Source organism: Triticum aestivum, chromosome 3B (genome assembly GCF_018294505.1).
Source record: "Triticum aestivum cultivar Chinese Spring chromosome 3B, IWGSC CS RefSeq v2.1, whole genome shotgun sequence".
NCBI lineage: Eukaryota > Viridiplantae > Streptophyta > Magnoliopsida > Poales > Poaceae > Triticum > Triticum aestivum.
In genome coordinates this window covers 346,552,027-346,614,470 of record NC_057801.1, presented here as the reverse complement: position 1 = coordinate 346,614,470, position 62,444 = coordinate 346,552,027, and the positions used below count along the sequence as shown (strand labels likewise).

General features: G+C 44.4%; 2 protein-coding genes across 4 annotated transcripts in view; one reads left to right on the top strand and one right to left on the bottom strand.

Annotated features, from left to right (window-relative positions):
• Positions 1-342, top strand: part of LOC123069868 (uncharacterized) — a gene marked incomplete in the record, with an annotated part of 1,500 nt that extends 1,158 nt beyond the window's left edge. Inside the window, 1 exon segment of the mRNA XM_044492825.1 lies at positions 1-342. Coding sequence (XP_044348760.1) covers positions 1-80 — 80 coding nt within the window.
• Positions 343-6,654: 6,312 nt separating this feature from the next.
• LOC123069867 (bifunctional 3-dehydroquinate dehydratase/shikimate dehydrogenase, chloroplastic) lies at positions 6,655-35,277 on the bottom strand. Of its 3 annotated transcripts, none has more exons than XM_044492821.1 (12): positions 34,954-35,277; positions 29,403-29,508; positions 28,882-29,100; positions 27,344-27,690; positions 24,304-24,393; positions 17,687-17,750; positions 17,485-17,590; positions 17,264-17,404; positions 13,492-13,640; positions 13,177-13,342; positions 12,988-13,071; positions 6,655-6,940 (listed from the first exon to the last, which is right to left on the bottom strand). In XM_044492821.1, exons 1-11 carry the CDS (start codon positions 35,139-35,141, stop codon positions 13,028-13,030), a joined length of 1,620 nt encoding a protein of 539 aa, XP_044348756.1. In that variant the 5' UTR covers positions 35,142-35,277; the 3' UTR covers positions 6,655-6,940; positions 12,988-13,027. The 3 variants fall into 3 exon arrangements, with proteins under 3 accessions (XP_044348756.1, XP_044348757.1, XP_044348758.1); XM_044492822.1 differs by having other exon boundaries at positions 13,025-13,071; positions 34,954-35,276; XM_044492823.1 differs by lacking the exon at positions 24,304-24,393 and having other exon boundaries at positions 13,025-13,071; positions 34,954-35,273.
• Between the last annotated feature and the right edge of the window lie 27,167 nt (positions 35,278-62,444).

The following is a 62,444-nucleotide window of genomic DNA, read 5'->3' as shown; positions in this document are numbered from 1 at the left end:
GTTGCCATAAATTTTTCATTGCCAAGACAGTGTTGCAGGTAAGCTGCCGTGGCAAAACTTCTGGATTGCTGCTGCAGTGATTGAGCGACACTGCCATGGCCGAGTTTTTGCCGACATAGTGGATGCTCAAACAGTAGACATGTGTGGGATGGACATGAAACAAAATTGCCACATCAAGGGGGTGTTTTTTGATTGACCTTCAGATTATTGCTTAAAATTATTACATGGAAAATACATTCTGTATATTGGAGATTGTGGGTGGTGCTGCTTAATTACTTGTTACTTAATATTGTGTGGCGGCAGTGCATCTTGAACAAGATAAGGTGGTCATTGTTTCTGATCTGGCACTTTGCGTGAAAATGTCCTCCTGCACCAAGCTCAAATGCAACCTCATGAACACAGAAATGAAAAAAATAGTAAAAAAGTCAAATGTTTTGGCAACAAGCATTGATGAATTTATACATACGTGTAACCTTTTGTGAGGAAAAGATTCCTATTTGCTTTGAAAAAAAACAAAATCATTACTTCAAAATGCTTTTAAAAATAGTCTTTTTGAAGCATTGTTTTTTTTCTCTCAGAGCATTTAGGTATGTTTTTTCTTCGGTGATTTTTGTATGTGTGTAGACAATTCTTTAATGTTTGTTGCAAATAAAATTGGATTTTTTAATAAATAATACTTTTACTGGTCATGACAGAGGAGAAACTCCATGCGCAATTGAGGAAGAAATAATAATGGAAGGGGACGAGGCGAATGAATCTTGCAGAGGAAGGTTGGTTGGTGGACTGATGGCTGCAAATAAATAGATGGGTTTGGACAACGTTTCCGTCTGTGCGTGTCATCTGAGCACCGTCTGAGACGTCAAGCATGAGACGGCGGCCGTCACATTAAGTCTGGTTGGTGGGTGGGCCATGGTCTGCAAAAGAATTGCATATACTACTTCGAATACATAGGCATATACGTGGAGTGGTGGAAATCTTGGCGCTAGTGGACGTGGGAGATAAGAAGCACATATGAGCCCGAGCTCATAATAGCACTTTCCTCTAAACACTTTTATATTAATTTACAGAGGGAGCACTCAAGTTAGCCTCGTACGCCTACGCGCCGAAGTGCACTCGGCTACAACGCCATCGAGGCCAACACAAATGGAGTCGACCGGATCAGGGGCGGAGCTAGGCCCCGGGCACCCAGGGCCCAGGCCCGGGGCGTGCAAATATTTACAGGCTATAATTATATAGGTTTCTTTGCAGGCCCGGGGTACAGCCCAATAAATAAAGAAGGCCCATAGTCTTGCTACGCTGTCTTTGCCGAAACAAATGCACGTACGAGGCAACCCAGAACCACCCACGATCCAACTCTGCGCACGATCCACGAGGCTGAAGAGACGCAGCGCCAGCACTGTCTACGCAACCCTCGCGCGGCCGCCGCCGAGTCGCACGCAGGCAGGACGGGGGGTACGATTGATCTCCCGACTGACCAGCGTTCGCGCCGCTATCCGCCGTGGCTTCGTCTCCGGCCCGCCCCCCACTTTCCCCCGGCTCTGGCATCTGGGCTCCGGCCGCCGCATCCTGTCCCGTGCGTCGACCACCAGCGTGGGCGTGGCGCGTCATCCCCTGCCCGCTGTTTCACTGCAAGCTGCTTCACCTTGTATTTTCTTTGATGCTTTCTATGTTTTCTCACTGAAGCTTTGCACAATTCTACTTACAACATGTTTTACTTGTATGATGTATCAGTGTGTAAACTACTTCGAACTGAAATTTAATTCAAATAATGTGTACGTATGCAGTCATATATCTAGGGTATTTTGATGTAATTGCCAATTTTATTTAATATTATAGAAAAGAAAGGTAAAAGATCTACTCAATTGTTACGATGCATTGCTTGTCTTGATCCAAAAAACTTATGTAGGTCTCGCATATGACTTTTACCTTGTCGAAGTGGTAAGTTTTTATATGTGTATCAATGATAATTGTTTCTATGATGTTTATGCTTTCTCTTTTAAAATTAGCTTTTGATGCCTTGAAGTTGTTGGCTCTTCTTCCACCATTGATGAGGTTATGCGAGGCGTTGAGGAAGCAAACCATTGATTCGGTACTTTTTTTATCACATACTATACTTTGTAGTTTTTGCCACGTTTTTTTATCTATTTTGTTGTATCGTTAAGCATTGAGTTTAAATTTTAAATATTTCGTGCAATTGAGCTATATTTTGTTTGGGGTATCTTTTGAGGTAGCTAAATGCCTTATGGACATTAAGTTTTTACCTTACGGCAAAACAAAACAAAAGTTTGGGCCCGGGGCTTGCTCCAATCCTGGCTCCGCCATTGGACCGGATGCACATATACTTAAAACTAGATGATACCCCGCACGTTGTTGCGGGACTTGATAGGAGTTGGGAGCAATAGCGGATGGACTTTTAGTTGTCACAATGTAGAATAACAGGATAGAGAATTATTTGCATGCTTTTTTTCTTATTAGATATTGGTAAGCTACAAATCAACCATGTTACATATATATACAACCACGAACTGGATAAACACATGCATGGGGTTATTTACAGTATACCTACATATCACCGAGGCAGTTCTTGGCGGTATGTTGACTCACTAATTGTACTTCCATGAATGTTAGGGTTAGCTTCACCGAATCGTGGACATCATTTGTATAATATTTTGACAAATCAAGAATAAAGTAACCCAATTATTAGTTAAAAAATGCGAAAATACTTATAAATGTAAAGATGCAGTAATGAAGCAGCTATTTTTCAGTCGTAGTACTTTTCTTTTGTGAAAATCAGTTACAGTGCTTTTTATTTCCACATTTGTCTATTGCCCTCAATAGAAAAAACTAAACAAATTAATAATATAAGATTGCAATTTTATATATAGAATTGTGATAAAAATGCCATGTACGTGTGCATTGTGCCTTCTCCCGTGCACTGGCGACGCCGTACAGGCGTGTCCCGCTTAGCGGCACCATAGGGGAGGCTCCCTATACCGGCGACGGTGTACTCAACGGTGTGTCATGCGTAGCAGCACTTCGAAGGCGGCCACCATGTTGCAGAGGAGGCCACACGATGTCTCCAGGTAGACATCATGAAAGGGAAGTTGACGTATTGTTTCAGTACTTAGTGAAAACTGTATTCTGAAATCTAACTCCAGACTAAGGCCCTGTTCGGCAGCTCTCCAGCTCCGTATAATACGAGGAGCAGACGGAGCGCCAGTTTTCCAACTCCAGGAAAATGCACTGCGGGCCGCTCCGCTCCGGCCGCTCCAGGAGCAGAGCCGCGGAGCGGAGGGCTGCCGAACACGGCCTAAGGTGAACAAATCAGTAGAAGAAAGAACATGAAACCTGGTCTTTACATAGATGTGGAACAACAGTCGGCTTCAGAATATAGCGTGACCAGAAGTACGCCCCAATTATGGCGTCAGACCAACGCCCATTGAGACCTGCCATCAAGGAGATGAACATATAAATTCCATGGAAGCTCAAGCCACGTCTTGGCAAGATTCTTTTTTTTTAAGTCCAGCCGGAGAGATGCTGGTTATCATTGATAGAAGAAGAACACGCTGTACAGAGGCAAGTTACAGGGATGAACGAAGGCAAAAAGAAAAAGAAAAAGAAACTACAGCGGAAAACTATGATTACACGTGAAGCCGCAGGTGGGAAGCACCTGCCAACGCCCACATTGTTTTGGAGGGGACACTTGATTGAAATGACAGTGACCTGCTGGAGCTAAGATGTGCTGCTGTACAAAGCGTCGGTAGGCCTCCACTGTTTGGACATGTAAGCTATGGCATTCGCCTGCTCAAGTTAAAAAGATGAACCCAAGGGAAACCAATCGATGGAAACGGATGGGTTAATGCCTCAGTCAGTTTCCATGCATTTGTGGCTTTATTTGCGATCGGAAGCGTCCGTTGGTGCCGGAACATAAGACGATCAGCAGCAAGTTAATGCGATGTTATTTACGTACCGGTTGGCTAGCTGGTTCACTGATTTTCTTTTGAAGCTATGGTTCACCGAACTTAAAGCAGAGAAGGTGATGTTGCAAGTTTTTGTACGCTGGTCAAAATATTAATAATTAATGACCTGGGAGCATGCATGCATGCATGCAGTAGACCACAATGGTGACATGTCAATGCGTTGATGTGGACAATCTGCATGTTGAGAGAATGCCTTATAGTAGGGAGAAACTTCTTAAGAATGTAAGATTTTGGTCACGTACCCACGAAGGGTAAATAGGTCTTTTCAGGTGTCATTTAACACCGTCAAGGCTTAAAGGGACGAAAGTGTTATAAAGGCATAAAATTTGGACTCCGTATTAAATAAAGAAAAAAAAAAGTCAGTGTCAAATAAGGCAACAAATTTTAAGACAGTGTTAAATAAGGATTTCTCTCATATCTTTGTTTTTCTTTGTTGTTCATGTATCTTTGTGGATCTTGTGTGAATGTCCTCTTTGTTGTTCATGTATCTTTGTGGATCTTGTGTGAATGTCCTCTTTGTTGTTCATGTATATTTGTGGATCTTGTGTGGATGTGTGATTTGACTTGTTCTTGAATGTTTCTCTTGATTTCTCCACGTTCTTCCCTATGTTCATTGTGTCGTGAAAGATCACTACCTAGGGCTTTGGCCCTACATCAATTCTGCATATGCCTCTTGGCGATGTCCATCACTCCATGACGCTACAGGAATGTGAATATACATTGCAGTGAGCAGGATGATCAGAGGATCCACTTCATGGTTATGGCTTCCTGCAATACATGAGCTCCCCTCCTACAGCTGAAGCCAAAGCTAACTTGCAGTAGAAAAGCACACATCCAACAATGCTAATTGGTCCATGGACAACCAAACTCTTGCCCATGGAACAATTTCAAGGAACATTTGCTCCAAGCAAATGGGAAATCAGAGCTACAACCTCTTCCAGGTTTCCAGAAATGAAGATCTTCCTTATCAAAAGGAATCTCAATGGAGTGCCCACAACCGTGCTAAAGATTCTCCCTGGAAGCTCTCAAATATAGCGACGGCATACATCAAATGAAAATGAGTCATTGGTGGTGAATATTCTACTATTTGGAAATATTGACTGTTAATCCATTTTGAATAAAAAATGAAAAAAAAATCCATAGTACTAGCAAATTAAACTCTGAAAATAGGTTGTTCATGCCTCTGTCAATGCATATACAACCAAGCTGGAAGGAGGATGGTGACGTAAAAAGAAGGCATGAGCTCAAAATCACTTGAATTGACCAAGCAAGTGGACATGTACAGTTCTCACACTAGTAACATGCAACTGTTGGAATAGCAACTTATATTATTAGGAGGCCAATGCCAACATATATACACATACATGAGGATGTTAAAAGGCAGTATCGAGGCTCAGAAGCAAACTGAGGCAAAACACTGGAAGTGAGAACAGTCGCAACACGAGCATCATCATCACACCACTGAGTGTAAGCAGCCAGATCGTCACGATAAACAGAAAGAGCATTTGAATTATCCAAGACCTCCTGGTCATAAGCGGCATCTGCATCATCAACAGCAACCCTGGCTGCAGCCCTATCAGCATCAGAAGCATTTGTGTCAAGAGCCGGTGGCGTCGGCGGTGGGGTAGGAGCCACAAGAGGCACTGGACGCGGAGGACAGGGGACCTCACCGGAAAGAACACCCCAGAGACGAATGCCACGCATGTGAATGCGCATAAAGGCAGTGAACTCAGCATAGTTAGCTCCATCAAATATCACCGGGCAGCGCGAAATGGCAACATAGCTAGATGACGCCAAAGACATGGGTGCTCTTCTCTCTCTTTTTTTTCTACTTTTTTTTGGAAAAACACAGAGCTCAAGCCATGTAGCCGGAAGCAGAAGCAGGCCAACGCCCGCACACAGCCCAAAGCAAAGCGATGCGCGGCACAGGGAGTACGCGCACGCACGCACAAAGCAGGTGGATCGATGCAGTCCACCCAGTCAAACACACGTCTACCGTGAGATGGATCCAATGCCTGACAGCCGATCTAGCACGGGAACCAACGGGCAACGGCCGGCGACAGATCTTGGACGCAATCCGGCGGCCGGCGGACGACAGCGGGAACAGGAACCGGCGAACGCGGGTGTGTACGGCAGCGGAGCGGCCTGGAGGAGACAAAGCAGGGCGAACGCAGATGCACACGGCCTGAGGCGGACGCACACGGCCTGAGGCAGGGCGGCAGCGGCCTGGCCGGGAGGAAGCAGGGCCGCGGCGGCCTGGCCGGGAGGAGGCGGGGCCGGCGTCCCGATCGACTTGGATCAGAAAAGCACCGGACGAGAGGGAGCAATGGCAGTGTATGTGCTTGGCATCGATCGATCTGACATCGATAGCTGCAGAGAGATCGAGACAAGAAGACTGGAAAAAAAATATGATCGTCGGGCGAGTTGCAGCGCAGGAGAAAACCTGGGCTCTAATATCATGTTGAAATAGCAACTTATATTATTAGAAGGCCAATGCCAACATATATATATACATACATAAGGATGTCAAAAGGCTATAAGAGAATGCCAAGAGACTAGAATGTAAAAGGCCAAAAAACATCACTTAATATAACTCTAACCGCAACCACCGCATGCAAAACAAAAAGCATGCAACCACCGCATGTAAAACAGAAAGCATGCAACCACCGAATCGTAGTTATGACATTTCCTTTTTTTCAATATGATTTGATTTGAACCTGAATTTTCTCTTTATTCGTGTGACCCTTTTTACTACTTATACGTTGATAACAAGACGAATGCAACACTTTTTGTTTACATCTCTATATCAGGTGACAAGTAGGTGATATTTGACATTACAATAAGCCCCCCCCCCCCCCCCCCCCCCCAGTGGAAAAATGGGCAGGCGTCAAAATTTGATATCCACTCATCTTGAAGAATCTTTGGGCTAATTTGTCCAAGCCAATTATTTCACCATCAGCCTGAAAGCAAAAACAAACAGTAGTTACATCTTGAGCAATCCATAGAAAATATACACTATAATACTAGCTTGTCAACATCTGTTATCCACTCAACTTGAAGAATCTTTTGGCTAATTTGTCCAAGCCAGTTATTTTTGTTAGAGTAATCATATCCTATATAACTAAGAGAGTCATCCTGTTAACTTATTTATCTAATATGCCACCTCACCATACAACTATGAATGGGATATGGCCCATCACAACATTCAACCATGCACGGAAATGTTTACCATTCAATTATTCTACTTATATTTAATAAATTTTGTTACAACTATGCATAATAAAATATAATAAGTTTTGTACTTTAATTTTGGTTTCCATGTTATCAACCCAAATTTTCATCAACCAATTCCTACAGCAACGTACAGGGCATCCTCTATTATATACTAGCAATGCCCGCACGGCGACACACCGCGTCCCGTCGATTCATTGTGTTTATATATGTTGTTTGTATGTATTGTTTACAGCGAAACTCAATTACAACAAGAGACCTAGATAGGTGAGTGATGTTTTGGTTTGTTCAAAAGTCAGACCTCTTCATCATATATATGATTATTTCTCCTTTCTTTTTTCATAATAATTGCTGAAAGGTAATTGATATTATGAAATTAAATATCCGTCGAACAACAATGAGTTCTCCAGGATACAAAAGAACTAATATATGTGCACAAATCTTTATTCAATGTTGCAATAATGCGTAAGTAGTAAAAGAAGATGACACAATATACCTGAAAAGAAACATGCAAATCTTTGTTTGGTTTTGTTATTGCATACAATTTCTTATTTGTATCTACTGTTGAACGTGTACTTCTTTCTTGCTATATTGGTCCGTATTTCTTTTATATTGGTTGAAGGAAGCAAAAGCTTAAAATGTTGCCTTGGATATGTTGTTGGGCTAGATGCTCGCTAAAAGTGTTGGAGTGTTTTAGTAGAATAGGACCCCTTGACAATTCTTCCTTGTATTCAAAACAAATGTTACAGTCTGTCTAGGGAAAAAATAATCCCGCATCCCCTCTCCCCCGCGAGCTCAGCGGACTTCTCACTCCATCATGATGCTAGGTGTAGTACACTTTCCCGTATGACCATGTCTCAGACAAATTGTAGAAATTTTGTGAAAAAGATGGTGAACTCGCATATGCTCTTTATGTAGTGGTGGTTCAATGCTATGATTCTGCTTTAAAATGTGCGCGCTTACATGGATTTTGGAAGAAATTATCCAGATTATATATCTTGCTTCCATGCTTCAAAAGTCATATTTGTCCACAGGTTTAGACGAAACATTATTATCCATACAAAAAAATGTTGAAACCCTAGTTGATCAAATAAATTCAGTACCCTAACTATTGACACTGCTAGTTTGCCATGATATGAAATCATTCCACACTGTCACCTACCTTATACCAAGTTGCATCAACCTGCTAATAAAACATGGTTAATACCAAGTGCATCTGCCTATTTATAAAACATGCAACCTTTGGCACTGTTAGTTACAGAAAAGATAGAAAAGGCTGGAAAGCATTTAGGTTTGAGAGTTTCTTGGAAAACTTTTGAAGAGAAACTGTTGAGAGGCATGTCCACCAACATTGTAATGCCGCCAGAAATGGAGTAATTTACACAATCATGGAGAGAGGCGTATAATTACTTTCTAGCCCAATCTTAGAGGGAACATCCAAAAACTAATCTTGATTGCTAAAGATGTTTAGATAAACTACATTGATATAAGAAATGCAGTTGTTAACTGAGAAAAAATTGTAGCTTAATGTTGAAATTCATTTGCATACACCACTTCTGTATACCAAAAACAATTAATATGAACCATCATCCTAGGTCCCTCTCTCTCCCACACACAATAATTGACAAAGAGAAAACAAAATAGGATTCCAGAGGGATGTTGCCCCAATCTGTGGACTCGTCAGGACCGAATTGCCCGGACAGAAACACGCACCACCTATCATAATAAAACATTACCACAGCACATCCCACCCAGCAAAACACAGAACAAAAAACAGAAGGAAAGTTTCCAGGAAGCCTACTCCTCTGAACTCTGAAGTCATCGCCTTCGCTTGTCTTCTACTCCTAAATTCCTCCTACACTGCATAAACCCCGCACGCAACCTACCATCAATGTCCAATGACTCTTTTCTTTCTACACTTTCTTCTAATTAATAGCAGCTCGTAACAGAGAGACATCAGATCAGGCCGGGACGGAAGAAGGAAGTCAGGCGGCGACCAGGGCTTGGAGGTGGCGATGGCGGTGGCAGGACGGCAATGGGGATGGGGATCTCTTCAGCGGGCACTTGATTGGGCTGACCGGGGATTGGAAGCCGACGGTGACAACGTCGTGGATGCACCAGTAGAACGCCGGCTCACCGCATGCCTGCCGTAGTCGCAGCCTCACAGTCAGGACAGGGCGTCAAGCACGGCTCAAAGACCACCGTGCTTCTCTCCCTCGTCCTCCTCGATGTCTCCGTGGCAATCAGCTCCGTCGCTTCGCCACCGTCACTGTGGTTCCACTATTTTGATCCAGACAACATCATCGCAGACATCGCAATCCACACAACATCACCGTGGACATCACCGTCGTTGCTTGACGACACCGTCTGCGACGTGCCATAGCCGTCGAGGCGCCACATCATGCTCAACCTTACGGCAAGAGACGACGTGCGGGCAGAGTGACCCATCCATGCTGGCATCCTTCACCGTGTTGCTGTGTGGCTCCGGTTTTTGCCGGACGCTGCACAGCGTATCCTCCGGCTACGCCATCTCCGACCCTACCGGGACCAGGTGTCGTACGTCTCCGACCCTACCGGGACCAGGTGTCGTACGTCGACGAATCGTACACCTAGGGGTGTGCTTGCTTTGGAGATGCTCATCTTCCGGGACAACACACCAGTGCAGGGCGTCCGCATCGGCTGCGTCCACCGCAAGCGCGGCCTGTTCATCGGAGTGTCTAGGTTGCTCGGCTTGGGCTACGGCCCCATGTCCCTCGTCTTGGCGGTATGTTGAGCTACTGTCTCGCGAGCCGATACGCCGACTCGGGTGCCAGGTGCCGTATGCTCAGCAGCGCCGATGCCATGACGGCAGTCGCAATTTGCCCTACTCCCGGTACTCCACAACGTGCAGGCGCCGAGTTTCTAGCCCGTGGTCACCGTTTTCCCTACTCCGTTGTGTGCAGGCGCCGAGTTTCTACAAGGTTGCCCTGACGGGGCTGGTCTCGGCGGTGACAAGCTCCGAAGAGTTTCTACTATGCCAGCCTTACGGGGCTGGGCATCGGCGGCGAGAGGTTCTGGATGGCAAGGAGCACGGGGATCCCCATATTTATAGGCCAAGGAACAGGAAGACACGATCCTCCGAGACGTCGAGAAGGCACGACCAAGGACCAGGCTAGAAGGTGCGATTAGGGCATGTACAATGGTGCTATCTTAAGAGTGCCACGTAGGATAAATGATGATGTGGAGGAGAGAGAACTCATAAGAAAAGGCTTGTCTTCTCTTATTTAAGAGAAGACAAGAGATGATCTCTTAGCACAATATGTCTCACCACATTTTTAGGAATGACTAGTTATTGAAGATAAGGCTAAGAGATGACCCATTGTAGACTCTTTTTTTTGTCATATCTAAATTACATGCAAGACTTAAAATAAAACTACCTTATCAACCATTGTACATGCCCTTATTCTCCAAGACGTCGAGAAGGTACGGCCGAATACGAAAGAAGCAACACGTATCAAGCGGCAAGGATAACACGTCTACAATGCCTTACCACCTGACTGACACCCATGCATTGCAAACACAGGGGGGGAAAATGGCAACTACCTACACCAGCCAGCCACCGAGATACATGCACGGGATTAGTCACCACATGCAACGAAACTAAAAATAAAAATCACAACCGCCTACATGCACGCACGTAGTCAAATCTACAACCGCATGCATGCACCTGGCGACACCCTAGGAATCAGCCCCGACAGATCGCATTGTTGACCAGAGACCAAATCAAAACAGAAAAACGCAACGCGCACCCAACGAAAAGCAAATCACGTTCAAAAAATTTAGGCTGGGAAACTAAACTCAAAGATAAGAGCTTTGCCAATGTATCTCTCCTTGTGGGAACTCTCCTAGTGGAGATTAAAGCCTCCTCTTGAAGGGACTTCATGGGAGTACAAGACCTCCCGAGGGAGAAAACTCCCTGGAGTACAAGGCCACCCTTGTGGTGAAGGCTCCATGAGCACAAACCCTCCTTGTATTAGGATTTGGGGAAGAACTCTATCTTGCTCCCTCTGTCTCTTGTGGATGGCTGGGATCAAGGACTTATCCATGTGTATCTTGCGTTGCCACTTGTGTGTTGATTTGCGCTTGGGAAATGTTTCCCTTGTGTTTATCACCTCTTTCTCTCGTGTTCTTCACGTTTTTCCTCAAATCCAACTCCAAGTCGTGAAGACCAGGCCACCCCTACAGGCCATGTGCCTTCACCGAGCCTCTAGGAGACAGCTGGAGCTTCCGAGCCAACCACCCCGTACACTCCAGACCTTGGAGCAGCAATCGCGCCGACCGACCGTGTCACCTCGACCCGTGCCCGACAGTCACCCTGAGACTCCGGGTAACTGCCTGTGTGCAGCTTTTGGGCTCTTCCCTCCTTCCCCCTTCGTGGGATCCCCACCTCCTCTACAGGGTTAGCAAAGATTACTAGACAAGAGGGTAACTGCCTGTGTGCAGCTTTTGGGCTCTTCCCTCCTTCCCTCTTCGTGGGATCCCCACCTCCTCTACAGGGTTAGCAAATATTACTAGATGAGAGCTTTTGCTCATCTACCTCCCCTAGTGGCATTCCTCCATTGTGGAGAAGACTCCAAGGAGCACAAGGCCTCCCTTGTGGAGAAGACTCAGAGAAGACTGCACTGGAGTACAAGGCCTCCCTTGTAGAGAAGACTCCATTGGAGTACAGGGCCATCCTTGTGGTGAAGGCTCCCATGGGCACAACAACTCCTTCCATGGAGAAGATTCTGCATGTGAAATTCAAGACCTCCATCTCTTAGGATTTGGGGATGAACTATTCTTTGTTTACTTTTCCCTTTGATTGTTGTTTGGATTCAAGTGCATCTCTTGTATTGACCTTCGTTATGAGATGTTGGCTCAAGGCTTTTTTCCGTTGTCATTACTAGTGATTCCTCGTGTTTTTCCCCATGTTCTTCCTCATATCCACCTCCAATTCATGAAGATCGGGCCGCCCCTACGGTTTGCCCTTATATCAGATGGTCTCCAAGAAGCGACTTTGGAAAAGTAATTTTGATCAGTACAATGTGTGTTGGTGTTTCGCAAAATATATAGCACGGAATAAGTATTTTCTAAAATCAGCCCATGTTATTTTCATGTGTCAAAAGAAAACTCTTACAAAAAATTGCATAAGAGAAGCTGAACAAAATTGGCAATACATCTACAGCAGCAATATCGCAAATTATATGCCTAATTTACACCCCCATCATTATTACCATAGCCGTTGTAAATAGCACACCTCTTCTGTGAAAATAAAAGAACAGCAATCTTTGCATGCTAACCCTACGAAATCCACACTTAAATTGCTCTGGCAACCAAACACTTGGGAATAGTTGAATAACCAGCCCAAACTTGTCACATTATGCACTACGAATAGTTGAATACTATTCCCAGCAAGAAAAACAGAAGAAACTGCTTGCATTCATTCCCAAAGTCCTTTGGGGTTTGAGCAACCTTTGTTGTACAAATTCGTGAAAAACATACGTACATATAACATATAACAGGAAAGCAACAAAGCTAAATGAAGCATGACAACAATTCGAGATATTCTGTTCTTTTTTACTTTTCGAGTGGAATTTGAGGCTTTGACCTATTGTAGGTATGCATGTTGGACTTCTGGTTTTGATATGGCATGAAAGTTCATCGTTATAAGAATTAATGAGATAATCAAATCTGGTTAACATAAATCATGTTCTTAGCTTCACGCATTGTTGTGTTATGCATGTGTTACCACAATGACCTGTACGATGAAGATGCCAAAAGATGGATAAAGGAACCTGCTAGGTATACTGTGCTGCTATCTCGCGCATCAGGCTTTCAGGAGCTGCAGAAAAAGAGTGTCAAAAATAGTAACTTATGATAAGTAAGCTGCGGGTGCAGTCACATCATTTGGTGAAGTAAGGGTTATCCTGAAGTTGATAGAAGATACCTTCTATACCACCAGTGAAATGCTCAAATTGGCCCATGGCTTGTCTAACAAACATCTCTACACCGCTAACAACTTTCACTCCATGTTCTTTTGCTTCTCGTAGAAGCCGGGTAACTTTTGGGGCATATACCGCATCAAACACTACATCATAGAAACTTAAAGCTTTCTGCAGATCCAAAAGGAGAATTCCTCAAATACACCGAGGGGGCATGTTAAGGATGGAATGACAGATTAAAAGGAAAAGGATCCCCAAATTTAATTTCGCTAGAATGAAACAAGTTTGCTTGCTTGCTCGTGTGTGTGTGAGAGAGAGACCTTCGGAACAGGAGTGCCATCAACATTTGGGTACATCCCCAATGATGTTGCATTAGCGAGGATCGTCCCTTCTTCAGGCCTGAAATTTTCCAGGTCGGCTAACCTCAGGGCCTGGCCACCGACTGCATTGGCAAGAGTAACTGCCTTTTCTGGGGGAATGGAGAAAATTTTCAAATTACAAGATGTATTACCATACGGACATCATTCATCTAAATGACCATTTGGCTTACATCAAGTATGGACCAACAAGAGATGAAACAAAAAGCAATCATGTAAGAAAATCATACTAACTTTAAGATGGTATGGTATCTAGCGCAAAGTAGGTTCACTGCTCAATACAGTGTAAAGTGATGCTTACTTAGCGATTGAGGAGTGGAAATGAGCCCGGGCTACAGTGAGCCCTTTTAGGGAAAAAAAGGGGTCTTAATCCTCAAACAGTTCTGAAAACAAAATTATACATCTCTACTATAAAGGGGAATTTGTTGGTTTTGTTAGACGAATAAGCCGCGGGCTGCGGCCAGGGTGCGTCGCGTGTGTGTGCGCACATGTATGTATGCATACGTGAGCTAGCTAGACGGGAGTGCATGCATGTATTAGCTGCGTGTAGTGTGTGCGTGTTCTGTTGGCGGGATCGGGGGAGCGTTTGAGTCGGTCCTGGCGGGCGCGCACGACCTGGGCATGTACGTGCATGTCGCGGGGCGCATGGATGGCACGGGCCGGATCGGGCGCTCGGCGTGATCTGGGACGTGGGTACGTGGCCGGCGAGTCCCAGGGTATAAATACCCCATGCGTTGTAACAGATGCATCTTGAGTTTGTTGCTCGAGGGAAATATAAGCGGCCGCTCGTGCGGCCGGCGGCGTACGTGCGCCGGGCAAACTCTTGTTGTGTTCTCCTCGTTCTTCTTCCTTCTTTCTTCTACGTCTGTGCGAGAGAGAGAGAGAGCTGAAGGTGAGGAGAGCTAGGGCTAGACACCAACAGGTTTCACTTCCATCGCTTCCACTCCTCAAATCGATACATGCCACCTCCTATCGACTTTTTTTTAAACCATGCAATAACCCCATTAATATTTTTCCAACGCAGTGGTAAAGCTGCTGCCTTGTGACCATGAGGTCATGGGTTCAAGTCCTGGAAACAGCCTCTTACAGAAATGTAGGGAAAGGCTGCGTACTATAGACCCAAAGTGGTCGGACCCTTCCCTGGACCCTGCGCAAGCGGGAGCTACATGCACCAGGTTGCCCCCCCCCCCCCCCCCCCCCCCCTCCTAGGCTAGAGGTGAAACCCATAAGATCTAGCAACCAACTCATGGTTCTGGCACATGGATAGCAAGCTTCCACGCACTCCTGTCCATGGCTAGTTCTCTGGTGATACTCCAATCCTTAGTCCCAAACAAGTTGGGGTAGGCTAGAGGTTAAACCCATAAGATCTAGCAACCAACTCATGGTTCTGGCACATGGATAGCAAGCTTCCACACACTCCTGTCCATGGCTAGTTCTCTGGTGATACTCCAGTCCTTCAGATCTCTCTTTACGGACTCCTCCCATGTCAAGTTCGGTCTACCCCGACCTCTCTTGACATTATCAGCCCGCTTTAGCCGTCTGCTATGCACTGGAGCTTCTGGAGGCATGCGCTGAATATGCCCAAACCATCTCAGATGATGTTGGACAAGCTTCTCTTCAATCGGTGCTACCCAACTCTATCTTGCATATCATCATTTTGGACTCCATCTGGCCACACATCCATCTCAACATGCGCATCTCAGCCACACCTCACTATTGAACATGTCAGCTTTTAGTCGGTCAACACTCGGCGCCATACAACATTGCGGGTCGAACCGCCGTCCTATAGAACTTGCCTATCGCCAATACTAAGAAATCCCTTGCAAGGAAACAACAAAATCAACTTTAGTTGTACGTACACAATCTCAATCGCATCATGTCTTTCCTTAACTCTTTGCCTATGGATTCCCTCCCCACAGCATATCACAATCTCAACCCAATCAAAATTTTACTATGTTGAACTACCAGAATAAAATTGCCCCCGTTGCAACGCACTGGTATTTAGCTAGTTTACATATGGATGTGCAATATTTACGCACAAATTTCCATCTATATATTGTACACAACATAGACAAATATGTGGATCAAATAGAGAAACTTTTGGGGTTTTGGAGCTATAAATTCATCCTTTTGTGTAGCCAATAAATTAATATATATTTTAGTAAGACTTTACAGATATGTAGAACACATCCATGGAGAAAAATTGGAATTTTTTGAAACTTCTAAATATATTTTTCGTATTTCTCAATATATTTTTCGTATTTCCCAAAATATCGGGCTCCATGGAGCAAGGGAGCTAAATTGCTACTAGCATCTAGATGAGGATTGCTTGACTGTTCCAAGACCTAGTTCCAAATTAGCGAGGATGACATTAGAGAACTGAGTCCTGGGAAAGTCAAGTAATCCCAATAATAAGTTGGATGCAAATTAGCTAGAACAAATAAAGACATATTGGAGATGTAGGAGATGAGGCTGGCAAAGGTGGGACGTGAAGCGTTGATACCACACGAAAGGTGTTTGTTTCAAACCGTACCGAGAGCAGTGTAGCCTGCTGACATGGTTAGATCGCGATGGAACGACGAAGCTAGAAGGCTGCTGGCGGTAAACCTCTTCGTCGATGGTGACATTGAGGAAGGTATTCTTGACGTCTAGTTGCCGAATGGGTCAACCGCGCTGATGGCAAGACTAAAGGTCTCGTCATAGTCGACCCGCCGGCTAAGCCTTTGACGATCCAAAGCGCTTTGTACCGAGCGAAAGGGGCGACCACCTGCCCTTCTAAAGCAGCGCGCTTTGGTCATGGTGTGGCGCCAATGAGGGTCCCGAGAGTACTGCGGTAGGACTTGGCACAGGTAAAACGACGGCGATCTCAGTGGATTGATTAGACAGTTCACCAAGACGACAATACCGTCCTTTGCGGGTCAATCCTAGGACAAAGCACAAGAGCACCAACGCAAACCAAGCATGAAGGCACGGGAGTGGCGTCGCCGGAGGCAAGCTTGACAGTGACAAGCCTGACCACCAAGGAACTCGAGGAAGAACTACCAAGAGTTTGAAGAATTAGAGGCGTCAAACACAACTGGAATAGGTAGCGGGGGGCTAGGCCTGGACGTGCATGAGGGGGATGGTAGCAACGCCCGAGTGAGGACATGGTGGAGAGGCCGAGAGCGCGTATGGTGGTTGCGGACTCGGCAGCGGCAGTCATGGCGGGAAACCATGCTAGGTTGGATTTAACTAATTTGATATCATGTGATAGAGAGTTGGGGAACACTGCACATGGCAATGATGCACACGCGATTGGTACAGCCACCATACAATCAAAATAACATATTGTTAGGAGGATAATCTAGGGTTAGGTGCAACTAAAAGCTAACTATCTACATTGCTAACAATTAAATTTTAACATGAAGCTCAATAAGAGGTGAAAATATCAGGAGAAGGGCGACATCACGATAAACAACGATCCATTGCACTAAGGTTGGCGCGCTCTAATCATAACACAGCATGGCACTGGATTTGGTCGTTGGGAATTAAAACATGGGTGCAACCAATTGCTCTGTGCAATAGAGTTGGATGCTTGTCAGGAAGCCTAGTCAGCATGACCAAGGGGTTGGCGACAACAATAACATGTCCCGACCCTTCATTTTCCAAACATGTGGGCCCAAAATATCAAGTCCATATGAATATGAATTTCAAATCGGATAAATACAAATCTTACCATAGGTACGATTTGCTACTACAACTCTTGCACCCTTCTTCTTTGCTCCATAGGCAATTGCCTTAGCAGCACCACCAGCACCTACAACAACAATAAGCCTGCCAGACAATGGTGACATAGCAGCATCCTTTGACCCCAGACCTGTGGAACATAAATCATGTGATATTTGTGCATGACTCCCAAATAACTGTTAAAAGGGAATCGATTAAGACTGCTAAAACCTCCTATGCCATCTTCAATAGCAGAAATTGCTCCAATGTAGTCTGTATTGTAGCCCACTAATTTGCCGTCTGATTTCCTAACTATAGTGTTTATGGCACCTATTGACTGCAGATTAACACAACAAAATAGCAGGTCAAACAAAGAGAAAGTGGAAGCTAATTAATGAAGTAGACACAAAAGAAGTACAGTGCATCCAGGTACCTTAGCAACAGCATCATGTTCATGGCAACAATGTACTGCATCCACTTTGAAAGGAAGAGAGCAACTGCGTTACACAAAGTCAAACAGTGTAAAACAAAATTACTCTTGTGAAATGTGCCAATGAAAAGGGCTGAAATGACTTTCTAGAAATTGATTTTATAGGAGTGCAAGAGTTCTGGTTTTCTGAGGTACTACTCGTGTTATGTGGGGTATTCCGTACACAAGGTGCATTGCCCAACCTGGGGCAGGTTAGGTTGCAGCAGAGCAAGGGCATGTTGCCCTTCGAGTTGACTTCTAGTAACTTAATTTTCTAAGCACCCTAGGAATAGAGCGCACACGGTGTCCGGCATTCTTTTGCGAGGCGGACTCCACAGGTCAGCGTGAGGTTGCGAGTTGCAGTTGTTCTCCCTTTGGGGTGCTCCCGGCCGTCAGTGGGCGAGCTCTCTTCCGCCCTCCTGACCACAACTTTATGTCTCTCTCCTGAATCACAACCTCCAGCAGTTCCAATTCTATGTGCCGCCGTTCGCCAATCCAGCCCCGCATCGCTCTAATCTACCATTTCCCACCATCCATATCACCATTTCCCAACAGCATCATGTTCATGGCAACAATGTACTGCATCCACTTTGAAAGGAAGAGAGCAACTGCGTTACACAAAGTCAAACAGTGTAAAACAAAATTGCTCTTGTGAAATGTGCCAATGAAAAGGGCTGAAATGACTTTCTAGAAGTTGATTTTATAGGAGTGCAAGAGTTCTAGTTTTCTGAGGTACTGCTCGTGTTATGTGGGGTATTCCCTACACAAGGTGCAAAGCCCAACCTGGGGCAGGTTAGGTTGCAGCAGAGCAAGGGCATGTTGCCCTTCGAGTTGTCTTCTAGTAACTTAATTTTCTAAGCTCCCTAGGAATAGAGCACACACGGTGTCCGGCATTCTTTTGCGAGGCGGACAACACAGGTCAGCATGAGGTTGCGAGTTGCAGTTGCTCTCCCTTTGGGGTACTCCCAGCCGTTAGTGGACGAGCTCTCTTCCGCCCTCCTGACCACAACTTTGTGTCTCTCTCCTGAATCACAACCTCCAGCAGTTCCAATTCTATGTGACGCCGTTCGCCTATCCAGCCCCAACTCGCTCTCATCTACCATTTCCCACCATCCATATCACCAACCTCCCTCCCCGCACGCGCCCTCATGGCTCATGGCACCCTAGCTGCAGCTTGTCCGCTGGTGTGGCTTCTCTGACCTCCAGCGAGCTCCGCCTCACAGCCTTACTCATGCTCTTACCTCCTCTTCGACAACCCATACGCACCTCCATTTCCGGTAGCGATACTGGCGGGACGACGGTGATCGCTATTGTTGAAGTGTATATGTGGATTGCCTAGCCCTTTCCATCAATTCGGACGTTTGGTTGCGTTGGCTAGCGCATGAAGCTTAACATCGTACCAGAGGCCAAGGTCTTGAGTTTAAGTCCTGGCTTTCGCAATTCATCCAAAAATTGTTGTTGCACACCTCTATGTCCACGTATAGGCCTCTTGAACCATACCACTAAGTCTATTCACGTGTAGACTTCCAGCATCACACGTGAGAGGGGGTGTTGAAGTGTATATGTGAATTGCCTAGCCTTCCATCAGCTCGGACTTTTGGTTGCGTTGGCTAGTGCATGAAGCTTAACAGCCATGACCTCGGTGGGGCGTGGATACTATCGCACTGTCGACTACTACCTCTGCTCCTGCCACCATGCGATAGCGGGCATAGTTACCCTTAATTGCAGTCTCTCTTAATTCTTTGGACGTTGACTTATAAATTGTTTCCCTAAACAATGGTTCGTAAAATTACCTCGACCTATGCATGATGTCTTCTTTGTTGATCATATTAATCTTATGTCTTTGTTCTCATGAGATCTGTTTCCCTGTTATTATGCTTCAGAGATTGATTGTGAGTGTATTTAAACATCTCTTCTGGTTTTCACCCTTTCACATGATTTTCTTTTTCTGCTATGGCAAAGAAGTTTTTTCGAGAAAACGCGAAGGACCTTTGCGTTTCATTTCGTTGAAAAGAAAGAGAGAACAAGCCTCCTAGGAGGTGAGTTTTACAATGCTATAGGCCGGTCAGTGTACATCCCAGGATGTGGACAGAACAACCCTAAGCCCCTGGGCTCCGGCGCTTGCCCAACAGCAGGCCTCGTCTTTGATCTTATCTACTACCAAATCGATCGAGGGCGTCGCATTGTCAAAGACACACGCGTTCCTATGTTTCCAGATCATCCATGGAACAAGCAAGGCAATGGACCTAAGGGCCTTGCGATGCGTCGTCGGCGTGTGCTCGTTCGCTTGCAGCCACCATGCCAAGACAGTAGGCTCTTGGTCCGGCGCCCGGATCGGCATGCGCAGCCAGGACAGGATGGCATGCCATGTTTGGCGAGCGAAGGGGCAGGTCAAGAGCAGGTGCTGGATTGTTTCTGTAGCTTGGTCGCATAGGAGGCACCTGGGGTGATGTTGCAGTCCACGTCGAGCGAGCCTTTCCGCCGTCCAGCAGCGATCTTGATTCGCCAACCAGTGGAAGAATTTTACTCATGGCGGCGCCCAGCTTTTCCAAATCAGCTTGCAGGAAGTGCGTCGCGTTGAACCTTGGAAAGTGGCCCCATAACATGACTGCACCGAGTAGATACCGTTGGCCGTCCACCTCCATAGCAGCCGGTCTGGGTCTTTCGAGAGGACGGTACAGTTCACGGCCTGCCAAATCATCAGGTACTGGCCTATCTCGTGGAGGCCGAGGACTCCCTGGATATCACGCGCCCAGGAGTTCCTGGCCAGCCCTTCCGCCACCGTCCTCAAGTTTCGTCGTCGTTTGGGGATGCACTGGTAGAGCAGCGGGGCACTGGTAGAGCAGCGGGGCGAGCTCGTGGATGGGCTGCCCGCTAATCCAGCGGTCCTCCCAAAACAGGGCCGACAGGCCGTTCCCCACGGTCATGGTCGTGGAGGCAAACAACATCGCACGCTCCTCAGTCGAGAATTGTAGGTCAAGCCCCTGCCAGGCGCGGTCCGTGTCCACGCGGGCGAACCATAGCCATCGCAGCCGAAGCGCCAACCCAGCGCGCTCCAGATCACGCACACCTAGTCCTTCGTACTCATTAGGGCGGCAAATATGTCGCCAGTTGACATGGCAGCCCACCTTTGGCAATGGCGCGTCCAGCCCATAAGAAGCCCCTCTAGATCTTCTCTAGCTGCTTTAGTGTCTTCTTTGGGGGGGGGGGGGGGGGGCGAATGCAAGCATGTGGTGCACCGGGATAGCACTAAGCACCGACTTGACCAGAGCAAGGCGCTCGGCCTTGTTCATGAGCCATGCCTTCCAGGTGTGTAGCTTGGCAGCCACCAAGTCCACCAAGGGTTGTAGCTAGGCGGCAGTAGGGCAACGCGTCATCAGAGGGATACCAAGGTAGGCAACAGGGAGTTGCACTACCGGGCACCTGAGCTGGGAGATCAACGCGTCCGCCGCGGGGTCGCCGTGAATAACTTTTGTCATAGTTTACCTGTAGCCCACTCGCCTCTCCACACAGGGCCAAGATACCCTTAATGGTGGCCACGTCTCCTGGCGTGGCATGGCAAAATAACATGATGTCGTCGGCGTACAGGGAGATTGCCGGGATATGCCGGTGAGGGTGGAGCTGCTGTAGAATGCCGGAGTCAATGGCACAGCGCATCAGTCTGCCAAGGGTGTCCACTATGAGCACGAAGAGTTGTGGGGACACGGGGTCGCCTTGGCACAGCCCGCTACGGCGCCAAATCGGCAGGCCCAGCTCACCCTTTAGCAGGACACGGGTGCTAGACGTCGATAGCAGGATCGTGAGCCACTCCCGGAATCGGTCTCCGAATCCGTATTGGCGCAATACCTCATAGGAACGGCCATGATAGGGGATCAAAAGCTCGAGTGAGGTCGAGCTTGAGCATGATCCGTGGGGCTCCAAGTTGATGTAGCATCTTAAGTGATTGCCTGACAAGAATGAAGTTGTCGTGGAGGCTGCGGTCGGTGATGAACGTGTTCTAATTACGACTAACCAGATTGTCCAGCCTTGGGGCAAGGCGCACCGATAGTACTTTGGCGAAGATCTTGGCCATGAGGTGTATCAAGCATATCGGCCGGTAGTCGCGTAGCTGGTGGGCGTCAGCGTGTTTGGGCAGCAGGGTCTTGGGGGCCTGGTTGAGCTTGCTGAATCCACGGCCCCTCATCTCGTACAGCTACTCGAAAACACCCATGATGTCTTGCCTTACTATGGCCCAGCAGGCCTGGAGGAATTCCGCAGCGAACCCGTCCGGCCCCGGAGCCTTATGGGCGAGGGGACGCTTGACAACGTCCCAAACCTCCTCCGCGGTGAAGGACGCGTCGAGGCTCGCGAGGTCACTCGGGTCAATGAGCTGCTTCAAGTCCATCGTGATGTCACGGCCGGAGGACGTGCCCAAGATTCTATCACAGTGCTCAAACGTCGCCTGCGCTATCTCGTCATGTTCGGTGAGCACATGCCCGTCCAGGACTAGGCTGAAGATCCGGTTCTTCTACCTTCGGAAGGAGCACTACCGGAGGAAGAAGCCGAGGTTGGCGTCGCCGTCCATGAGCGTGGCGATGCGTGGACGCTGTCGGGCAATGATGGCAAAGAAGTTGTGAATCTCAGTTTTGTCTTAAACTCCATGGACAGAACAAGAATGGTAAATGTTGATTTAAGAGTGTGCCAACAATTGTGATGTTCAGATTAGATGATATCATACTGCCTCATTTTCATACTATTCGATTTTACCCCATATGTCGCCTGTCCATCCCCTGGTGAGTGAGGACCTCACGATGGACTTCGTCAAGGGGCTGCCGGCGTCCAAGGGCTACGACACAATCATGGTGGTCGTCTATCGCTTCACCAATTCATGCACTTCGTCCCTCTGCGCCACCCCTTCACCGCCGCCCAGGTGGGGCGCGCGTTATGGACAATGTGGTGAAGCTCCACGGAGTGCCATCATCCATCGTCTCGGATCGCGACAAGGTTTTCACCAGCAATCTTTGGCGGGAGCTGCTCGCCGGCACGTGTACCAAGCTGCTCTACTCCAGCGCGTACCATCCCCAAACCAAAGGCCAGAGCGAGCGCGTTAATCAGTGCATGAAGATGTACTTGCGCTTCGCCGTGCGACTCCCCCAAGAAATGGCGCCCCTGGTTGCCGATGGCAGAATTCTGGTGCAACTCTACCTTCCACTCCTCGCTGAACTGCACCCCCTTCAAGGCCACATCTATGGCAAGCAGGCCAAACTGGGCGCCATGGCAACATGGGCGGATGCCGCCCCAGCAAGGGAGGACCTGGACTGGGCAACGCACACCAATGGCATCCATGCCCATCTCAAGCGCGCCCAACGCCGGTTCAAGAAACAAGCAGACAAGAATCGAACAGAGTGCTCCTTCTAGGTCGGCGAACAGGTACTTCTAAAGCTCCAGCCATACGTGCAGCACTCGGTGGTCTCTCGCCCTTGCACCAAGCTCGCCATCAAATTATTCGGGTCGTACACAGCGCAGGAGAAGATTGGCCTGCTGGCCTACAAGCTGGAACTGCCGCCGGACAGCCGCATGCATCCGGTCTTCCACGTCTCTCAACTAAAGCCATTCACACCGGACTACACAGCGGTATTCGCCGACCTACCCCGCGTCCAAGACCTGTCGGCAACGGCAGCACAACCGTTCAGGATCCTCGACAGGCGCATGATGAAACATGGCGACGCGCCCGTGGTGCAGCTCAAGGTTCGGTGCTCTCCCAACGCCCCCGACACAGCAACATGGGAGGATTACAACGTGCTACGCCGGCAATTTCCTACAGCTCCGATCTGGGAAGAGGAGGCCAGCGCTTAAGGAGGGGAGAGTGTCACACCTGTCCATCCCCTGGTCAGTGTGACTTGGCACGCCTGACAGGCGGGGCCCACCTAGCTAGTGTGTGTGTTGATTGGGTTAAAAGGCCAGCCTGTTGGCCAGGCGACACATGCGTGTGGAAAACACTTTCTGTACTCTCAACCTTTCCTCTGAAATCTCAACCCCTTCCCCAAGCTCATCCGCTCACCTCTCTCTGGATCGCTGATCCCCTTCCTCGATCAGGGTATTACAAATATCAATGCTTTTTCAAGCAATGGGTTGCTGAAAATTTGGAGTTATCTATCAGTCCATGCATTTTTATCTATGAACTTTTTGTGTGTCATGTTTTCCTGTAAATTTGAAAGGTATAGCCAGGACCTAGCAATACATGGTTACCTTGCTTGGTGGATTGTAAATCTCAAATGCCTTGGTAGGTAGTAAGCTCAGGCACACATGGACAGAGTTACTGTTCAATTCTTAGCATGACTAGCAAGGCTGTTATCCTGGAGTTCCTATATCACAAGTGATCCTTTTGTTATGTCGAAGTATTTAATTTACATCTTTAGAAAATCAGTTCTTTATTACGTACAGTAGCAAAGAAGCAGGGTCTGTCCTAGAGCTACACACGCTCCACAAACAGTAAGAGAAATACAGTCATTATAGATTCTTCAGTGCTTCATATCCTAGCGTTCTTCTTATGCTTAATGGTTTAGATTCTGATATTTTGGGATGATCTGACTCATACTTACTGATGAAATAAAACGATTAGCTTCCCTTGATTTCCTTTCTTAGTTCTGTTCCTTGATGTTGTGTTCTTCATCCGGTCTTCGTGTTCTATACTGTACCAGTTCAAAAAAAAATATTGTACATAACAGAAAACTTCAGCATTTAGCACCCGTTTGTGTAACTTTTGCTGGATCATTGCCTAGTTACTAACTAAAAGAATAAGAGAAGTGATGCATGGTTTTAAATTATATGATACATTTAGAGTTGATGCTCTATAAGAATTTTTTACCATGCATGTATGTAACTTTCGCAAGAGTCCATCTTTCAGATTAGAGTCATTCCAATAAATGAATAGTGTGTCTACACATTCTTATTTATGAATTTAAACCAAATTTAACTCCATGAAGTATTCTACATTAGTGTTCTTACTTCTTACTTTTATTGGCCGGAGAATCTCGAAATCCAGGTGAACAATGAACTACAAATAAGCAAAAATACTTTAAGGAATTCCAAGGCAACCAACAAACAAGCGGGGCAGCGAAGCGAAGCACGCTTTCGCTTCTAGTTAGGATTGATCCCTAATTGAAAGAGTCAGTTCGTATTTGAATAGGTTAATTGAGTATATGTCAGGTAAGAGTCTGAATCCTAGTTGGGTTCCAAGTAAGTCACGTGTAAGGTTCCTCTCTATTTGAAGCAGGCAATCAATAAAGTCTGGTTCCAAATCTGGTGTTGTCTCCTCTGCCCCAATACCTCTCATGGCCAACAGTGAAAAGATCACCAGTGCCGGCCTATGTCACATGGTACCCTTGCACATCGACAACTGCTCCTCCCAGGCTGATTGCTTCGCAATTCCTTTAGGCGGTTTCACCCTCGTCCTCAGCATTGAGTGGCTGCGCAAGCTTGGACCTACAGATGGGACGACGAATTACTTGGACAGGGATAGCTGCTCCTAGGCCAGCGGCTATGCACGCACTCCACAGCGATGACGCAGCCCTTATGTTGATAGTCTGATGACCTCTTTATCAAACCAACTACACTGCCCCCGCACACGTGAACACACAATTCAGCTAAAGCCAGATATGCACCTGTGGCCGTGCGACCGTATCGTTACCCCCAACTTCAGAAGGATGAGCTAGAGCACCAGCATGCAACAATGCTACAACATGGCCTCGTCCAGCCAAGCGACTCCGAGTTCTCTTCACCTATGCTCCTTGTCAAGAAGCAAGATGGCTCATGCTGTTTTTTTGTCAACTAACGTGCCATGAATGAAGACACGATCAACCGAAAGTCACCGATTCCTATTGTCAACGATTTGTTGGATGAGCTTCGAGATGTGTGCTTTTTCACTAAGCTCGACCATCGCTCTAGCTACCATCAAGTGTGCATGCACCCCGACGAAATCGCCAAGACAGCCTTCCATAGCCACAATGGCCATTATGAGTCAACTAACGTGCCATGAATGAATACATGTGTCATGAATGAATACACGATCAACCGTAAGTCCCCGATTCCTATTGCCAACGATTTGTTGGATGAGCTTCGAGATGCGTGCTTTTTCACTAAGCTCGACCATCGCTCTAGCTACCATCAAGTGTGCATGCACCCCGACGAAATCACCAAGACAGCCTTCCATAGCCACAATGGCCATTATGAGTAACTTGTCATGCCATTCAGCCTGGCTAATGCTCTGGCGGCATTCCAAGCTTTGATGAATGATATCATTCGACCATTCCTCTGTCAATTCATACTTGTATTGTTTGATGATATATTGGTTTATAGCTCATCCTGGTTAGAGCACCTTCACCACCTACATGATGTTTTCCAGGTTTTACGCCAACAAATACTCTTCCTTGTTGGATGAAACACCTGGTGCAGCCAACATTGAGTCAGTGGCTCAGTGCCTCAGTGGATTCAGCTCTACGGGACCGCAATGCCTTCCTCCAGGATGTCCGGGGACACATCCTGCAAGCCCAGCAATATGCTAGAGTTATATGATGATAATCACCGGGAACTCTTGTTTGAGATGGGAGAATGAGCTTGGTAGTGCCGACGCTGCAGAACAGTTGAATCCTTGGCAGAGCATGTGCGTGGGAAGCTCGCTCCCACATACTATGGACCATTCAACGTATTGGAGCATATATAGGGTCAGTAGCATACCGTCTGGAACTCCCTCCAGGTGCAAACCGGATGTCTTTCATGTTAGTCTTCTATAGAAATTCCATGGTGACCCTCTGGCTAAGACCTCCTCACTGCCTCGTGTGGAAGACGGCAAGGTGATCATGCAGCCAGCCAAGATCCTCGGTGTAAGCCTACGTCGTGATGTCAAGCATGTGCTTGTTCAGTGGGAAGGTACAGCTGAAGATGATCGCTAATGGTCAGGCTGCGGCAGAGCAAGGCAAGTTACCTTTTGAGTTGTCTTCTAGTTAGGATTGATCCCTAATGGAATAGTCACTTCGTAATTGAATAGTTTGATTGAGCATATGCAGGTAAGAGTCTGAATCCTAGTTGTGTTCCAAGTCGAGTCACGTGTAAGGCTTCAACGAAGGTTTGGTTCCTAATCTCCTGTTGTCTCCTCTACCCTGTTACCTCTCTCATAGCAGATGGGGCGTCACCTGCCGGCCGGCAACTCATCAGCCCAAGAGTATCTCCCCCGGCACGGCATAAACCTCCTATCTAAGAACCATAATAGCTCGTTCTCTAGTTCACCCCTTGTGTTAAAAATGCTTGTGTTAGCTACCTTGCACAAACCATGCAGATCAGTGTTTATTAAGCATGCTAAGAATGTTTGGACTTGAAAAAGGAAAGAAGATGAAAAAACATATTAAAAGGGCAAAAGTGGGGATATGCATAGCTAGAGATACAGTTATACAAATGCACAAGTGAACAATTATGAGATCTGATGTGGTGGAAACCTCTGATAGATTTCTCAGTCTTTCAGGGATTATTTCCAATATGCGCAGCCACGTGCTCATCAAGATCATAGCAAAATAATCATTTCATTCTAAGCAATCCTACAGATTAGTAATGTATTCTTTTTCCACTTTGCTGAATTAGAATTAGTACCTAAATCCTGAAAAATCTGGAGCTGAATATGTGTCAAGAAATCTAGCAAGATCGTCTGCCAGAAGTGGAAGATAAACAGCATTGTATCCAACAGACTGTAGACATTTATTGTGCAAAATTGGGCTCTTGCTCTGCTTTACTGGGTTGGCTATAAGACCAAGAACTTTTGTATCAGGTCCTATACACCTTATATTGTAAATGTCCAATAATTCTTCAAGTGTTGGTTGCCCAGATGCTGATGTCTTTGTAGCATCAAGTATTCCAAAGGTAAGATATCCACCAAATTTTGGGGATAACACCCTTGACATCAAACCTCTCTCACTCATCACCAATCCAATCATAGGCACCTGTCATTTCTATTAATCAGTGAAATGGCAATGTATAGGCCGGCATGAATTAATAAATCATGTAGCTTAACTACTTAGCATGTAAGTGCATATCAGATTAGCTAGCGCAATTAGCCAAACTGATGTTTGGCTTCTGATCAATAATATCAAGCTTTAAAGCCAAGATAAATGAATAATAAGATCGAAAAAATAGCAGATTATATCTTTTGGTCCCCAGATTTATTTTCTTCACCCAGGCCACAAAAATGCAAAGTTTTCACGAAATTTGTACGGGCAGAAAGTACAGACATTATCATCAGTAATTTTAAAAATTTGGCAATTATATCTTTAGCGCGAGAGCATATGCTGCTGGGTGCAAATCTAAATTAGCAGAGATAAAGGATTATATGAAACAGCTGTTGAGTACCTTAACTCTTGTTCTCTGTAGGATATTAATTCTTTCAAGATGGAAAGTGCTAATTTGCTGATTATAAGTAATAGTAGTTGGGAAAATAGCAGAAACTACTGTCGTTATCACTTGAATTTGAGAAAGAAAAAACTGTAGAACTAATTATATTATGGCATTAACACGATGGACGCTTATTAACTTACAATCACTAAATAAACATACCAATGGGTTAGAGAGTAGTGACATGTAAATATGCGATTATTGACTATTTTAATTCAATGTCCATGTCGACTTTCGTAAATATGGTATTTACGACGATCATACCAAAATATTTTGATAATGCAGTATTACTAAAAGTATCGTATTTACAAAAAAGAAGTGATACCGTATTTGCCAAAATACCGTGTTCAGCAGACAAACCGGATGGATACAAAGGTAGCTAGTTAATAAAGTAAGGACAGGGAAAATTTCACAAATTAAGACAGCTAGCTTGTTTTTCTTCAATCTTCTATTCTATATTGAATAAACTATTATTTGAACATACAGGGAAATGGACCAACTAATTCTTGCACAGTACATACAGGTGGGTGCTGTTCATCTAGCTTAACTGAAGCACAACTGTAGAAATTCATTTTTTTAACAGTAGTGGGCCATAGTTAAATTTCAAGTTCTACGGAGCACACCTTCAATATTGAGAAGGCCAAGTTCAATCAAAAGACATAAGGACTGAATATACAAGACAGACACGCGTTTCTGGGAGGAAATAGTGAAATCATTCTTGGATTCTAGAAACTGTCACTTACTTGGCAGTGCACCATCACTTGGAACATCCTTGACACATCAACAATGTCTGTAGCAGTTGTTGCAACTTTAACTATGTCAGCTCCAACTTCTTGTATTCTGGCTACAAGATTTGCAAGATCCTCGCAGGATGGGGTACTTTCATAATTATGTGAAGAAACAATAAGTTTACACTTATCTGGCTTATTACCAGAAAGAAAACCAACAAATTTGTCAGCAACCTGCAACATAACAAAATATGTTGGCCATGAGAGTATTCATATGATTATCTAACACACCAGCTAACAAATCTAGTAGCAAAACCATTGTATCATCAGTTGTAGAAAGAGAACAAAACAGAGTTTCTTTCCATATGTAATACTTGTTTCTTTTTACTAATCTACATTTAGGAACAAGTTTAATCATGAAATGTCTTGTGCAAACTAACATGACATTGACATGTATCCGCAGAATTTGTCCATATTACATTATCCAGTATTCACAAAATGGTGCGCATCAGGAAATTTCCAATGTGTAAACAAACCTTTAACTCGATGTCAACATAGTCTACACCTAGTTCCATAGCTAAATAGAGTGTTTCAAATCTAGTGGCATCATCACCATCATAGCGACCTCCTTCCCAGTTAGGCCTGCAAAAAACAGACACATATGCACAGCATTTATGTAAGGCATCATGGTGCTTAGTTGTACAGTGGAAATTAGTTATATTTTGCAACAACGAGCCACCACGGCAATACAGTCCAACAGGTGACTCGGTAAGGCGCTGGAGGTGATGGCTTAAATGACAATGAAACGGCTTTACTTAGACCTTTCTCTTAAAGCTTGGGAGCCTCTGCTGCACTTTGTATTTAGAAGATTGCAATATGACTATTATATAAGAAGTTCTTTTACTATAGTCATTGTTGGTTAACCCCGTTCTCCAGATCACTGCCATGGCAGCGTTTTCACCTAGTATCTTTGATAGCGTTCCATTTCTTCAGAAATAACGCCCGGTAGGCTATATATCAGCCTAGCCGGTTTATTTGCTTTCTGTTAGAGTAGTTAGCGGCCTCGATGAGCTGGTCATGGGATGGCACAGAGCAAGGAGCGGGTCAAGGCCACAGTAGCCAGGGGACTAGCGCCACTTCTCTGTACTCTGAATAAATAGCGGAGAAATACAGAAAAGCAGCAAATCAGTCTGCTAAGCAAAATCTCCTGTGTGTTCACTGTGTTCATTGCGATCCAGCTGCAACTACAGTTGTCTCCCTTAAATTTACCAAGTTCAAGCTTTTGTTGAAGTGCATGTCTTTCCCATCAGTTTAAACTCAATAGTTCATTGGCCTTTGTATGATGTACATGAATCATGTTCTGTGTAGATGCTCTATGATGTACACAAAATGAACTGCTCTTATGATGCAGTGCATTTTGTTGAAGTGCATGTCTTTCCCATCAGTTTAAACTCAATAGTTTATTGGCCTCAGCATGATGTACATGAATCATGTTCTGTGTAGATGCTCTATGATGTACACAAAATGAACTGCTCTTATGATGCAGTGGTGGCACAACAACTGGGAGTTAGTTGTTTGATGAATTTTCCCAAAAGCATTAATTGACTTTTTGTGTGTGGTTTTCCTGATTCCTGTCATGGGGGGCCAATGCCACAGGGAGCGGAAGCTAGATAGCGTACAATTGTTACTTCAGCACATGTCTTCTTACTATTAGTGATTTCAAATTTAAGGGCACAGTTAGATGCTGTGAAATATGTCATTTCTAAATAATGATGTTTGATCGATATATGATATGACCGCAAATGTAATAGTTCTTCATGAGATTAGTCAGTGACATCCAAGGCCCTTTCAAATTTTCTTTCTCAGGGTCAGATCTGCCTCATGTCATAATTGGTCCACAATTGATCCTTGAAAAAAAAAATTGTGGTTTTTGTATCAGGTAATTCGCATCTTGCATGAATTTGTATTTTAATTCAGTCGAACTGCTACCAACTTGGCAGTATGCTTTTGAATTTAGTATCATAAATTCATAATCATCCACTTATTAGGTGAACAGATTGACTTTGGGGGGATTCCACAGTTCGTGTGTACCTACATACTCGTTGTTTAAACTGTTTTGGCAAAGAACTACATGTGCAGGGAAAGAGCGCAACTGTGCCATCTATAACAGGCGTGTTAGTTTCTTCCCTATCATCTTCAAGTGTCACATAGTTGTGCGTAAATTCCTGACATGGTCCTGCTCCAACAGAGAAGGATTGGTAAGATATCAAGTTTGGTGTTCAAAATAGTGTGTTGACTTCTGATAGGATCTGGGATCCGGGATCCTACCAGGTCTAGCTCATAGGTTGTAGGGGTGGAAGGGGGCTTGGCGAGGAGGAAGGCGAGGTCGCCGGCGCTGGGGCGCCGTCGTCACGTGTGCGAGAGAGAGAGAGAGAGAGAGAGGGAGCAGGACGCGGTGGCTAGGGTTAGGTCTCCGGCTCCCTTCAGGAAGCCGAGCAAATATGATTGCTTCTGCTTAACTTCAAACGAGTCATTACATGAGTTTATATAATCTCCAAATACAATAACTGGGCTAAGCCCCTAATAACGATAAGATAACTGGGCCAGGCCCCTAACTGCCTGGGCTGTAGTAAATGCCGGTCATAACATCTCTCCCCGCCTGCACAAACAGCTCATCCTCGAGCTGGAAGGCGGGGAAGCGCTTGCGGAACTCCTCGAGGTGATCAACGGGCGCCAAACACCTCCGCGTCAGCTAGGGTGGGCAGGTCGCCGAGCCCGGCAGCGGCGGTGTCCTCCTCAATGTAATCCGCAGCCTCCAGGTAGAAGAGTCGCGGGCAGACGTGGCCGGGCACGTAGGGCTCATCGCAGTTGAAGCATAACCCTTGGAGGCGACCCTCGAGTTGCTCGGCCGGGGTGAGCCGGCGGAACGGGCGCGCCGCGGTCGCGGCGAGGGGCGCCGCGGAAGCCTGAGCAGGCCGACCCTCCAGGAGAACTTCCAGCCAGGGGAACTTCCGGCCAGGGCGGCGGCCCGGGGCGGTGACGCCTGCTGGATGGCCACCGCGCGGCGCTCAAAAGCGCGGGCGTAGAACATGGCCGTCTGAAGGTCCTGTGGCCCGCGCATCTCCACGTCCACGCGGATGTGGTCCGGTAGGCTGCCGACGAAGAGCTCAGCCCGCTGACGAGCCGAAACGCCGGGGGCGTGGCACGCCAGTGCCTGGAAGCGGTCGGCGAAGTCTTGCACTGTGGTGAGGAACGGAAGGTGCCCAAGCTCCGCCAGACGGCTCCCGCGTATAGGCGGACCGAAGCACAAGAGGCACAGATCACGGAAAAGCTCCCATGGTGGCATGCTCTCAAGGGTGTAATACCACGTCTAGGCGGCGCCTCATAGATAATAGGAGGCGATCCAGGTGCGGTCGGACGTGAGAGTGCGCTGCCCCCTGAAAAATTGGTCGCATTGGTTGAGCCAATTCAGGGGGTCGACGGTGCCGTCGTAGGTCGCGAACTCCAGCTTGGAGAATCTCGGCGGTGACTGGGCGTGGACGACGGGCGGGTATGTGTCATCCGTGCGGAACAGCAAGGGCAACGACGCCGAGTGTGCAGGCTGCAGAGTACCGCCATGGAAAAGGGGCCCGTCCACACCATAGTAGGGACCCGCGGCACCCGAGGACCCGCCGACCTGCATGGTCGGGGGCGGCGCCGGCGGTGACAGCACATGCGGCTGTCCTGAGGCCATCGTGTAACCGGCTCGATGGACCCGGCGAGCCAGGCCGGTAGCGGAGATGGCGACGAGGGGAAACGGACCTGGTGGATGGGCACCCCGGGCGCCGTCGACGGAAGGCCCGGCCCCGAGATCGCCAGTGGCGGCGGCAGCGGCATGATGGATGCGACGGAGGTCGCCGGTGGTGGCGGCTGCCACGGGAGCTGTTGCGGCCCCGTGATGGTGGTGACGGGGGCGGGCGGCTACAGCCCATAGTGCCCCGCGAGGAAGGTGCGGATGCCCTGGACCGCCTGAGTCAGGTCCTGGAGCGTCGCCGTCATCTCCTCCGGGGTTAGCACGGCGAGGGCGAGCGCGGGTGGCGTCCAGGCGGCGGAGGAGACCGGCCCGGTCAAGGCCGGCGTGCTGGCCGCGGTGGTCATTGGCGATGAAGAGGCGATCGGCAGCGGGAGGGAGGAGGTGGGCGGTGGCGCGGACATGATCGAGCCTGAGACACCTGATACCAGATTGATAGGATCTAGGATCCTACCAGGTCTAGCTCGTAGGTTGTAGGGGTGGAAGGGGGCTTGGCGAGGAGGAAGGCGAGGTCGTCGGCGCTGGGGTGCCGTCGTCACGTGTGCGAGAGAGAGAGAGGGAGCAGGACGCGGCGGCTAGGGTTAGGTTTCCCGGCTCCGTTCAGGAAGCCAAGCAAATATGATTGCTTCTGCTTAACTTCAAACGAGTCCTTACATGAGTTTATATAATCTCCAAATACAATAACTAGGCTAAGCCCTTAATAACAGTAAGATAACTAGGCCAGGCCCCTAACTGCCTGGGCTGTAGTATATGCCGGTCATAACAACTTCTATGTTGTTTCATTCTGAATGACACCAAAGACCCAAAGTTACTCATGAACTTTCTTTCTTGTCCATGGCCACTACAAGCAAGTGTTGCATCAGGTACGTAGTGTTCGTGCCATGCTTGAAGCTCTGCAGGAATGATCCAACTGGTGCTACCCATGCCTCATTGACCACCAGCATTAGTTCGTTCTATAATCACAACTCGTCGGAGCAGATCGGCAACATCTTGGGGCCTGTTCTATTGTTTCAATGCAATCATTTGCATACTTAGTTTTATGTGTATGTTGAGATCTAACGTTAAATCATCATGAGCTCTATGGCAAGCATTCGCATCCTGTAATTTTTACAAACAAGAACAAACTACTGTTTGTTGTTAACTATTTAACTAATTAACCTGACCAGTTATTCACAGCATCCTTGTATAAAATGATTTAGCAAGCCAGCTGGACATATGAAATTGTTTGATCTTCACATTTCCGCTGGCATCCTGTTTTATTGATACCTTTCATATGGTGCTTCATATTCTTGTCAATGCCATAATTTTGCCACCATTAGAACTAGAATAATTAGGCTTCTTTTCATAATTAATCTCAATGCATATGACTCAAAAGCAATGATGAAGGAAGGTGCTAACTGTTTTATTAAAATTTATTTATTTTGTACCTGTTGCAACGCACGGACCCTTTTGCTAGTATCAAAAAGTGCATGTCCGTAAAGGGCTTCTACCATAAATTTATTTTTCTATTTAATGTGTCTAGAAAAAAATCTGTCTGGAAAGCTTGAGATCACAAGGTTTTGATTCTTGCATCGAAACTGATTAGGAGGGACCCTAATAAGGTGCTGCATACGGTGCTTGGTGACGTTCCCTCATGTGCGAGATTGAGCCCGAAATTTTCAAAAAAATTCAAAAATCAACTTTTTTAAGTTTCAAAAAAAATCTGAAAACAAATACACAAGTACTTAGAGAGCTATATTAGATGTGCCTCAAATTTCATCACCAAATACGTTTTGATGTGAGCTGTACCCAAAAAAAGATCATGTGCTAGAAATACGTGGTTTTGTCATTTTTGTGTACCTAACTCAAAAAAGTATTTCACCATGAAACTTTGCAGACAAGTACTCCTCCGTATCAAAATATAAAACGTCTTTTGACACTAGGGAGTAGTATACATCCATATGTATGTGTGTGTTTTTCAGAATTTTTCGAAACCTAAAAAATTGATTTTTGATTTTTTTTTTCAAACCAATGGCTCAATGGAGCTCGAGCTCATTAGCAATTTCCGTTGTGTGAATATTTTTTGCTAACTAATATACGGTGAGATGTTCAAAAAAAAAAACTAAAACAACACAAAAGCTATGATGCACAAAAGCAAGCAAGGGAACACTCCAGGCCGGTGAGCAGCATCTGCGCGCCCGTTCCGAATTTGATTATTCGCAAGTATCTGCACGCCCGTTCCGAATATTGCAACACGGACGCGAAATCTCAAAACAACCAAACCGGGGATCGAGAAGCAGGCGAAGAGGAGATCGAACCGGTAGGTGACAAGAACGGGGAGTGGGCAGCTGTGGAGCAGACGTGGAAGGTCCTCCCGCGGGCGGAACCCCTCGATGTAGTCCAGTCGGATCTCGACAAGGTCGGCCCCTGCGGCCGCTGCGGCCGCCGCGTCGATCTTCATCTCCTCGACCGTCCGCCCCACCAGCGGCACACACAGCAGCGTCATGTCCTCCTATTTTTTCTTCCTTCACGCTCCCGATGCAGATGCGGGCGATCAGGGTGGGGGTTGGTGTGAACTGCCCACGTACGCGACTGGGAAATGAGGGTGGGTGGAGGACTGGAGGTGTGAAGAAAGAGAGCGCAAAGGTTCTAGGGTTGGTGGGGGTGAGGTTTTTCTTTTTAGGGAAAAGCCTCTTGTCACTTTATTGCGAATTCAGTGTACATGGGTAATCAAAAATGTAGGTGTATCATTATCCTACAAATACATTGAATTATTGTTATAAGCGTGTCTAGCTAAAAAATTTGCCAAGCCATTGGCTTCCCTAGGACAGTACTGAAATCAAACCGATGATATTCCATGAGCAATTTGGAAGCAATCTGCCATGATAGCTGAATATGGTGCCAAAACATCACTAACTCCATTACATGCATTGATAATCTCCAAGGTATCAGCTTCCACGGTAACTCTGGAGCAAGCAATATCATGTAATAGTTGGAGGCCCCTCCGAATCGCCATAGCCTCCGCCGCTGCAGTGTTAGATGCGTGATCAGACACTTCGGCTACCCCCTCCAAAGCTTCTCCCCTACTGTTCCGTTCCGAAGAACAGCCGAAAGTACGCGGCATCCGTACATTTTGTACGTGCCTACGGGAGGTTTCTCCCAATGGAATTTGCACTCTTGATGGTGAGGGGTCTTCACAGCGAAATTTGCTGCCATCACACTGATTGTGAAAGTTGTGCTTGATGGTGGGGGTGAGGTTGGTGGAATGCTGACAGCAGAAGTTAGATATCTGTGTTAGACATTTGAGGCGACGAAAAAGACCGTCATCTGAGGCATTTACGGCAACTCCAACCCATGCATATGATCTGCGATGTTCGTTTGGATTAAAACCGACGAAAATGTCGGCCTGACTGCCGAATGCATTTCAGGATCAAATTTGCGTCTGATTTGTGTCCATACGGACACGAGACGGACGCGTCGCGTGTTCACTCGTTGTCCATCTCGGGCCCATTTGTTGGCTGACCAACCACCACCACGGTTATAGTCAATACTGCCCACTTAATTTGAGCCCGCATGGCAGCGAGTGGAAGCGTCGAGAGTCCACGCTCTTTTAAATTGCAAGCGGGCGGGGGTGGCCTCATCCACTTCTCTTCCCCACTCCCGTCCACATTTGGTCACGTGTACTCTCTCGCCAGCTGATAGAAACCCTATATGACATGGCTGGATTCTTCGGCAAGGGCAAGGCCAAGCATGACCATGAGATCGGCTCATCGCATGGCCTGACCAGCTTCACGCTGGTTCCGCGGAGGAGGATAGGCAGGCCAAGGGACCGGTTGTACATCCTGATGCACCACGTTGTAGGATTGCAAGTATGTCTGAAGGGGGGTGATTAGACTACTTGACCAAATAAAGGCTTATCCTTTTCCCAGTTTTAGTTGTAGGCAAGTTTTAGCAATTCTACCAAGTCAAGTACACCCTACGCATGCAAGTCCAAGAGTTGAGTAGCGAAAAGCAAAGACTTTGCATATGAATATAAAGAAAATATCAAAGAAATCAAACGCAATGAAGACATGGAGATTTTCGTTGTAGTTCCGATAGGTGGTGCTATCGTACATCCACGTTGATGGAGACTTCAACACACCGAGAGTAAAGGTTGCGCGAGTCCACGGAGGGCTCCACCTACGAAGGGTTCACGAAGAAGTAACATTGTCTTTTCCATCAAGGCTTACGCCCATTACAAACTCTTTGCTTCAACCTTTACTCTCTTTGCCCTTACAAACTCTTTGCTTCAACCCCACAATCTCTTGAAGGCTCCCAAGTGACACCTAACCAATCTAGGAGACACCACTCTCCAAAAGGTAATAGATGGTGTTGTTGATGATGAACTCCTTACTCTTGTGCTTCAGATGATAGTCTACCCAAGACTCAATCACTCTCTCACAGATTTGGCTTTGGTAGAAGAGGGATTAAATGGAAAGTAACTTGGGGAAGGCTAGAAATCAAGGTTCAAGTGGCAGGATTGGAATCTCTTGATCTCAACAAATGAGTAGGTGGTTCTCTATCAGAAATGAGTAGTGGAAGTAGTGGTTCATTCTGATGGATCTCTTAGAGAGTAAGTGGGGTGGAGGGGTATATATAGCCTTCACCCAAAGATCCAACCATTACAAGTCTTTCACCCAGCTCGATGACACCGAACCGAATTCTCGGTGAGATCGACTAGTGTAAAAGATTCGAACTTTGGATGTTTCGATGAGACCGATTAGAACATCTTGGTGCGATCGAAGTGCAATGGCTAGGGAAAGACCACATTTTGGTAGTTCCGGTCATTTCATCTCGGTAATTATGAAATGAAGCAACTTCACAACAGAAACTTGGTAACGCCATCTTGGTGAGACCGGGATCCATATCGGTAGAACCAAAATGCTACGGTTGGGCTTAGGCAGTGTATGTGATCAACTCGGTGAGTCCAGGATAGAGATTTTCGGTGGGGTCGAGATGATACTTTAGGGTTTTGGACAGATGTGATGTGGATTTTGAGGATTTTTGGAGCAATATCACTAAGCACTTGAGCAATTGAGTCATGATCAAAATCTCATCCCTTTTTAATGATATTGGCTTTCCCATGGACTCAATGCGATCTTGGATCACTTAAAAAAATGTAGAGTCTTGGAGCTTTGACAATTCTTGTCCTTAAGCATTGATATTCTCTTAAATCTATTATCAATTAGCATTAGACCAATGACTTATATGTTGTTATTAATTACCAAAACACCCGAGGATTAGTCGCACTTCCAATCTCCCCCTTTTTGGTAATTGATGACAACATATAGATCAATGCTTCGACAAATGATATAATGAATGAAATGCATCGTCGCTTTGAGAAGTATGTTATAACCAAGAGCTCTCCCTAAATTTGTGCATTATTAAAAATTTGCATTTGAATGCAAATGCACAATCAATTAGGATCATGGGTCACTCTTCCATGTCACATACGTCTTGATGGAGCGCTCAAAATTATATGATTGCAATGTAATAAGCATGCATCACTAATCAAACAAGTGAATGATCATATAAAGATCATATGACACTACTGCAGGATGCTGCTAACACGACACTACGATCAGAGACCCTTCGAGAAACTGTGTGTGATGCAATAATCGCAAACGGTGGTGTCAGAGAACCGTCAAAAATGTCCAAAACATTTGTGATGACGTATGCATCAAACACGGTTCAGATTTTGGTTCCGTGTGCGATGCAGGGCATACGGTTCAGTTCAATTAACTGTTTGCGATGAGGAGGAACAAAAGAAATGGGCAGCCAGATGAAGGCGTGTGTGATACACAGCATACGGTTCACTCGGATGAACTGTTTGTGATGAGGCGTAACAACAGAAACGGGCAGCCAGATGAAGGTGTGTGCGATATATGGCATACAGTTCACTCGGATGAACTATTTGCGTTGAGACAAGAGAATAAAAACGGTTCAATATAACAAATATCATAAATATTGCAAGGTTCAAATTCAAAGATTACAATGCCCGAATTCAAACATTGCAAACCGCGTCATTTCTGAAAAGGGATCAACTGCTGACAAGTCATGTATGGGTTTGACACAATGACTTCCAATTGCTTTGCCATATGCTCTTCCAATACGAAATTTGGCATTTTTGGAGGCACTTCCATTCCGCAGTACCTGTCGGCTCTGATAATCATACCATTCATCTTTCCTAATTAAATGCGTTTCAACATCAGTATCCTCAGTACCTTTGCTCTGGCAAGAAAGAACCTGGCGAGTGTAATCTCCGGTAAGGTCCCTCGGTAGGAGTTCAAAGTAATATTTGAGAGATGCAGATCCAGGCATTCGATATGATTGTCGTTATAAACATTATCCACCTCCAGGCCTATTATTATCTGTAAAAGAAGAGAACGTGTTAGTGCCTACATGCAGTTTTGAACACTTCTACACGCCCATTTGGTTTGCAGGATTTGTAAAATGCACCAATGTGCCATCTTCGATCTGGCATGATTAACATAGGCATTTGATTACAATCTAGAAACATGTAGCCTTCTTCACAAGAGGTTGGATGGGATGAAAAATTCCCTAAGAAAACTAGTATAGATGAATCCAAAGAGAAATGCTTATGGATGACTGTAACCATATGAATGAAGCAACCAATATGGGGTGGGGGTGTATGTCCTAAAATCCTCCAAAATTCCTTCAGAAATCGTAGTACATTGTCATTGTAAACTTGGGAAAAGGTGCAAAAAATTGAACTCCCTTATGGTTAACATTTATCAGGAAAGGAACATCACCTCGATATATAGCTTCTCTAGGCACGGAAAGCATCTTAGGCAACTGACAACTTGGTCCAGGTTGGGGCCGACAGATTCTAGTGCCAAGACCTTCACTGTGCCCAGAGTCTGGGTGAAGCTTCGCTGGATGACAGACGAACATACATCTTCAAAACTGGAAATAACGTTGATATCAAGAAGGAGAGGTATAAGGCGACTGTTGTACCTGAAAGTTGTAGTATTTGACAGACGAGTAGCCCACCGCTTTCAATTTTGGCGCAGAAATGACATTGATTCTTGTTGGACCTTGTTGATCAACCACAAGTAATCTCTCAAGTGAAGGTGTGTCCTGGATGACCATATTGTGGTCCACCTTTTGTGATCTCTCGTTGCAGCACCAGCAACACACATAAATAGTCCGGAGAGTCCTGGAGGTGATGTGCAAGGTACTCGACCAATTCATCGCCTGAAGACGAAGGAACTCGAGTGCAGTACAGCCACGGAGCAGGCGCTCCATGTCATCCTTTGGGATGCGGATGGCACGAGCTTGAGGTGCTTCAGTCATGGTAGAAAAAGAGCGGGCGCGTCATTAAGGGGGGATGGCAGTTCATGAACTTGGCGAGGCGCAGCGTGGGCGCGAAGCGGAGCGCGGACGTTGGCAGCAAGCGCATATGCCCATCATTAAAACTGAGCTTCTCGAGCTGATCTATGGTGGGGGATCGGAACCACTCCTTAAGCTTCGCTCGGTCCTTGCCATTGGAATGGAACTTGCCCGTGATAACGCCTTTGATTGGGCCATGGTGACTGCCGAGGATCTGGGAGAACGCATCCAAGCTTTGGCGATAGCCATGGCAGAGCTTGTGGGTGTCGAGGAGGTCGACAGGGGTGAGGAGCCATAGGGGGCGCCACCGCCAGGAAAGGGCAGCTGTCCTCGCCCGATATTTGATTGGGAGGAGGGATATGATAACTATCAACATATCATCGGGGAGGTTGTTGATGAAGTCTAGGCCTAATGGAGTCGCTTGCGGTTCTTTATCGACCCGCCTCCGCTTGTTGGCAGCCTCATTCTCCACCTCGGCGGCGACGGAAACATCTGTCTCCATATTCACGCCGTGCTCCGGTGCTTCAGCAGCCCTGGCGTCACCACTCCCTCCGATGGGGCGCTTCGGCGGCATCCTCGTACACCGACGGCTTTGAGGACTCAGAGCAGCGTCGAGGATACGGGCAGAGAGAGAGGAATTGTGTGTGTGGTGAGGATGGGGGGTGCGGCCGCTCGACGGCACCATTAATATAGACCAGTGTGAGTGAGGCGGGCGGCGGTCCAAGGCTGTCTCGCTTCCCGGTGAGAACAACTACTTAATCTCTAGTATGAATGAAATCTATGATTAATTACTGAATTTTAGTTGCAAAAAAAAGATAGTGCTATTGATTTTTAGCTGCATATTTTGACAAATCACAGTGTCTCTTGTCTTAGCGCCGAAGTCTGGCTTTAATTTGCATACCATAATCTGAACCGCTTGCATTGAAGAGATGCACAGATCCTGCGTTGAACAGCTTGTACGATTCCCGGTGAGCCTGCGCACCGGACTGCGCTCGTACGCCTCCCGTTCAGTCAAGCAGCTGTCTACACGGCACCTCCTATAGACATTAAAACCAAGACACATGGCGTCACGTGAGTGGTTAACAGAACGCACACGGTTTGAATTATACAAACGTTTGAGATATTAAAGTGGCTGCTATCTTTTCAAAATGCCTTTGTTGGCTGTCATTATTCGAGTGCGCCTTCTCTCAAAATGGACACGAAAAATACCACAGCATGTCGGGTGCCATTCCATGATAGCATGCCAAGTTTCATGAATTTCATACGAGTTTTAGATTTACTAGAACTTAAAAACAAAGTATCTCAACGTTTTATATGCACTGGTGTTTGAAATTCATTCCCATTTCTTGCATGGGACCTAAGCATGCACCCAAGGACACAAATTTGATTTTTCAACCAATTTATATGCACTGGAGCATGTGCATGTAGTTCAATTTGAATTATGCACATAAATGCATTGAAAACTCGGTTAATGCATAAAAATGTCCAAACGAACCCCAAAAATCACAAAAATTGACACAACACTCCTGTTGTTCTATGTTGGCACGAGAAAAAGTTTGAAGGCAATAAGAGGCAATGGATATCGTTTCATCCCCAAAGGTGGGATGTTCCCTATCGAAACCATCATGCTTCTTGTGATAAGCTCTGGTTTGTGAGAAGCATATACCCAAACCTGCCCCAAATGGGACAATTTTTTTACCACGACATGTTGATGCCGCTCCATGATACCATGCCAAGTTTCATGAATTTTAGACGTGTTTTGGATTTACTAGAATTTAAAAACAAAGTATCTCAACGTTTTTCCGGGAATCTACGGTGCCCTCGTGTTTGAAATTCATTCTCATTTCTTGCATGGGACCTAAGCATGCACCCAAGGATACAAATTTGATTTTTCAACCAATTTATATGCACTGGAGCATGTGCACGTAGTTCAAATTTGAATTGTGCACATAAATGCATTGAAAACTCAGTTAATGCATAAAAATGTCCAAACAAACCCCGAAAAATCACAAAAAATGACACAACACTCCTGTTGTTCTATGTTGACACGAGAAAAAAAATTGAAAGCAATAAGAGGCAATGGATAACGTTTCGTCCCCAAAGGTGGGACGTTCCCTATCGAAACCATCATGCTTGTTGTGATAAGCTCTAGTTTGTGAGAAGCTTATACCCAAACCTGCCCCAAATGGGACAAAAAATTTACCACGACATGTTGATGCCGCTCCATGATACCATGACAAGTTTCATGAATTTCAGACGAGTTTTGGATTTACTAGAATTTAAAAACTAGGTATCTCAACGTTTTGCCGGCAATCAACGGTGGTAGGGTGATTGAAATTCATTCCCATTTCTTGCATGGGACCTAAGCATGCACCCAAGGACACAGATTTGATTTTTCAACCAATTTATATGCACTGGAGCATGTGCATGTAGTTCAAATTTGAATTATGCACATAAATGCATTGAAAACTCAGTTAATGCATAAAAATGTCCAAATGAACCCCGAAAAATCACAAAAATTAACACAACACTCTTGCTGTTCTATGTTGACACGAGATTTTTTTTTGAAAGCAATAAGAGGCAATGGACATCGTTTTGTCCCCAAAGGTGGAGCGTTCCGTACCAAAACCATCATGCTTGTTGTGAGAAGCTCTGGTTTGTGAGAAGCATATACCCAAACCTGCCCCAAATGGGACAAAAAAATTACCATGGCATGTTATGCCACTCCATGATAGCAGGATGCTGCTAACGCATTAGTTTTTACCATGGCAAGTTTCATGAATTTTAGACGAGCTTTGGATTTACAAGAATTTAAAAACCAGGTATATATCTCAATGTTTGTGGCCGACTGACGATGGCAGGGTGTTTGACATTCATTCTCATTTCTTGCATGGGACCTAATTAAGCATGCAACCAAGGACACATATTTGAATTTTCAACTATTTATATGCATTAGAGCATGTGCATGTAGTTCAAATTTGAATTATGCACATGAATATCCAAGCGAACCCCGAAAAATCCCAAAAATTGACACAACACCCTTGTTGTTCTATGTTGACACTAGAAAAAAAATTGAAATCGAGAAGATGCAACGGGTATCGTTTCATCGAGAAAGGTGAAATGTTCCCTGCCGAAACCATCATGCTTGTTGTGAGAGAAGCTTTGGTTTGGGAGACGCTTATATATACCATAACCTGGCCCAAATGGGACAACATTTTTTTACCCTAGCATCTTGATGTCGTTCCATGATAACATGCCAAGGTTCATGAATTTCAGACGAGTTTTGTATTTACTAGAATTACAAAAGCAAGCACCTCAACATTTGCCGGAGAGCCATGGTGCCGTGGTGTTTGAAATTCATCCCCATTTCTTAAATGAGATGTAAGCATCAATCCATGGACACATATATCATTTTATAACCCATTTTGGTGCACCGGAGCATGTGCATGTGGTTTAATTTTGAATTGTGCACCTAAAATTCCTAGAAAACCAAGTTACCGTATAAAAATGTCCAAACGAACCCTAAATAATTCCAAATGTTTTGACGACACACCTATAGTTGCATGTTCACTACAGATAGAAGTTCTAGCAATTCAAACACCATCCTTTGCAGTTGTGACCCCATTATGTAGTTCAAATCAAGATGAAAAATCAAATAGATCCCACACAGTTTATTATCACCAACCGTGTGAGATGCAGTACAAAATATCCTGGAGCACCGTCGGTGTATAGTACACCTATGGCTTACTCGAGAAGGTTCGTCGGCTACAGTGCACAACCCGCTCTGAATAAGGGACCGTGTCTGATGAAACTTTGCGCGCCAGTTTTTTTGCTGAACCGGTTCCAAATTTTCGGCTTCCGTGGAAATATCTACCTCCCCCCTTACCAAAAGCCACATTTCCCCTATTTTCGCCTTCCTTTCAAAGTTGAAACCTTCACTCCTTGCTTGTAGCGCCGCCTCCTTGCCGGCGACCCTCCTTCATGTTGCTCGGCCTCGCCTATCTAGGCAGGTAATCCACACCCGAACCCCGTCCTCCTCCTCCTTCCACATCCCACATGCCCCGACGGCTGGCGCAAGCGCGACACCTTCCACCCAAATAACCGACCCCTCCATCAAATAAGCACCGTCCTAAGCCATGGTGCACACAGTATAGCCAGGATCTCAAGGAGCATTTGGCATCGGAAAAGCAAATCACGGTCTCACACGCGGATGAGGTTGCGATGGCTGCCATTCGTGTCGACCCCTAGATCTTGGAGGAGCACCTCGCCATCGAGGCCACCGTCGACGCCTCGCGTGCCAATGCCGCGGTGCGGTTGGCTGCTTTAAACGACAGTTCGTGTCGTTTTCTCGAGGCCACCATCAGTGCCTTCGACGAAGACTACGAGGTGTTTTCTCAGCGTGCACGTGCTTACCTCATCTCGAGAGCTGGCAGGTTGGTGCCCGGAGCGGCTCAGTCAACTCACCACTATGACGAGGGCACCCACGATGCGGAGGCCTCACCCTCTTCCATGTCCAAGGAGACAATCATCATCGATATCTCTGACAATGAGTAGCTTGTCTTATTAGCTCACTATAAGGACCCATGTTCAGTTTGCTAGATACTGCCTTTCCTTAACAAATTTTAGTGGATCATGCTATCTACTTTTACCATGCAATCTTCTGCTCTAGTGTATATGTTCTATATGTCGTGCAATGTGGTGTTCAGTTAACTATTTGGTTCAATTCTGCAAATGTGATGTTCAATTCTTTAGGGTGCAATTTCCAAGTTGTCAAGCATGCTTGGTTTGGTTAACTGTCTGATCTTCTATTAGGAGTATGTTATATTATGCAATGTGGTGCTTAGTTAATGTTTGGTTCATTTGTTTTGGTGTTTAGTTAATGATACGTCTCCAACGTATCTATAATTTTTTATTGTTACATGCTATTATATTACCCCTTTTGGATGTTTATGGGCTTTATTTTACACATTTATATCTTTTTTCGGACTAACCTGCTAACCGGAGGCCCAGCCTGTATTGCTATTTTTTTGCCTATTTCAGTATTTCGAAGAAAAGGAATATCAAACAGAGTCCAAACGGAATGAAACCTTCGGGAGTGTGAGTTTTGGAACGAACATGATCCAGAGGACTTGGAGTGCAAGCCAAGAAGCAGCCGAGGCGACCACGAGGGTGGAGGGCGCGCCCACCCCTACAGGGCGCGCCCCTATCTCGTGGGCCCCTCGGGCGGCCACCGACCTACTTCTTCCTCCTATATATACCCACGTACCCCGAAAACATCCAGGGAGCCAACGAAAAACAATTTCCACCGCCGTAACCTTCTGTACCCGCGAGATCCCATCTTGGAGCCTTCGCTGGCGCTCCACCGGAGGGGGAATCGACCACGGAGGGCTTCTACATCAACACTATAGCCCCTCCGATGAGTTGTGAGTAGTTTACCACAGACCTTCAGGTCCATAGTTATTAGCTAGATGGCTTCTTCTCTCTTTTTGGATCTCAATACCATGTTCTCCCCTCTCTTGTGGAGATCTATCCGATGTAACTCCTTTTGCGGTGTGTTTGTCGAGATCTGGTGAATTGTGGGTTTATGATCAAGTTTGTCTATGAGAAATATTTGAATCTCCTCCGAATTCTTTTATGTATGATTGAGTTATCTTTGCAAGTCTCTTCGAATTATCAGTTTGGTTTGGCGTACTAGATTGATCTTTCTTGCAATGGGAGAAGTGCTTAGCTTTGGGTTCAATCTTGCGGTGTCCTTACCTAGTGACAATAGGGGTTGCAAGGCACGTATTGTGTTGTTGCCATCGAGGATAAAAAGATGGGGTTTATATCACATTGCATGAGTTTATCCCTCTACATCATGTCATCTTTCTTAATGCGTTACTCTATTCTTATGAACTTAATACTCTAGATGCATGCTGGATAACGGTCGATGTGTGGAGTAATAGTAGTAGATGCAGGCAGGAGTCGGTCTACTTGTCACGGACGTGATGCCTATATACATGATCATGCCTAGATAATCTCATAATTATTCGCTTTTCTATCATTTGCTCGAAAGTAATTTGTTCACGCACCGTAATACTTATGCTATCTTGAGAGAAGCCACTAGTGAAACGTATGGCCCCCGGGTCTATCTTTTATCGTATAAGCTTTCAATCTACTTTTATTTGCATCTTTACTTTTCCTATCTATATTATAAAATACCAAAAATATATTTATCTTATCATACTATCTCTATCAGATCTCACTTTCGCAAGTGGCCGTGAAGGGATTGACAACCCCTTTATTGCGTTGGTTGCGAGTTCTTTGTTTGTTTGTGTAGGTGCGTGGGACTTTTTAGGAGCCTACTACTGGATTGATACCTTGGTTCTCAAAAACTAAGGGAAATACTTACGCTACTATTGCTGCATCACTCTTTCCTCTTCAAGGAAAACCAACGCAAGCTCAAGACGTAGCAAGAAGGATTTCTGGCGCCGTTGACGGGGAGGTCTTCGCTCAAGTCAAGACATACCAAGTACCCATCACAAACTCATCTCCCTCGCATTTACATTATTTGCCTTTTGCCTCTCATTTTCCTCTCCCCCACTTCACCCTTGCCGTTTTATTTGCCCTCTCTTTCCCAACCTCTCTCTCTTTCGCTTGATTTCTTCTTCCTCGCTTTTGTTTGCCGTTATGTCTGAAATTGGGGATATTATCATTGATATGGATAATAATGATAACATGGAAAATTCAGATGCTCCTGCTGAAGAACCCCCTATCTTGCATACTAAAAAGTTTCGAATCGGTAGTGGTAACATTATTGGAAAATGTGTTATTCAAGATTTCTTTACTTGTGCCGGTGCTTTACCTTCTATGGGTGGTTCTATTCTTCATAGAACTAGTAGTATTGCGGATGATGTCGCTATGCTTGTAGTTGAACTTGAAAGACAATTTATGCATATGCATCCTTGCATACAAAGAATTTTCCTAGAATTTTCTAATACTGAGCATTCTTCTGTTAAGCGCGCTGTTACTATCTTTTTGGCTCATGAGTTTAGATTTATAAGAAGAGAGGCCAAAGCAATATTTGCGCACTATATGGTGGACGCCGGTCGTCCTCCCATAGAGGCGATCCTCTTTGATCAAGAGGAAATTAGGCGTTTTCAATCTTTGGACTATGTTGCTTTCAATGAAAACCTTAGAAAAAAAGTTCCTACCAATGTCCTAGTTGATAGAATTTCTGAACTTAATAATGATTTTGCTCTTCGAAATAATGAGCTAGGATACTCTCTTGAGTATAGGCTCACGAAATTTTGCCAAAAAATGCTTATAATGATGAATTAGTTGTGCATTATGAAGGGCCAAAGGAGGAACCTGTTCCTCCTGTGATTGATCTTGGGGACTTTTGTCCCACTAGATTTAGCCCTTTTGATTACTTTTGCTTGCCTCAAAGAAAACTTGCTGCCGAACGTAGAGAATATGAGATGAGTTTTCAAGATCTATCTTATTATTATTGCACTACTTAGATCTATCTTCGCTTTTATGCTAGCTAGGGGCGTTAAACGATAGTGCTAGTTGGGAGGCAACCCAATTTTATTTGTATTTTTTGTTTTTGTTTATGTTTAGTCATAAATTTTGCTTCTACCTTCTGTTTAGATGTGTTTTTATGTTTTAATTAGTGTTTGTGCCAAGTAGAACCTATAGGATAAACTACGGTGATAGTTAATTTGATTCTGCTGAAAAACAGAAACTTTGCACTCACGAAATTAGTTTTGTTAAATCACACGAATGTGATTTTGCGTTGATTCTTTTTGCTGAAGATCAATAGACAAATTTTTCAGGACTTCCTATTTTTCTAGGAATTTTAGAGTTCCAGAAGTTTGCGTTAGTTATAGATTACTACAGACTGTTCTGTTTTTGACAGATTCTATTTTCCGTGTGTTGTTTGCTTATTTTGATGCATCTATGGCTAGTATTAAGTGGTATGAACCATAGAGAACTTTAAATACAGTAGGTTTAACACTAATATAAATAAAGAGTGAGTTCATTACAGTACCTTATGTGGTGGTTTTGCTTTCTTTCACTAACGGAGCTTATGAGATTTCCTGTTGAGTTTTGTGTTATGAAGTTTTCAAGTTTTGGGTAAAAATTTGATGGACTATGGAATAAGGAGTGGCAAAAGCCTAAGCTTGGGGATGCCCATGGAACCCCAAGATATTCAAGAGTAGCCAAAAGCCTAAGCTTGGGGATGCCCCCGGAAGGCATCCCCTCTTTCGTCTTTGTTTATCGGCAACTTTACTTGGAGCTATATTTTTATTCAGCACATGATATGTGGTTTGCTTGGAGCATCGTGTATGATATTAGTATTTGATTTTTAGTTTTCCACAATCATCCTTGCTGTACACACCTTTTGGGAGAAGCCCACTTGATTGAAATTTCTTAGAATACTCTATGTGCTTCACTTATATCTTTTGAGCTACATAGTTTTTGCTCTAGTGCTTCACTTATATCTTTTAGAGCACGGCGGTGGCTTAATTTTGTAGAAATTGCTAGTCTCTCATGCTTCACTTATATTATTTTGAGAGTCTCTTAGAACAACATGGTATTTGCTATGGTTATAAAATTGGTCCTAGAATGGTAGGCATCCAAGTTGGGTATAATAAAAACTATCATAGGAAGTGAATTGGATGCTATGATCAATTTGATACTTGATAATTGTTTTGAGATATGGAGGTGGTGATATTAAAGTCATGCTAGTTGGGTGATTATGAATTTAAGGAATGCTTGTGTTGAAGTTTGTGATTCCCGTAGCATGCACGTATTGTGATGAAGTTGGAGCACAATTTTATTTATTGATTGTCTTCCTTATGAGTGGCGGTCGGGGACGAGCGATGGTCTTTTCCTACCAATCTATCCCCCTAGGAGCATGCGAGTAATACTTTGTTTTTGATGACTTCTAGATTTTTGCAATAAGTATATGAGTTCTTTTGACTAATGTTGAGCCCATGGATTATACGCACTCTCACCCTACCACCATTGCTAGCCTCTCCTATGCCGCGCAACTTTCGCCGGTACCATTGTAAAATCCCAGAATTCTAAATTTTGGAATGTTATATTAAATAGATAGATTTGATTGATTGTTTGATTGATTGTGTGAAAATTGAGTGAAATTCGAAACTTTTGAAAGTTAAATGAGAGGGAATAAAAGGACTTTCCCGAACTTTCATTTTTCATTTATGATCTCCATGAATTCAAATTCTTTTCAGATACAAAACCCTAGAGAGAAGATGACATGACTTCTTCCATTTAAAAATGAAAAGGGTTCTGAAAATATTTGAATTTCATTTGGAAATATTTCCAATTCAGAAACTTTATGCAACCCAATGATTTTCATGAGAGAAGATAAAATGACTTCTTCAAAACATATGAAATATGAGTTGGGAGTTTAAAAGGATCAAATTTAAAATCCTTTTTGGAAATTATTTTCAATTTGGAGTTATTTGAGTTTTATTCAAATTATTTTTCTCCAAAAATAAAATATATGGAAAATAGGGTAACATGATTCCCTACATCAGAAAATTGGAGAGAAATAAATTTGAATTAATTTTGGTACTTTTAAAATGATTTTTGTTGTATTTTATTAGAGCAGTAGCACTGTTTGAATTATTTAAATTAGTGTGAACTTTATTTGATGCTATAAAAATGTTCATTTTGTAGGAAATATTTTTCTGCAAATTTTGATATATTATATGCCTATATAATATTTGTATTTTAGTTTGTTGTTATTATTTTTGCTGTCTGGAAAATCTTTTTTTTAAAAGGGGAACTTCTCCCGACTAGGTCGGCCCAGCCGAGCCAGGCCAGGCCCAGCCAGCCCAGCCACGCGAGCGCCCGTCCCCGAGCTCCAGCGGGAGTCCGCCGCCCGCACGCCGCCGTGCCGCCGGGACCGACCCGGCCACCCCGCCGCCTTGGCCCCTCCTCCACGCCACCGTCGCCCCCCTCCTATAAATCCCTCCGCCCCGACCCCCTCTCTCTCTTTTTCGCGTCACCGCCGCACCTCTCGCCGCGCTCACGGAAGTCGTCGCTCCGGCGAGATCCAGCCACCGCCGCCCGCTCCACTCCGTCGCCCCCGACCGCTGCCGCCACCACCATCGTCACCGTCGCGTCACGCCGCTTCTTCCCGACCCCACGGCCACGCCGGAGGACCACCGGAGTCGCCGCCCCCTCAAAGCCGCCGCCGCCGCCGCCGTCTTCTCCGGTGACGTCGACCTCCACCGCCGCGGTACGCCCCGGAGCTACCCTGGCCGTCCGTTTCCCCTTCTACGGCCTGGATTAGATCTAGGATAGTTTTTTTTTCTTCGAACCGGTATCCTCTATTTAGCAAACATTCGTGGTCTAAGCCTCTGGAGCGAACACGTTCATAGTTTAGGGTTCAGCAGTGAACGTTCATTATTTAGTATTTTCTTTTTCAGTTTATTTACGACAGGGACCTATCCATGAATATAATTATTTACAGATTAGCCCCTGGTTTTCAAACGCTCACAACTTTTTACTCATTAGTCGGAATCCAACGAAACCAATGCCCACTTCTTCGTTATGTTCTCCTCTATCTAGTAAAGCAACTTAAACATGTTTTTGAAAGCTTTAAAATTTGATTTCAAACAAATTTGTATTTAAACTTCGTTTGATTGTAACTTGAGTTTTATAACTCCGATTTGAGTGATTCTTTTTGCAAATCGAAGCTCTTGACCTAAACTTCCTGATAAGGCCAAATTCATATAATTTTGGTACTGTTAGAAATTGTTTTATGTTGCAAGAGTAATTTGATTGGTTTTGATGTTTTCCGAATTGTTTTCTTTGTTCTTTCCAATCTTTTGAGTGATTGCTTATGTGTGGTTACAATTGCTTGCTTACAATAGATTGATCAGAGTGTGACGAGTAGAACTATCAGGAGTTATGAGTGCAAATCATCTTCATCAACAGTACAAGGCAAGTTCACACTTTGATCATACTTCTTTACTACCCAGTTTTTATTGCATTAGTTCAAACCTCAAACACTTGCATGATTAGGATCTGATTAATATGTGGGTTTTGGGAAGTAGATGAGGTAGTACCTATCACTTGTTTTATTATCAAACCTTTGGGAGTTACTTCTACATTTGCTTATTATGCCATGCTATGCTAGTAGACGTAGATTGGGTGAGTGAATTTCCATGACAGATGTGAGATTGTTAATAGATGGTTTATTTAAGGTGGCAACTTTAATACACATCTGGGTGTATTGATGCACTTGGGTATTCCAGGATTGCCTATTTGTTTTGGACCGCCACCCAGGCTCAAAGGGATCATAAGATTATTCATGCTAGAAACTTCTGTGTGCAGCCACATGCTATTATGGGCTCTAGCATGGTTGACTAAGTCGTGCGAACTCTTATAGTGGTAGACTAGCAGATGTAGGGGATGTAGGTTGGTACGGTCTACCCATCGTAAGGTGCTAGCGCTTCTGAAAGACTATGTCTCGGTCATCCGCGCGCAAACCTCTACAGAGTGTACAAACTAATCATGGTTAGCCGTGTCCCCGGTTATGGACATCTTGAGTATCTAGTACTTGGATTTTTCCTGTGAATCTCATCATGTTACTTTAATTAATCTTGTTGGGTTTTAACGATGATGTTACTTAATTGGGATTGAGAATGCTGTCAACCATTCTCAATGTTTAACAACCACCATGATAGTTAAATAAATTTATTCCTTTCCAGTAGGGAAAAATTGGCTTTTCGCAAAAACACTGTAACCATAGAGCTTTCCATGAGCCAAATATGCATGTAGTGATAGTTGTTATTCATCATTGCTCTATGGTGTGAATTTGCCAGTACATTCAATGTACTGACCCTTTGTGGCTGCAACGTCTCATGTTGCAGGATCTTACGACGAGTAAGTGATACGTTAGGGTTATGATTTCTACACTCAACTTTACCGTTGGTGTTGATGGGAATCCACAACCTTGTTACTTCCGCTATTTGGATTGATGTAATAGTATTTACGTGATTTTATACATGTGATTTACCTCTGTTATAAATCCTTGAGTACTGTGTGTGTCAGCATACCGATCCAGGGATGACACTTAAGCACAGAGACTTGATCCATTCGGATCGGGTCGCTACAACCATACATCCACCATATACCTTCCTCAAAACAGCCACCATACCTACCTATTATGGCATTTCCATAGCCATTCCGAGATATATTGCCTTGCAACTTTCCACCGTTCCATTTATATTTGCACGCATCATCATTGTCATATTGCTCTTTGCATGATCATGTAGTTGACATTGTATTTGTGGCAAGTCCACCTTCATAATTCTCATACATGTCACTCTTGATTCATTGCATATCCCGGTACACCACCGGAGGCATTCATATAGAGTCATATCTTGTTCTAAGTTTTGAGTTGTAATTCTTGAGTTGTAAGTAAATAAAAGTGTGATGATCTCCATTATTAGAGCATTGTCCCAGTGAGGAAAGGATGATGGAGACTATGATTCCCCCACAAGTCGGGATGAGACTTCGGACTTTACAAAAAAAGGAGAAAGGCCAAAAGAAAAAAAGAAGAAGAAAAAAAAGAAAAAAAGAAAAAGAGAAAAAAAAAGAAAAAAAGAAAAAAATGAGAGAAAAGAGAGAAGGGACAATGCTACTATCCTTTTACCACACTTGTGCTTCAAAGTAGCACCATGATCTTCATGATAGAGAGTCTCCTATGTTGTCACTTTCATATACTAGTGGGAATTTTTCATTATAGAACTTGGCTTGTATATTCCAATGATGGGCTTCCTCAAAATGCCCTAGGTCTTCGTGAGCAAGCGAGTTGGATGCACACCCACTTAGTTTCTTTTGTTGAGCTTTCATACATTTATAGCTCCAGTCATGGAAATCCCTGCTCACTCACATTGATATCTATTAATGGGCATCTCCATAGCCCATTGATACGCCTAGTTGACATGAGACTATCTTATCCTTTTTGTCTTCTCCATAACCACCATTCTATTCCACATATAGTGCTATGTCCATGGCTCACGCTCATGTATTGCGTGAAAGTTGAAAAAGTTTGAGATTACTAAAGTATGAAACAATTGCTTGGCTTGTCATCGGGGTTGTGCATGATTAAATACTTTGTGTGATGAAGATAGAGCAACAACCAGACTATATGATTTTGTAGGGATAACTTTCTTTAGCCATGTTATTTTGAGAAGACATGATTGCTTTGATTAGTATGCTTGAAGTATTACTATTTCTTATGTCAATATGAACTTTTATTTTGAATCATGTGGATCTGAACATTCATGCCACAATAAAGAAAATTACATTGAGAATTATGCTAGGTAGCATTCCACATCAAAAATTCTGTTTTTATCATTTACCTACTCGAGGACGAGCAGGAATTAAGCTTGGGGATGCTTGATACGTCTCCAACGTATCTATAATTTTTTATTGTTCCATGCTATTATATTACCTCTTTTGGATGTTTATGGGCTTTATTTTACACATTTATATCATTTTTCGGACTAACCTACTAACCGGAGGCCCAACCCGTATTGCTGTTTTTTTTTGCCTATTTCAGTATTTCGAAGAAAAGGAATATCAAACGGAGTCCAAACGGAATGAAACCTTTGGGAGCGTGATTTTTGGAACGAACATGATCCAGAGGACTTGGAGTGCAAGCCAAGAAGTAGCCGAGGCGGCCACGAGGGTGGAGGGCACGCCCACCCCTACAGGGCGCGCCCCCCTATCTCGTGGGCCCCTCGGGCGGCCACCGACCTACTTCTTCCTCCTATATATACCCACGTACCCCGAAAACATCCAGGGAGCCAACAAAAAACAATTTCCACCGCCGTAACCTTCTGTATCCGTGAGATCCCATCTTGGAGCCTTCGCCGGCACTCCGCCAGAGGGGGAATCGACCATGGAGGGCTTCTACATCAACACCATAGCCCCTCCGATAAGTTGTGAGTAGTTTACCATAGACCTTCGGGTCCATAGTTATTAGCTAGATGGCTTCTTCTCTCTTTTTGGATCTCAATACCATGTTCTCCCCCTCTCTTGTGGAGATCTATTCGATGTAACTCTTTTTGTGGTGTGTTTGTCGAGATCCGATGAATTGTGGGTTTATGATCAAGTTTATCTATGAGAAATATTTGAATCTCCTCTGAATTCTTTTATGTATGACCGAGTTATCTTTGCAAGTCTCTTCAAATTATCAGTTTGGTTTGGCCTACTAGATTGATATTTCTTGCAATGGGAGAAGTGCTTAGCTTTGGGTTCAATCTTGCGGTGTCCTTACCCAGTGACAATAAGGGTTGCAAGGCACGTATTGTATTGTTGCCATCGAGGATAAAAGATGGGGTTTATATCATATTGCATGAGTTTATCCCTCTACATCATGTCATCTTTCTTAATGCATTACTCTATTCTTATGAACTTAATACTCTAGATGCATGCTGGATAGCGGTCGATGTGTGGAGTAATAGTAGTAGATGCAGGCAGGAGTCGGTCTACTTGTCACGGACGTGATGCCTATATACATGATCATGCCTAGATAATCTCATAATTATTCACTTTTCTATCAATTGCTCCATAGTAATTTGTTCACCCGCCGTAATACTTATGCTATCTTGAGAGAATCCACTAGTGAAACCTATGGCCCCCGGGTCTATCTTTTATCATATAAGCTTTCAATCTACTTTTATTTGCATCTTTACTTTTTCTATCTATATTATAAAATACCAAAAATATATTTATATTATCATACTATCTCTATCAGATCTCACTTTCGCAAGTGGTCGTGAAGGGATTGACAACCCCTTTATTGCGTTGGTTACGAGTTCTTTGTTTGTTTGTGTAGGTGCGTGGGACTTTTGAGGAGCCCTCTACTGGATTGATACCTTGGTTCTCAAAAACCGAGGGGAAATACTTATGCTACTATTGCTGCATCACCCTTTCCTCTTCAAGGAAAACCAACGCAAGCTCAAGATGTAGCAGTTAACTGTTTGGTTCAATTATGCAATGCGACGTTCAGTTGTTGTGTGTGCATTCTGTTATTGTATACCATGTGAGAAATAAATCGAATTTGGCTGTACTAAATACATGAGAAACAAATAGAATTGCTATATTTCCAAGTTGTTAAGCATGGTTGGTTTGGTTAACTGTTTGATCTTCTATTAGGAGTATGTTATATTTGTGCAATGTGGTGCTCAGTTAATGGTTGGTTCATTTGTTGTGGTGTTTAGTTAACTGCTTGGTTCAATCCTGCAATGTGATGTTCAATTGTTGTGGCTGCATTCTGTTATTGTATACCATGTGAGAAATAAATCGAATTTGGCTGTACTAAATACATGAGAAACAAATATAATTGCTATATTTCCAAGTTGTTAAGCATGCTTGGTTTGGTTAACTGTCTGATCTTCTATTAGGAGTATGTTATATTTGTGCAATGTGGTGCTCAGTTAACAGTTGGTTCATTTGTTGTGGTGTTTAGTTAACTGCTTGGTTCAATTCTGCAATGCGATGTTCAATTGTTGTGGCTGCATTCTGTTATTGTATACTATTATACCTTGTCTTTTTTATTCCTTTGCCCCATTTCCAATATAGAGAAGATATTTATGCACATCCTTGTTTTCAGGCCTTTCAAAAATAGTTCACTAATGATTACCTCTCAAACCACCTGTATGGACAGGAGGCGAGGAAGGTTTTCATACAACACCCATGGTTCAATATTGAAGTGTTCCTGAAGAGGACGAAGGATGGACGGTCAATCATCCACAGGCACTGGCCTAAAGTTGCAAAGACCTTCAACATCAATGAATGCTCAATATTCGCCTTCCGCTTTAGCAATTTTCTCGATGAGATGCATCTGTCTATGTACCGTTATGATGCTAATTCCGAAAGGTTCTAGATGTTGCACGTGAAATTTGGTGTTGATGCAGTTATGTAATGGGGTAGCTGAGTGCTGAAGCTATATCATGTTGTACTCTGATGTATTTCAATTATGAAATCCTGCTTCCTTAATATGGGAATGAAATATATTATGTGTTTAATATGAATGTCAATTAGATTAATAAATGGATTCTTAATAATAGGCAATTAGCCTGCTAATTGGTTTTTGCTATTGCAAATGGTTATTGAGAAAATACCGTGGGCGATAACCTAAGGCAACGCACACAGTTTCTTCTACGCACCGTGTGTGATGCATTCAATAATGCAAATGATAAAATTATGAATATTGTGTGCGATGGGAAGGCCATCACAAATGATTTAATGGGGAAAATTGTGTGTGATGTACCTATGAATGGAAACGTTTTCCTTGCAGCGACTGTGTGGGATGTATGTACGAACGGAAACATTTCGCGGGGACTGACTGTGTGGGATGAACTTACAACTGGAAATGATTTCGCCTGTATAATTGTATCTTTTTAGCGCTACTGTACTTATAACCGTATTTGCTCGCTCGCCGGTCGCACACGACCTCATTTTGCCGAGCGTGTGTGCCAGGAGGGCATATCCCCGACGGTTTCTGGGTCATGTGCGAAGGACCCCCTAATCGCCCACACTCACTAGGCGACGGTTCCGAATGCCGTCGCGGAAAGGGGTTTAAAACCGTTTGTATAGCACCGACACGTACCAGTGTGAATAGATATTTAAGTAAGCATCACATCAAAGTATGGTATGATCAAGCACAAAGTAACCTAATCTCATACATGCATCAAACAAAAGTATCTCAAAGTAGCATGAAACTCAAGAAACCAAATGAGAAAAGGCAAAAACACTCTCTCTCGAAGCTAATGATCTATACCAATTCTCCCCCTTTGGTAACAAGTACCAAAAAGTTCGAAGAAGTATAGAGCTAATCGTCGCTCTAGGCTCGATCTCCGGTAGCTCCTCGTGGTGAAGTCCTCTGACTTGCAGCGTCGGTGTGCACAGACGGCAGAGTGGAGAGAAGAGTGTCTGCAAAGATCTCTGCTGAAGTCTGATGAGCTGGAGGTGTGGACACAATAGGAGGCACTGAAGGAGCAACCGTAGATGCACCAGCCGGAGCTGAGACCGTGGCTCTGGAAGTGACTAGTATTGTTGTTGATCTGGGCATAGTATGGAACTGAGTGGTAATGGGAAGACATGTGCCATGGTGCTCATCATCATCACTGGATTGTGCCTTGGCTTCATCCAGCTCTTTTTCAGTCTCTCTCAATGGTGGTCTGCATCTCTGTAACCTTGACGTCCAGATCATAGAACTTCGCCTCAATAATCCTCTCAAGACTCTCGTGGTTCTGTGTGAGGTCAGCCAAACTCTACTCGATCCCCTGAGTAGCTTGAAGGAGATAGTTCATTTGACCAGTCTTGGTTTTGAGCAATGGTGCAGTGGGAGCACTTGGCTCGGCAGTCCTAGAAGCCTACACATCCGATACAGTGGCCAAAACCTGGGTAAATCTCTCGTGTAGATTGTTGATTATGCTCTTTGTGCTTGTTGATCTCCCAAGTCAAACCACAAAGGGGCCTTTGCTGGTCCCATAGTTCGTTGTACACATGACATCTTTGGTGTGCCAGGCAGGGGGATAGCTTGCACGAACCTGATTCAACAATCTACGCGTCAGTTTTTTCATCTGCATTGTCATGGCACCCAAGAAGAAGGGTGCGACGGTGGGTGCTCCGTCTACGTCCAAGCTACCGACGCCAACGCCTATGCATACGGGTGGCGGTGGAGGAGGCGACGGAGGAGGCGGGGGCGCAGAACAACGGTCACGATGCTCTAGCGACCCAAGCCAGGTGAGCGGCATCGTCCGAAGCGGGATGAGCAGGAATCCAGCTGTTGCCACGTCTAAGACGGAGCAACGAAGCCTACGGGCGGTGCAACGGCCTCCAAAGACGTTTCAGTGACATCCAAGACTCCCACACCGGTGCACACGCCACGACCATCTCATGTCATGTGCGACGAGCAGCACCACGCCGTCGGTGGCTCCAGACACCGCCATGGCAAAGCCCGTACACATCATTCTCAAGATGTGTGGGGCCAACACCCACACAAGACTGTCGGCAAATAGGCCATGGCTGCAGGGGCGGGTGATACGTCTCCAACGTATCTATAATTTTTGATTGTTCCATGCTATTATATTATCTGTTTTGGATGTTTAATGGGCTTTAATATGATCTTTTATATTCTTTTTGGGACTAACCTATTAATCGAAGGCCCAGTGCCAGTTTCTGTTTTTTTCTCTATTTTAGAGTTTTGCAGAAAAGGAATACCAAACGGAGTCCAAACGGAATGAAACCTTCATGATGATCTTTCTTGGATCGAAAGCAAACTAGAAGACTTGGAGATGAAGTCGGAGAGGCAGTGAGGCGGTCACGAGGCAGGAGGGCGCGCCTAGGAGGGTAGGCGTGCCCCCACCCTCGTGGGCCCCTTGTAGCTCCCCTGACCTAGTTCCTTTGCCTATATATACTCCTATACCCTAAAGACATCAAGGGGAGCCACGAAACCACTTTTCCACCGCCGCAACCTTCTGTACCCGTGAGATCCCATCTTGGGGCCTTTTCTGGCCATCTGCCGGAGGGGGATTCAAGCACAGAGGGCTTGTACATCAACACCATTACCTCTTTGATGAAGCGTGAGTAGTTTACCACAGACCTTCGGGTCCATAGTTATTAGCTAGATGGCTTCTTCTCTCTCTTTGATTCTCAATAAAAGTTCTCCTCGATGTTCTTGGAGATCTATTCGATGTAATATTCTTTTGCAGTGTGTTTGCTGAGATCCGATGAATTGTGGATTTATGAACACGATTATCTATGAATATTATTTGGTTCTTCTATGGATTCTTATATGCATGATTTGATATCTTTGCAAGTCTCTTCGAATTATTGGTTTAGTTTGGCCTACTAGATTGATCTTTCTTGCAATAGGAGAAGCGCTTAGCTTTGGGTTCAATCTTGCGGTGTCCTTTCCCAATGACAGTAAGGGCAACAAGGCACGTATTGTATTGTTGCCATTGAGGATAAAAAGATGGGGTTTTCATCATATTGCTTGAGTTAATTCCTGTACATCATGTCATCTTGCTTAATGCGTTACTCCGTTCTTTATGAACTTAATACTCTAGATGCATGCTGAATAGCGATCGATGTGTGGAGTAATAGTAGTAGATGCAGGCAGGAGTCGGTCTACTTGACACGGACGTGATGCCTATGTTCATGATCATTGCCTTAGATGTCGTCATAATTATGCGCTTTTCTATCAATTGATCGACAGTAACTTGTTCACCCACCGTAATATATGCTATCTTGAGAGAAGCCACTAGTGAAACCTATGGCCTGCGGGTCTTTTTTCCATATTATTGAGTCTCGTTTACATCTTGCTAGTTTCTGATCTACTGTTTTGCAATCTTTACTTTCCAATCTATAAACCAAAAATACCAAAAATATTTACTTCACCGTTTATCTATCTCTATCGGATCTCACTTTTACGAGTGACCGTAAAGGGATTGACAACCCCTTTATCGCGTTGGTTGCAAGTTCTTGATTGTTTGTGCAGGTATTTGGTGACTTGTGCGTCGTCTCCTACTGGATTGATACCTTGGTTCTCAAAACTGAGGGAAATACTTACGCTACTTTGCTGCATCACCCTTTCCTCTTCAAGGGAAAACCAACGCAAGCTCAAGATGTAGCAAGAAGGATTTCTAGCACCGTTGACGGGGAGATCTACGCCAAGTCAAGCCATACCATGTACCCATCATAAACTCTTCTCCCTTGCATTACATCATTCGCCATTCGCCTCTCGTTTTCCTCTCCCCCACTTCTAAAATGATTTTCGAAAACCTTTGCCTTTTCTTCGCCCCTCTTCTGTTCGTCTCTTTTCGCTTGCTTCTTATGTGCTTGTGTGTTGGATTGATTGCTTGTCATGATGGCTCAAGATAATACAGAATTGTGTGACTTTTCCAATACCAACAACAATGATTTTATTAGCACTCCGATTGCTCCTACTACCAATGCTGAATCTTGTGAAGTTAATGCCGCTTTGTTGAATCTTATTATTGAAGATCAATTTTCTGGCCTTCCTAGTGAAGATGCCGCATTCCATCTAAACAACTTCGTTGATTTGTGCGATATGCAAAAGAAGAAAGATATGGATAATGATATCATTAAATTGAAGCTATTTTGGTTTTTGCTTAGAGATCGTGCTAAAACTTGGTTCTAATCTTTGCCTAAAAATAGTATTGATTCATGGAATAAGTGCAAAGATGCTTTTATCTCTAAGTCGTTTCCTCCCGCTAAGATCATCTCCCGTAGGAACGATATTATGAATTTTAAGCAACTTGATCATGAGCATGTTGCACAAGCTTGGGAGAGGATGAAATTAATGATACGTAATTGCCCTACACATGGTTTGAATTTGTGGATGATTATACAAAAAATTATGCCGGATTGAATTTCGCTTCTAGAAATCTTTTAGATTCGGCCGCGGGAGGCACTTTTATGGAAATCACTTTAGTATAAGCTACTAAACTTCTAGATAATATTATGGTTAATTATTCTCAATGGCACACCGAAAGATCCACTAGTAAAAAAGTCCATGTGATTGAAGAGATTAATGTTTTGAGTGGAAAGATGGATGAACTTATGAAATTATTTGCTAATAAAAGTGTTTCTTCTGATCCTAATGATATGCCTTTGTCCACTTTGATTGAGAATAATAATGAATCTATGGATGTGAATTTTGTTGGTAGGAACAATTTTGGTAACAACGCGTATAGAGGAAATTTTAAACCTAGGCCATTTCCTAGTAATTCCTCTAATAATTATGGTAATTCGTACAACAATTCTGATGGAAATTTTAATAAGATGCCCTCTGATTTTGAGAATAGTGTTAAAGAATTTATGAGTTTGCAAAAGAATTTCAATGCTTTGATTGAAGAAAAATTGCTTAAGATTGATGAGTTGGCTAGGAACGTGGATAGAATTTCTCTTGATGTTGATTCTTTGAAACTTAGATCTATTCCACCTAAGCATGGTATCAATGAGTCTCTCAAAGCCATGAGAATTTCCATTGATGAGTGCAAAGAAAGAACCGCTAAGATGCGTGCAAAAAAAGATTGGTTTGTAAAAGCGTGTTCTTCTAGTTTTTATGATAATAATGATGAAGATCTAAAAGTGATTGATGTGACTCCTATTAAATATTTGTTTTCCAATATGAATCTTGATAAAGACGGGACTGGAGATGAGTTAACTTTAGTTAAAAGGCGTCACAATGATTCGGAGTTTTTGGATCTAGATGCAAAAATTGATAAAAGTGGGATTGAAGAGGTCAAAACTTTAAGTAGCAATGAACCCACTATTTTGGATTTCAAGGAATTTAATCATGATAATTGCTCTTTGATATATTGTATTTCCTTGTTGCAATCCGTGTTAAATTCTCCTCATGCTTATAATCAAAACAAAGCTTTTACTAAACATATCATTGATGCTATGATGCAATCTTTTGAAGAAAAGCTTGAACTAGAAGTTTCTATCCCTAGAAAACTTTATGATGAGTGGGAACCTACTATTAAGATTAAGATTAAAGATTATGAATGTTACGCTTTGTGTGATTTGAGTGCTAGTGTTTACACGATTCCAAAAACTTTGTGTGATGTGCTAGGTTTCCGTGAATTTGATGATTGTTCTTTAAATTTGCGTCTTGCGGATTCCACCATTAAGAAACCTATGGGAAGGATTAATGATGTTCTTATTGTTGCAAATAGGAATTATGTGCCCGTAGATTTCATTGTTCTTGATATAGATTGCAATCTTACATGTCCTATTATTCTTGGCAGACCTTTCCTTAGAACGATTGGTGCAATTGTTAATATGAAAGGAAACATTGGATTCCAATTTATGTTAAGGGAAGGCATGCAACACTTTCCTAGGAAGAAAATTAAATTGCCCTATGAATCTATTATGAGAGCCACTTATGGATTGCATACCAAAGATGTCAATACCTAGATCTATTCTTGTTTTTATTCCTAGCTAGGAGTATTAAACGATAGCTCTTGTTGGGAGACAACCAAATTTTATTTTTGTTCTTTGCTTTTTGCTCCTGTTTAGTAATAAATAATTCATCTAGCCTCTGGTTAGATGTGGTTTTATGTTTTAGTTAGTGTTTGTGCCAAGTAGAACCTTTGGGAAGACTTGGGTGAAGTCAATGCGATCTTGCTGTAAAAAATAGAAACTTTTACGCTCACGAGAATAGCTGTCTTGTTTTACAGAAGAGTGCTTTTAGGCTGATTCTTTTTGCAGAAGAATAATAAAAAAATTCCTCACGTCCACCAATTTTGGAGTTACAGAAGTATTCGAAAGTTACAAATCATTATAAACTGTTCTGTTTTTGACAGATTCTGTTTTTCGCGTGTTGTTTGCTTATTTTGAT

Bases quoted from the DNA above. Each gene is read 5' to 3' on its own strand.
- LOC123069867 (XM_044492821.1), bottom strand. From the start codon at position 35,141: ATGACGCTGCTGTGTGTGCCGCTGGTGGGGCGGACGGTCGAGGAGATG. The intron at 27,691-28,881 runs GTAAGTGACAGT...TAGAAATGACAG, and splicing joins AAGTGATGGTGCACTGCCAA to GTGCCTATGATTGGATTGGT. The intron at 17,751-24,303 runs GTAAGTATGAGT...TGTGTAACGCAG, and splicing joins CTAATCGTTTTATTTCATCA to TTGCTCTCTTCCTTTCAAAG.